The 72,089-nt window shown below is 46.9% G+C and overlaps 1 protein-coding gene across 5 annotated transcripts; it reads right to left on the bottom strand.

Annotated features, from left to right (window-relative positions):
* Positions 1-24,949: 24,949 nt before the first annotated feature.
* DGLUCY (D-glutamate cyclase) lies at positions 24,950-50,165 on the bottom strand. 5 transcript variants are annotated; one of them, XM_077267733.1, is made up of 14 exons: positions 50,098-50,163; positions 45,261-45,317; positions 44,002-44,113; positions 41,607-41,760; positions 41,303-41,501; positions 33,992-34,142; positions 33,006-33,128; positions 32,512-32,709; positions 32,135-32,395; positions 29,551-29,650; positions 27,866-28,014; positions 27,648-27,767; positions 26,282-26,433; positions 24,950-25,292 (listed from the first exon to the last, which is right to left on the bottom strand). In XM_077267733.1, exons 3-14 carry the CDS (start codon positions 44,102-44,104, stop codon positions 25,152-25,154), a joined length of 1,851 nt encoding a protein of 616 aa, XP_077123848.1. In that variant the 5' UTR covers positions 44,105-44,113; positions 45,261-45,317; positions 50,098-50,163; the 3' UTR covers positions 24,950-25,151. The 5 variants fall into 5 exon arrangements, with proteins under 5 accessions (XP_077123848.1, XP_077123856.1, XP_077123863.1 ...); XM_077267741.1 differs by lacking the exon at positions 50,098-50,163 and adding an exon at positions 49,009-49,147; XM_077267748.1 differs by lacking the exon at positions 45,261-45,317 and having other exon boundaries at positions 50,098-50,165.
* Positions 50,166-72,089: the final 21,924 nt, after the last annotated feature.

Genomic DNA, 72,089 nt, shown 5'->3' with positions numbered 1-72,089 from the left:
TTGTATAGTGTAGGAACAGACTATGGTATTACGGCGAGAGGCAGGGTTTCATCAGTACCATATATACTCAGTTCCAGCATATAATAAACAATTTTTTTGGGGAGCTACATAATATTGCTGCGTGCCAGCATATACTAAACATCTTTTTTAAAAGCTAATTGCTAAATTATATTCCTCGCCTATTGCTGAAATAGCTAATATTTATCTAGCAGTTGTGTGACTGGCGCAAAACCTGCTGAGATATGCAAACGTCATTATTTACCTGTAATTTCCCCAAGTCTGCTGTTGGAGAGTGTCATAAAGGCGATATATATATATAAAAAAAATTCCACTGGTTAAATAAATAGGTAACACTTATCAAGCAGTTGTGCAAGTGGCACAAAGCATGCAGAGATACGCAAACGTCTCTATTTACCAGTGCCACTAATTTTCTTGAGTCTGCTGTTGGCGATTGTCATAAAGGTGATATAAAAAAATTGAACGTTTCACTGTTTGTAGTCTACCACACATGGCACAGATCATGCCCAGATGCCTTTACCAAGACCTTCGCATGACATTTTGTCCATGAAATACTGGCTGTGCACCTTTCTTGACCCACAGTACAAGGAGAAATTTCCTTCTCTCATGTCAGAAGCAGATGTGCCATTTTCAGTGCATGCATGCCAGAGGGCCATTGTTGAAAACTTTCTGAAAAGATTACCCTCAGACAACGTTGCTAGCAGAGGTACTGACTCTTTTCACCCACAAGGCTTACAGGGTAGGGGCACGCACACCAGGTGCAACTCAGAGGGGGGGAAATGTCCACCAACTGGACAATTTTCATAAAACCGTCACATCAGCAAGGGCTATCTGTGGGTGTAACTATGACGAGGAGGGAGAAGTTGACCAAGATGGTGACGGAGTACATAAGTGACCATACCACTGTCCTTCCTGATTCTTCAGTGCCCTTTAACTATTGTTTGTCCAAGCAGCACACTTGGCCCAACCTCTCCTTGTATGCTTTGGAGGTGCTACCATGCCCTGCCGCAAGTGTGTTGTCTGATCGGGTTTTTAGTTTGGTCGCTGCAATCATAACAGATAGACACACATACCTGTCAATGGAAAATGCAGATAGGCTGACTCTTCTAAAATTGAACGAGAGCTGGATTTCCTCCGACTTTTTAAGCCCTACGGATGACAGCAACCCAACGTAACTCCAGCCCAAATGTTCTTTTTTGGAAATTGTCTTAATGTCCGTCCCTTACCATCCAAATCTATCTTGTTCTGGAAATCACATCCTACTCCTCCTGCTTTTGGAACAAGTACTTAGTGGTCATATATGCATCCCTCATGTGGGTAATGTTTTTAAATTTGTAAACCTTTGTACATTGTGCAATGGTGAAACTTGTACTCCCTATCTCTACCTTTGTACATTGTGCAATGGTGAAACTTGTACTCCCTATCTCTTGCAATTATAATGACTGCAAAATGTATTGTGAGGTCCCCATCATGGTGTCTTTCAGCGTGTATGATACAGCCCCCTTGGGGTAATTTTTGGAAACCTTTTTACATTGTGCAATGGTCACATTTTTACTCTCAATCTTTATATTTTTTATTATAGTTTTTTCAATTGTGTTGCCCTTCTCGGTCTCTTCAAGCATGAATTTGGTAGCCTGATGTTGATTTTTGGGTCTGCACTTGAACATTGTGGAACATCAATGCATTAATATGCTCCACACGTCTTCGGGTTTCAGCCTTACACAGAATAATAATGCGTAATGAAACATAATATGAATAATGAAACATGCTCTATATATAATGCTGCTAGTTCAAAAATCTTACCCACACATCCCTTTATAAAGGGAAATTTGACATAATACCTCTGTTAGTATATGCCATATACTGCTGACATCCACCCACCTACTGGGGTGCTGTGCAACGCCTGGGTACAAAATCTATGTCTGAGGGTGAAACCACTGTCCCTTCCCCTGTGTTATGGCCTTCCCAATGTGCTGTCCAGGAAGGAGGCGCTGATGCCTACTGCCCACAACCTGATGTTGCACAGACAACTCAGCGATCACGTCCAGTTTGTTGTCCCAGTGTAGTGTTCAGTTTTCCCTTGTCAGCATATAGGTCTGTGTAGACACAGCATTGTATCTTAGTTAACCAGACCACTATTTTTTGCGTTCCTAGAAGAATAGATTGTTATCTGTATGTTGACTTTTACATTTCTGTGTTGGTCAAGAAAACAGACCTTTGCTTGTGTAAGCCTGTAATATTGACATTTCATATAACATATTGTGCTCTTATGCTTGATGACTAGTGATGTTTACTGATATGCTAATTATGCATTGTTTAGACCAGATAGTTTGGTAGCTTCGAAAACATAGGAAGAAAAACTATAAAAATAGATTAAATTATCAAATAATGCTACTTGATCTCATCTCCATTCTTACTCTTTATGTCAATACTGAATGGAGGAACTTGGTAAGTATAAAAAGAGGTTACATGCCTCTATAGAGAGAGACAGAGATTCAGCCAAGATGTTCACACATCCAGGGGACGCTACAGGATTGCCGCCAACACAGCATGGTTCCATCACGAGAGACACGGTTCTATCATTTTTCAGGAAACAACCTGGGGGACCACGGCCCCGGTTAGAAGAATACAGATCTGCTCCATTGACCATTGCTGAACCATGGATATATTTGGAGAAACTAGGTTGTGACCCTCGGGTCAACTGGCCTTGTACCTCAATGGAATGACATCTTCATAAGAATGTCGTCCTCTCTGTGTGTGTGTGTGCCACAGGTGGGGTAGACGACCCCGGGAGATCTGAAGTAACAGCTGCCATTATCCCGGTGAGTCAGTGGAAGGGCGAGACTCTAAAGTGCACCGTCTTGGGGTATTTTGCTGGGACTGTTCTACATGCTATCTGCATGTTTTGTGGTTTAACCCCTTAAAAGCCGCCAATACGTCTTTTAACTGACCTGAGATATAAGAGAATAGCATCCCAATACAGGTCACAATCCAGCAGCTGTCAGCTGTACACTGTAGCTGACAACTTGCAGCATCAGCCATGATCAGTGTTTGCACCTTCCAAATCTGTTTAACCCCTTAGATGCTGATGTCAATAGTGAGTACATCATAAAGTGGAGGCTTCCTCTTAATCCCAATTGGTGCCCTCAGATCATGATTGTGTGGTCCTGATGTTTGCCATGGCAGTTCATGACCAAATAGCAGGCTTAGAGTCTGACGGCTGTAGTACTCTGTTCAGAAGTTAGCGGCATTTAGGTACCGTAGTAAAAATACACATTTTCATTTCTGTCATGCCACTTTGTATTAATTCCTGAAAATCGCCTGAAGGGTTAATAAACTACCCAACTGCAGTTTTCAATATGACGGGGGTGCTGTTTTTAAAATGGTATCACTTTTAGGGGTTTCCCAATATATGGAACCCCTAAAGGCAAACATGGATAGGTCCCTAAAAAAATAAATGTTGTAAATTTCCTTGACAAAATAAAAAATTACGGCAACATTTTTAAACCTCCTAAAATGCTAACAAATTGAAATAACATTTTACAAAATGGTGCTGATGTAAAGCAGACATGTGGGAAATGTTATTTATTAATGTTTTGCTGTGGTGTGACTATCTGGATTAAAAGGGTAATCAAAGTTTGAAATTCTAATTTTTTAACATTTTTCTAAAAATTTCTGATATTTTTTTTATAAATAAACACAAAACATATCGACCTAAATTTATCAATATCATAAAGTACAACATGTTATGAAAAAACAATTTCAAAATCGCTGGGATTTGTTGTAGCGTTCCAGAGTTAAATCTGACCAGTTACGACACTGGTCAGATTTAAAAAATTTGGCTCCATCACTAAGGGGTTAATAAAGTATTGCCAGACTTTTTCCCTCACCCTGCGTTGTCTGAGTAGTGTTACGCCCACGTTAAAGGGAGGGCGGACGTTCGGCATGACAATCCCTGGTCCACACAGTTCCAGCTAGTGGTTCCGTGTATCCACATTGTCTCTTCCCAAATTATTACTTAGATAGGGCATACATATACGATACGATACACTTTATTGATCCCAGGGGGAAATTACGGTATTACAGCAGCAATGCAAACAGCAGTACATAAAATATTAGGACACAAATCTTGCACAGGTATACCAACATTACATAACAAATAAATGTGGGTATTTCAGGTATATAAGTCACAGTTAATTGACATTAGTACACTTGCAATCAGTCATTGTTGTCTACCACCCTTAGGAAATTATTATACATCCCCATAGCAGTAGGTACAAACGATTTCCTGAATTTCTCCTTCTTACACCTTAGTAGGATTAGACGACTGATGGATATTTGTTAGCACTTTAAATTGTCTGGTGCAACACAAAGACCATTCCTGGCTTTTCCAAGTGCAAAAATGAGACTTGTGTCTCTTTATTAAACTGTTGCTTCCCTTAAACTTTAAAAACTTTGGTAAAAAAATGGTTGTGGGGTCTTGGCCAGTTTCTGTACATTTTAAGCAGGTCTAAAGGTCAAGGTTTAAACGCTCCAGCCCTATTCAGGCCGCAGCCTTACACATATTGGAACATGGTCATTGCCATGCTAAGGCCTTTACCTGAGCTCTGTAGCACTGCCTGTCACCTGAGTAATACACTCCACAGACATCGTCACTCTCTGGGACATATCCTGTAATTACTCCATTGTTGCTCTAAACCATGCAAAAGATACATTCTGCCTTGTTGGGTAGTTTCCAGAAGAAGTGCTTGGTCTTGCGCAGATTGGTCAATGGCACTCCTGTCTCTTTCCTTTGAGGAGGCTGCTTCCAAGTAAAATGAGGCTTGTACATGTTCCTGAGATGGGTTTCAGGCCTGACAGACAGACCGCAATACAGGCCCTCGCTTGTTACACTGTATTGAGAATTTAATTCTAATGCTTTTGGTGTCTGGTAGAATCCAATTTCCTGACATTGATCATACAGCTCCCCCCAACTCCGGTATTACATTTACCTTACAGCGGCTTCACCCGCTATGTGGCTCCATTGGGATCCGGTGGCCAAAATGAACTGTGGAGCTCACATAACTCAGGTTTTACGTCACCTGCATGGTGGTGGACGTGGTGGTGATGGCAGGCAAAGCCTAAAAAATTAAAATGGGCATGTTTTAGCTGGAATTGTAAAGTGCTGGGGAATATGTATTCCACTATCTAGCTAACAATGTGGAATGAGGGAGGAACCTCCCGAATGTGGAAGTGAGAGCCCTCACAAATGTAAAAGGAAAAACTAAAGCCAAAACGCTCCGTGTGAACATATGCCAAAAGGGAGGTATAATTTTATTTTTTTAAATTTCATTTTACATTTATACATGTAATTATGAAGGAAAGATGTTTCTTAGCATTTTTCCCATTCAAAAAACTAAATTTAGGTTTGGTTTGCAGGTCTTCTTATAAAACAGTAAAACCGGGGCAATAGTCTGACAATATTATTCCCAGATACCATATGAGTCCGAAAGGCATGCAGGCATCTTCTCCATGATGTTCCCATTTAGTTTTAGCACTTTCCGCTCCATTTCAGATTTTTTCTCTGGCCTCCAGACCTGTTTGTTGGGTCCAGCAGAAAAATATTCAGCTTTCCCATTGACTTGCATTGGATTCATTATTTGGTACGAATACACGAATATTAGAAATTATTCGTGCCGATTTTCCCGATTCCGAATATTTCACTATTCACTCATCACTATTCCTTATCTTTTGTAAGATCTTTGCTTACTGTCAATTAATAGAAACTCTGATCCTGTGCATTACTACACATCTATAGTCAATGCACCTATTTTTAACTCCATTAATCCTGGTTGGGTGTGATGTTCCCCTTCTTCAGTAACACCTAAGCGCCGTCAGTCTTTACTGCTTGCTTTAACTTACAGTTGTCATATTCTTTGGTAAATGATATGGATGCAATTCCAGGCCCAGCAGTGGGTCTACGGCCTAAAGGCACAGCCTCGTAGGTATATATGAGACAGTGGGTTCAGGTCAGGAGACTTGTAGTCGTACAACCATAAAATATATCTGCTATGGTCACATCAATTAGCCCTTATGCTCTAGATCAGCACAGCGACTTGTGGAGACAGATATCACGCTGTGTGACACATAGGGCTTCCGTTCCAACCATCAAATATAAGAATACTGGTAGTAACTTCAAGGAAATCCCCTTATACTCTGTAGTATCTATACCCCCAACACAGCTCAAATTAAATTTCTTAGGAGAATTCTGCTTAAAATCTTACGTCTCCCGCCGTTTGCTATAATTCTCAGGGGAGATTATAAAATGCTGTTCTCGAACACAGAGACAAACTTTCGCTAAATAATAGGCCTTCATCCCCATCACATACTCATCTTTCCAGAGAATTCTGCAAATTCATCAGTTGATACTCCCTTTATGATCTATGGAGCATTAACAATCATGAAGACAGATCCTTCTCTTTTTTTCTCACCGCCTCATGGTACCCATACTTGCACAGATTACTTCTTTGGAAATACTCCCCTCTTAAGTATGTTAACAGGAGCAGAGACAAGCTCCATGACATGGTCTGATCATGCCCCTGTAGAGATCTCAATTAAATATTCCTCCATTTTAACCCGTTCTTTTCACTGGAGGCTCAATTAAACTTTCTTAACGTATTAAAAGTATTCTTTTAACCCCTTAATCCCATATGATGTACTATCCCATCGAGGTGACCTGGGACTTATTTCCCAGTGACGGGATAGTACGTCATAGTCGATCAGCCGCGCGCTCATGGGTGGAGCGCGGCCGATCGCAGTCACGGACCACTCCCAGCACATTAACCCCTTCATGACCCAGCCTATTTTGACCTTAATGACCTGGCCGTTTTTTGCAATTCTGACCAGTGTCCCTTTATGAGGTAATAACTTAGGAACACTTCAACGGATCCTAGCGGTTCTGAGAATCTTTTTTCGTGACATATTGGGCTTCATGTTAGTGGTAAATTTAGGTCGATAATTTTTGCGTTTATTTGTGAAAAAAATGGAAATTTGGCAAATTTTGAAAATTTCGCAATTTTCAAATTTTGAATTTTTATTCTGTTAAACGAGAGAGTTATGTGACACAAAATAGTTAATAAATAACATTACCCACATCAGCACAATTTTGGAAACAAAATTTTTTTTGCCAGGAAGTTATAAGGGTTAAAATTTGACCAGCGATTTCTAATTTTTACAACGAAATTTACAAAACCATTGTTTTTAGGGACCACCTCACATTTGAAGTCAGTTTGAGGGGTCTATGTGGCTGAAAATACCCAAAAGTGACACCATTCTGAAAACTGCACCCCTCATGGTGCTCAAAACCACATTCAAAAAGTTTATTAACCCTTCAGGTGCTTCACAGCAGCAGAAGCAACATGGAAGGAAAAAATGAACATTTAACTTTTTAGTCACGAAAAGATCTTTTAGCAACAATTTTTTTATTTTCCCAAGGGTAAAAAGAGAAACTGGACCCCAAAAGTTATTGTACAATTTGTCCTGAGTACGCCGATACCCCATATGGGGGGGAGGGAAACCACTGTTTGGGCACACGACAGGACTCGGAAGGGAAGGAGCGCCATTTGACTTTTTCAATGAAAAATTGGCTCCATTCTTTAGCGGACACCATGTCGCGTTTGGAGAACCCCTGTGTGCCTAAACATTGGAGCTCCCCCACAAGTGACCCCATTTTGGAAACTAGACCCCCCAAGGAGCTTATCTAGATGCATAGTGAGCACTTTGAAACCCCAGGTGCTTCACAAATTGATCCGTAAAAATGAAAAATTACTTTTTTTCACAAAAAATTTCTTTTAGCCTCAATTTTTTCATTTTCACATGGGCAACAGGATAAAATGGATCCTAAAATGTGTTGGGCAATTTCTCCTGAGTACACTGATACCTCATATGTGGTCACAAACCACTGTTTGTGCACACGGCAAGGCTCGGAAGGGAAGGAGCGCCATTTGACTTTTGAATGAAAAATTAGCTCCAATCGTTAGCGGACACCATATCGCGTTTGGAGAGCCCCTGTGTCCTACACATTGGAGCTCCCCCACAAGTGACCCCATTTTGGAAACTAGACCCCCCGAGGAACTTATATAGATGCGTAGTGAGCACTTTGAACCCCCAGGTACTTCACAGAAGTTTATAACGCAGAGCCGTGAAAATAAAAAATAATTTTTCTTTTTTTTTTATTTTCACAAGAGTAACAGGAGAAATTGGACCCCAAAAGTTGTTGTCCAGTTTGTCCTGAGTACGCCGATACCCCATATGTGGGGGGGGGAACCACTGTTTGGGCACACGTCGGGGCTCGGAAGGGAAGTAGTGACGTTTTGAAATGCAGACTTTGATGGAATGGTCTGCAGGCATCACGTTGCGTTTGCAGAGCCTCTGATGTGCCTAAACAGTAGAAACCCCCCCACATGTGACCGCATTTTGGAAACTAGACCCCCTAAGGAACTTATATAGATGTGTGGTGAGCACTTTGAACCCCCAAGTGCTTCACAGAAGTTGAGCCGCGAAAGAGCAGAGCCGTGAAAATAAAAAATAATTTTTCTTTCCTCAAAAATTATGTTTTAGCAAGCAATTTTTTATTTTTGCAAGGGTAACAGAAGAAATTGGACCCCAATAGTTGTTGCCCAGTTTCTCCTGAGTATGCTGGTACCCCATAAGTGGGGGTAAACCACTGTTTGGGAGCACATCAGGGCACGGAAGGGAGGGAGCACCATTTGACTTTTTGAACGCAAGATTGGCTGGAATCAATGGTGGCGCCATGTTGCGTTTGGAGACCCCTGATGTGCCTAAACAGTAGAAACCCCTCAAATCTAACTCCAACACTAACCCCAACACACCCCTAACCCTAATCCAAACTCTAGCCATAACCCTAATCCCAACCCTAACGCCGACACACCCCTAACCCTAATCCCAACCCTAATCCTAACCCTAATCCCAACCCTAACCACAACCCTAACCCCAACACACCCCTAACCCTAACCATAACCCTAACCACAAGCCTAATCTTAACCCTATTTCCAACCCTAGCCCTAATTCCAACCCTAACTCTAATTCCAACACTAACCCTAAGTCTATGTGCCCACATTGCGGATTCGTGTGAGATTTTTCCGCACCATTTTTGAAAAATCCGCAGGTAAAATGCACTGCGTTTTACCTGCAGATTTACCGGGGATTTCCAGTGTTTTTTGTGCGGATTTCACCTGCGGATTCCTATTGAGGAACAGGTGTAAAACGCTGCAGAATCCGTACAAAGAATTGACATGCTGCGGAAAATACAATGCAGCGTTTCTGCGCTGTATTTTCGGCACCATGTGCACAGCGGATTTGGTTTTCCATAGGTTTACATGGTACTGTAAACCTGATGGAAAACTGCTACGAATCCGCAGCGGCCAATCCGCAGCGGATCCGCAGCCAAATCCGCACCATGTGCACATAGCCTAATTCTATCCCTAGCCCTAACCCTAGTTCTAACCCTAACCCTTGTTCTAATCCTAACCCTAGTGGAAAAATAAAAGTAAATATATTTTCTTTATTTTATTATTGTCCCTACTTATGGGGGTGATAAAGGGGGGTTAATTTACTATTTTTTTTATTTTGATCACGGTGATAAAACCTATCACAGTGATCAAAATGTACCTGGAACGAATCTGCCGGCCGGCAGATTCGACGGGCGTACTGCGCATGCGCCCGCCATTTTGGAAGATGGCAGCGCCCATGGAGTAGACGGACGGAAACTGGGAGGCTCGGCAAGTATGAGGGGGGGAATCGGAGCACGAGGGGGGGATCGGAGCACGGGGGGAGCGGACAGGAGGAGGGGAGAGCGGACGGAGGGGAGCGGAGCACAGGACGGAGGACTGGGGAGGCGATCGGTGGCGGTGGGGGCAGATCAGGGTTTCCAGCCATGGCCGATGATATTGCAGCATCGGCCATGGCTGGATTGTAATATTTCACCAGTTTTCATAGGTGAAGTATTACAAATCGCTCTGATTGGCTGTTGAAAGTGAAACAGCCAATCAGAGCGATCGTAGCTACGGGGGGGTGAAGCCACCCCCCCCGGGCTGAAGTACCACTCCCCCTGTCCCTGCAGATCGGGTGAAATTGTAGTTAACCCCTTCACCTGATCTGCAAGGACCCGATCCCTCCATGACGCCACATAGGCGTCACAGGTCGGATTGGCACCGGCTTTCATGACGCATTTCGTGGCGTCACAGGTCGGGAAGGGGTTAACCCCCGGAACACTGCGGTCAAAGATGATCGCAGCGTTCCGGCGGCATAGAGAAGCATCGTGCAGGGAGGGGGCTCCTTGTGTGCTTCCCTGAGACCCTCGGAGCAACACGATGTGATCGTGTTGCTCCGAGGGTCTCCTACCTCCTCCTCCCTGCAGACCCCGGATCCAAAATGGCCGTGGGGGCCTTCCGGGTCCACTCAGAGCAGGCGCCGGGAAGCCTCCCTGCAGTGCCTGTCAGAACGCTGATCTGACACAGTGCACTGCAAAGTGTCAGATCAGCGATCTGTCACTATACAGTGATGTCCCCCCCCCCCCCCCGGGGTAATGTAAAATAAAAAAAAAATTACATGTGTAGAAAAAAAAAAAAATTCCTACATAAAAAAAATACTGTTCCAATAAATACATTTCTCGTAATTTAAATCTAAGCTTACATATACCTATGAGTTATCAAAAGAAGGGTTGGATTTATTAATTACCATATATACTCGAGTATAAGCCGAGATTTTCAGCCCATTTTTTGGGGCTGAAAGTCCCCCTCTCGGCTTATACTCGAGTCATACCCAGGGGTCGGCAGGGGAGGGGGAGCGGGGGCTGTCTAATTATACTCACCTGCTCCTGGCGCGGTCCCTGGCTCCCCGGTGCCCCATCTTCTTCCTGTACTGAGCGGTCACATGGTACCGCTCATTACAGTAATGAATATGCTGCTCCACCTCCCATAGGGGCTCACTACAGGAAGAAGTTGGGGAACCAGGGACTGCACAGCGCCAGGAGCAGGTGAGTAGAATGGGGAGGGGAGCGCTGCGCGATATTCACCTACTCCCCGTTCCAGGCGCTGCTCCGTCTTCAGCGTCTTCTGCAGTGACGCTCAGGTCAGAGGGCGCGGTGATGTGGTTAGTGCGCGCCCTGTGCCTGAACGTCAGTGCAGAAGAAGCTGAAGATGGAGTGGCGCCGGAACGAAGTCAGGTAAATATTGAAAGTGCCGGGGGCCTGAGCGACGGAGAGGTATGTGATTTTTTTTTTTTTTTATCGCAGCAACAGCAAATGGAGCAAGTGTCTGTATGGAGCATCTTATGGGGCCATAACGTTTGTGCAGCACTATATGGGGCAAGTGTCTGTATGGGGCTTCTTATGGGGCCATTATGTTTGTGTAGCACTATTTGGGGCAAGTGTCTCTATGGGGCATCTTATGGGGCCATAACGTTTGTGCAGCACTATATGGGGCAAGTGTCTGTATGGGGCCATAATCCACATTTGTGCAGCACTATATGGGGTAAGTGTCTGTATGGAGCATCTTATGGGGCCATAATCAACATTTGTGCAGCATTATATTGGGCAAATGTGTCTATGGAGCATCTTATGGGCCATTATTAACCTTTATGAAGGATTATATGGGGCATATTTTAATATGGAGCATCTTATGGGGCTATCAAACTTTATGGAGCATTATATATGGGGTTCCTGATTCAATATGGATATTCAAAAACACTTAACCTACTGATGTCTCAATTAATTTTACTTTTATTGGTATCTATTTTTACTAGGCTTATACTCGAGTCATTAAGTTTTCCCAGTTTTTTGTGGCAAAATTAGGGGGTCGGCTTATACTCGGGTCGGCTTATACTCGAGTATATACGGTAGTTCGAATTGATGGAGTTGCGTCATCTTATTTCTGCTCCTCTCTCTTTACCGTTTCAAGTAAGACGCCTGTTGAATGAATATTCCTCTAATAACCGCCTTATGTGCTGACCTTAAGGTCTCATCTGAAATCTCCCCCACATCATTAGTGTTAAAGTAATGTGAAAGTTCTGATGACACTTTTTCCATCCCGTGCTGGTCAAGGAGAAGAGAGGTATTTAATCGCCACCTAGAGGATGGGTTTGTTTGGTGTCGCAAGGCGTGTATCAAGGTCACTGGGGCGTGATCCGACCAGGAAATTAATCCAATTTTTGCTGCGACGCATCTGCCTAAGGCCTTACTATCGACTAGAAAATAATCCAGTCTACTGTAGGTCTGATGTTGAAAGGACTAGAAAGTAAAGTCCCTTTCGGTGGCGTGAGAATATCTCCTGTAATCATGTAAATGGAACTCGCTAATCAAAGGTTTTAATTCTTTCCGGAAGTAGGTCTTTTCATTAGAACAATCTAAAAGTCTATCCACAGGAATATTGAAATCTCCACAAATAATTTGCTATCCCTGAGATAATTCGGATACCTTCTGAAATACTTTGCGCAGAAAGAGAATCTGTGCATTATTTGGAGCATATACTGCAACAATAGTATACACCTCACCGTTAAGAGAGCACACTAAACTCACGAATTGACCCGCTGAATTTATACACTGAAACGCCACCGTATTTTTAATTAATATACATACCCCTGCTTTCTTGCCAAGGTTGTTGCAAAGAATGTGTGTGGGAATTGGTTATGGCTAATACTACTATTATCGGACTCAAGCAAATGCGTCTCTTGCAAACACACCAGATCAGCCTGTGATTTCCGCATCTCCCTCCACATCATGGACCTTTTCCCTGAGGAGTTCAGTCCTTTAACATTGAGTGATAGTATTTGGATGCTCATGGTGGAACATGCAATTGCCTAGGACTTCCCATATGCCTCCAAGTACAATCCAACAGTGTAATCAAGATGACTAAACACTCTTCCATCATAGTATTACTTTGAGAGCACAGAAACATCACTAAATGTAAACAAGTCAGGTATTAAAAAATCACACATTACCAGAACAAGCAAAAAGAAGAAAACAACCGAAAAAATTCAAAAGTAGTTCGAGCTGGAAAAAAAAAAAAAAAAGAAATAGAAAAACAGGTTGAAAAAAAACAGAATGCAAACTGTTAAGTCAAGGATCAGCAGATAAAGTTGCGACAAGGGCACTGTTTCCATTAGCGCCACAATGGGCCTCAGAGACATGGACCTGCTCCAAACCTCCAGACCATAAGTTAGACCACTCCTGGGTTAATTTCTTCCCCTGATTGAATTTCCTAGGAGAGAAAGGAATCTTCCACTCAGTCTTTCTTCCACTTGTTTGGGAGAGTGGCATACCACCAGTCGACCTTCATACGAGACCAACAACTTCACCGGTGAGAAAACCCATCTGTATCGGATATTATTGTCTTTGAGAGACTTACCAACGTTTGCATATTCCCTCCTCTTAGCCAACGTTGCTGCACAAAGGTCTGGAAAAACTTAGAGGTTTTGCAAATCCTCTGGCAGGCTTGGGTTCTTCCTTAATCTCTGCAGAAATGTTTCTTTAGTGGTGAAAAAATGCAGTCTGGCTAATGTGTCTCTAGGGAGATCAGTATTTTTTTTTTTAACCAATAATTTTTTAATTAAATTTTCAGAAATTTTTTGAACATACAAAGGGTCAAACAAAACCCATAAACACATACAATAAGAAACAAAAAAGACAGAAAAGTGTAGGTCATAAAAGATCGGGGATCACCACACACATGATTTTGGCTAAAGTGAACACAGCTCTTTATTAAATGCATTAACACATAGGAACACATAGTAGAAAAAACATACGCAATTTAAATTTTTTTAATAATAATAATAATAATCAAGGAGAACTGCTTGCAGAAATTATTGCAGGAAAGCATGTAGGCCGTTATCAGCAATCCCCTATGGGATGCCTCTTATGCGAACATTATTCCTTCTAGATCTGTCCTCTAGATCATATACAGTGCCTTGCGAAAGTATTCGGCCCCCTGGAACTTTTCAACCTTTTCCCACATATCATGCTTCAAACATAAAGATACCAAATGTAAATTTTTGGTGAAGAATCAACAACGAGTGGAACACAATTGTGAAGTTGAATGAAATTTATTGGTTATTTTAACATTTTGTGGAAATTCAAAAACTGAAAAGTGGGGCGTGCAATATTATTCGCCCCTTTACTTTCAGTGCAGCAAACTCACTCCAGAAGTTCATTGTGGATCTCTGAATGATCCAATGTTGTCCTAAATGCCTAATGATGATAAATATAATCCACCTGTGTGTAATCAAGTCTCCGTATAACTGCACCTGCTCTGTGATAGTCTCAGGGTATGTGCACACGTTGCGGATTTTGCTGCGGATCTGCAGCTCTTTTCCATGAGTTTACAGTACCATGTAAACCCATGGAAAACAAAATCCACAGTGCACATGGTGCGGAAGAAAAAAAAAACGAGGAAACGCTGCGTTGTTTATTCCGCAGCATGTCAATTCTTTGTGCGGATTCCACTGCGGTTTATACCTGCTCCATAATAGGAATCCGCAGGTGTAAAACCGCAGGTGGAACCCGCACAAAAACCACAGTAAATCCGCGGTAATTCCGCAGTAAATCCGCAGTGCGGTTAGCCAACGTTGCTGCACAGTTGTACTTTCTGTTGAATAGTTTGAATTTTTCTCTGTGGGAGGACACACTCCTGTTTGACTGAATCCAATAGGATCCCGAGGAATTCTTGAGTCTGTGTTGGGATAAGTCTTGATTTTTTCAGGTTTATAATCCATCCTAACTTGGACAGCACCTCCAGTACTGTTGCGACTGTTTTCTCGCAATTTTCTTTGTTGTTTGCTATTACCAGAAAATCTTCCAAATAAGGTACCAGCATTATGTCTTCTTTCCTGATGAAGGACGCCACTTCGGCAATGATTTTTGTAAACACGCGGGGCGCTATAGCCACTCCGAAGGGAAGACATTGATATTGTAGATGGGTGGGGTCTTTGCAAGGTTTACCACTAATCTCAGGTATTGTTGGTGTTGGACAGCGATTGGCACATGGTAGTAAGCATCTGTAAGATCGATCACTGCCATGTTAAGGCCCCGTCTCACATAGCGAGATCGCTAGCGAGATCGCTGCTGAGTCACAAGTTTTGTGACGCAACAGCGACCTCCATAGCGATCTCGCTATGTGTGACACGTACCAGCGATCAGGCCCCTGCTGTGAGATCGCTGGTCGTGTCGGAATGGCCTGGACCTTTTTTTGGTCGTTGAGGCCCCGCTGACATTGCTGAATCGGTGTGTGTGACACCGATCCAGCGATGTCTTCACTGGTAACCAGGGTAAACATCGGGTTACTAAGCGCAGGGCCGCGCTTAGTAACCCGATGTTTACCCTGGTTACCAGCGTAAATGTAAAAAAAAACAAACAGTACATACTCGCCTTTCGGTGTCCAGGTCCCTTGCCGTCTGCTTCCTGCTCTCACTGACTGCCGGCCGTACAGTGAGAAGTGAGAGCACAGCAGTGACGTCACCGCTGCGCTCTGCTCTCACTGTACGGCCGGATCTCAGTCAGAGCAGGAAGCAGACGGCAAGGGACCTGGACACCGAAAGGCGAGTATGTAGTGTTTGTTTTTTTTGGTAACCAGGGTAAACATCGGGTTACTAAGCGCGGCCCTGCGCTTAGTAACCCGATGTTTACCCTGGTTACCCGGGTGCTGCAGGGGGACTTCGGCATCGTTGAAGACAGTTTCAACGATGCCGAAGTCGTTCCCCTGATCGTTGGTCGCTGGAGAGAGCTGTCTGTGTGACAGCTCCCCAGCGACCACACAACGACTTACCAACGATCACGGCCAGGTCGTATCGCTGGTCGTGATCGTTGGTAAATCGCTTAGTGAGACGGGGCCTTAACAGTTTGGGTCGAGTACTTTTATTGCCGTTCTTAGGGTCTCCATTTTGAATCTCTCTACTTGAATATAATGGTTTAGAGCCTTCAGGTTGAATATCACTCTCAGCGAGCCGTCTGGTTTTGGCGTTAGGGAAAGGGTTCTATAGCACCTTGTTTCTATCTCTTGATTTGACTTCCTTCCGTATAATCGTTTTAATATTTTGTAATAAGGAAGAAGATTCTTCTGCAACCGTTTTGTCAATACAAGGCTGGCAGATTTTCTTGCTATATAGTCTAGGGAGTGTGTCTTTGCATAGTGCACAGGCTCTATTTTTCTGTTTGGAGGTGGTTTCTTCCCCTAAAAAAATAGGGATTTTTGGTGTACTCACCGTAAAATCTTTTTCTCCGAGCCACTCATTGGGGGACACAGGACCATGGGACACAGGACCATGGGTGTTATGCTGCTGTCACTAGGAGGCTGACACTAAGCTGAGACAAAAAAAGGTTAGCGCCTCCCCTGCAGTATACACCCTCATGCTGGCTTCCAGAGACCCAGTTCAGTGCAAAAAGCAGTAGGAGAATAATAACAATATATCATGTAACAGTAGAGTACAACATGTCAAAGAAAGTCAAAAACCGAAAAGGTAAAGAGCCGAACAGGCTAACAGGGTGGGTGCTGTGTCCCCCAATGAGTGGCTCGGAGAAAAGGATTTTACGGTGAGTACACACAAAAATCCCTATTTCTCCATCGCCACATTGGGGGACACAGGACCATGGGACGTCCCAAAGCAGTCCCTGGGAGGGAAACAATACAACCAAATAACTCCGTGTACCATCTGACTTACAAATGCGCGACGGCCGCTTGCAGAACACGTCTGCCAAGGGCCGCGTCCGCAGAGGAATGAATGTGGACATTGTAGTGCTTTGTGAAAGTATGCAGGCTGGACCACGTTGCGGCCTTGCAAACCTGCTCCGCCGTTGCCTGGTGCCGGATGGCCCAGGAAGCACCCATCGACCGAGTGAGCTCTAATCCCCGCCGGGATAGATCTGCCCCTGACCCGATAGGATTCCTGGATAGCAGATCGAATACATCTGGCTATCGTGGCTTTAGACGCAGCCAAACCCTTTGTGACCCTCCGGGAGAACGAAAAGGGAGTCTGATTTTCTGAAATGAGCCGTTCTGGAAATGTACCTCCTAAGGGCCCGTACCACGTCCAGGGTATGAAGGGATTTTTCAACCCTGTGTTTTGGCTGCGGGCAAAAAGAGGTTAGAATGATGTCCTCGTTAAGGTGAAAAGAGGACACCACCTTAGGGAGAAAATCCGGAGATGGACGAAGGACTACCTTGTCCTGGTGGAAGGCACGAAAAGGAGCTCGGCAGGATAAAGCGGCCAATTCTGAGACCCGTCTGATAGACGTTACGGCCACAAGGAAGGCAACCTTCCAGGAGAGAACCGTAAGCGGAATGTCCTGAAGAGGCTCAAAAGGAGGTTCCTGAAGAGCCCCCAGAACCAAGTTGAGATCCCAGGTCTCTAACGGCATCCTGTAGGGGGGTACCACATGGGAGACCCCCTGAATGAAAGTCTTGACCTGAAGGTTGGCAGCGATCCTACGTTGGAATAACACGGATAACGCTGAGATCTGACCTTTGAGGGAACTCAGCGCCAAGCCGGAGTCCAAACCGGACTGAAGGAAATCCAAAATGCAAGGAATAGAGAAAATGAGCGGAGGGCGACCTCGGAGCCTGCACCACGAGAAGAAGGTTTTCCAGGTGCGGTGGTAGATAGAAGCGGAAGACGACTTGCGAGCGCTTATCATGGTGGAAATGACCTGCTGAGAGAAACAAGCTCGAGTTAGAATCCAGGTTTCAACAGCCAAGCCGTTAAACGTAGGGCCTCTGAGCTCTGGTGGCAGATCGGCCCTTGACGAAGCAGATCTGGGCGGTCTGGTAACCGCCAGGGGACGTCGGCTACGAGCTGAACGAGCGTCGCGTACCAAGCGCGACGTGGCCAATCCGGCGCGACCAGAATGACCGGAACCCCCTCTGTCTTGATCCTCCGGATCACCTTCGGCAGTAAGGGAAGTGGAGGAAACACGTACGGGAGTTGGAACTGACGCCACGGGCATATCAGCGCGTCCATTCCGATAGCCTGGGGATCCCGTGAACGTGCAATGAAATTGTGAACCTTGGCGTTCAATCTGGACGCCATCAGATCCACGTCCGGGGTCCCCCAACGAAGGCAGATCTGTCGAAAAACCTCTGGATGGAGTTCCCACTCCCCCGAGGCAAGGCCCTGACGGCTTAGAAAGTCCGCCGCCCAGTTTTCGACGCCCAGAATGTGCACCGCGGAAATGGTGGAATGGTTGGCTTCGGCCCAACGAAGAATGTGGGAGACTTCCTGCATCCCCGCCCTGCTGCGGGTACCCCCCTGGTGGTTTATGTATGCCACCGCTGTGACATTGTCCGACTGGACTCGGATTGGGTGACCCGCGAGCTGGGGGTGAAAGCGTCTCAGGGCGAGTCTGATCGCCCGAATCTCCAGGATGTTTATAGGGAGCCTCGACTCCCGAAGAGTCCAACGACCCTGGGCAGAGTGGTGAAGAAACACCGCACCCCAGCCGAGAAGACTGGCATCGGTAGTTACCACTAACCAGCGGATCGGGAGAAAAGACTTCCCCTGGAGGAGAGATGGACCCAGGGTCCACCATAACAGGGATTGTCTGATCCGCGGAGACAAAGGGCATGGACGATCGAGGGATAAGGGACTCCTGTCCCAGTTGTCCAGCAGAGCCTGTTGCAAGGGACAGAGATGGAGTTGAGCGAAAGGAACCGCTTCCATTGCGGCTACCATTTTGCCCAGGATCTTCATGGCGAACCGAATGGGTCGCGGACGAGGATGGCAGAGTGTCCGAGCTCCATGCTGAAGCTCTCGGGCCTTGGACCGAGGGAGCAAGACCAGTCCCCTTGAGGTGTCCAGGATCATTCCCAGAAAGGAGATCCGACGGGTAGGAACGGGGGAGGACTTGTCCCAGTTGATCAACCAGCCCAGGCGCGAAAGAGAATCCAAGGTAATGTGGACGCTTGCCTCGCAGGCCTGATAAGACGGACCTTTTATGAGGAGGTCGTCTAAGTAAGGCAACACGACCACTCCGCGAGAGTGAAGAATGGCCATGACGGCCGCCATGACCTTCGTGAATACCCTGGGCGCCGTGGCAAGACCGAAGGGTAAGGCCGTGAATTGGAAATGGTCCTCTAGGATGGCAAAACGGAGGAACCTTTGATGTGACGGGAAAATTGGGATATGAAGATAGTGATGTATATTGATGCCAGGTATTCCCCTCTCTCCATCGAGGAGATGACCGACCGGAGCGATTCCATCCTGAAGTGCCGTACCTTTACGCACTTGTTCAGGAGCTTCAGGTCCAAAATGGGGCGCACTGTCCTGTCCTTTTTTGGCACGACGAAGAGGTTTGAGTAAAAACCTCTGAACCTCTCGTGTTCCGGAACCGGAACAATGACCCCGCACTGGCGGAGGGAATGACTGGCGCAAAGAAGGGTGCGAGACTGAGCCCCCGAACTGGGGAGACGAGAGGGAAAAAACCGAGCTGGAGGGGAGGCAGAGAACTCTATTTTGTAGCCAGACGACACCAGATCCCTGACCCATTCGTCGTGGATGACGGAGAGCCAGACTTGTTGAAAAAGAAGTAGACGTCCGCCTACTTTGGTGGTATCGACTGGAACAGTTCCCGAGTCATTGCGAAGGGAATCTGGCAGACCTGGACCCTCTGGTTCTGGGTTGCCTAGGCTTTCCTCGCCAGGACTGATTCGGCCTAAAAGAGGGTCGAACGTCTCTGTCTGAGCGAGCGGATCGGTCCGATCTGGAAGGGGCGGCAGGATTGGACCAGGCTGGACTGCTACGAAAGGGCCGAAAGCGAAAATATGGTTGGCGCTGGAAGGCAGTCTTGGGCCTCTGTTGGGGAAGGAACTTGCTCTTTCCCCCTGTAGCGTCGGAGATAAGCTGGTCTAGCTTTTCTCCAAAAAGACGCCCGCTCTGAAAAGGGAGAGAAATCAGAGACTTTTTAGAGGAGGAATCTGCGCGCCGCTCTCTGAGCCAAATAGCTCTTCTGATGGTGATGGCGTTAGAAACCGACGATGCTGCACAGTTCGCTGCATCGAGAGATGGGTACATCACGTAATCACCTGCCATGGCAATCTGTTTGGCAAGGTCCGCCATCTCAGAGGGAAGATCCTGTTCCTGAACGGATTTTGCTAGGGCATCTGCCCAGGAAACCATTGCCTTGGCCACCCAAGCCGCGGCGAAGGAAGGAGAAAGAGAAGAACCTGAGGCTTCGTACACTGAGCGAGCTAGGGAATCTAGCTGGTGCTCTGTGGGATTCTTAATTGAAGCGCCATCTGGAACGGATAAGAGAGTTTTGGAAGCTAGGCGCGAAACCAGAAGATCTACTAATGGGGATTCCGTCCAGTCTTTAACAAGATCTGCGGAAAAAGGATACTTCGATTCCAGGGCCTTTTTGCCCGTGAAACGCTTATCCGGACGCTCCCTGTGTCGCCTGACTATATCCAGGAAATCTGGGTGAGAGGCGAACGTCTTATAAGAACGCTTGGCTCTAGTAAAGGAGACTGAGTGGTCCGGAGCAGGATTAGGGTTATCGTCCACTTTAAGGGCGTGATTGACTGCCTCAATGAGGGAGTCAACTGTAGATCTAAACTCCGGAGCATCCGGGTCTAAGGATACATCAGACTCATATTCAGAGTCGTGAACGCTACGAACCCCTAAAGAGGGTGAGCGAGAGGTGGAACTGCCAGAAGCTGAGTGGCGTGGTGAGTGCTCAGGAGAGGTAGAGCGGATCCGTTTTCTGGATGACCGCGCCTCTTTCCGGAGAGAGCGGCCCCTGCTGGCCGACGATTCCCCTGTAACGGAGGGATCTCTTAACCCAAGAAAGGGATTGCCCCGCTCCCCAGGGGGGTTCTGAATGGATTTCATAGCATTGGCTAAAAAGTCCACGGACTGAGACAGTGAAGCGACCCACGCAGGGGGACTAGATACGGCGGTGGAGGGCTCCTGGGCACTTGGGGCATCGCAGGCTGAGCAGAGGGGGGAAATCTGAGGCCGAGGATGTGGAGCCTGGCAGGTGGTACACGCAGAAAAAAAGGTAGTATGCACCTTTGAGGAGGTTTTAGATCTTGTCTGAGACATGGTGTACCCTAATGTAAGATAGACCGCAGGGTCTATAATAAGGAAGCGAGGGCGGCGCTGCAGGGGAGAACCTGACGTGGTCTCCTTACCCGAGGTCCTGTGTCCCGCAGAGGGAGAGAAAGAGCGGTGGTGCTGGCGACAGCCGGCGTTCACAGCGCTGCACGTGGGAGAAGCTGCAGCTGGGAGAGCTGGAGCTGCGGCGTGCAGGGGAAAATCCAAGATGGCCGCCGAGATTAGAAGAGAGGAAGTCTCGCAGAGAGCGAGAAGCGCCAGGACCGGGGGGGCGGCGCCGCCAAATGATGCGAAAAAAGGGGCGGAGCCTATCGGGAGAACGGCCTGAGCTAGGCCGAAGCCGGGAACTAAATTTGCGGCTTCAGCCCGGCGCGCAGCCGCTGAGCGCCGGAGGCTATGGGGCCCGGAAAAAAAGTGCCGCTGCTAAGAAGGAGCCCTCCAGACCGCAGCAGGCGACCCCCCCTCCCCCCCCCCGAGGCACTTACCCCGATAGAGGGTGGAGCGCAGAGACTGCTGCACACAGAATCCTGGTGAGCTGTGCCCGGGGCGATTAGGACGGTGCAGGGATTGGGGAGCCTCCAACCACCATCCCCTGAAAGGGGGGTGGAGAGGAACCGTCCGCCACCATCCATCAACCGCGTATTCAGTGGTGATGCAGTGGGGGCTGCACGGACACCACAACATAAGGTGCCTCTGAACAGCCGAGGGTGAGACCTGGTGGGCAGGGCAGATGTCCGGCAATAAGGCCTGGCTGCAGAAGAGGGTACTGGAGGTGACACTCCAGTGCTCCTCTGTAAAATAGGGGGGGGGAGATCGGTCCCTTGAAGGGGCCCGTCGCCCCTAGAATCAGCTCAGGCAGTGGCATCCCACGTCGCAGGAGAGGATACGGAGAGGTGAAACTCCCGTGCTCGCCTGTTGTTGGTTCGGGGGAGATCGGAACATGAAAGAATCCGTCACCCCCTTCGTCCGGATTAAAAAGGTTTAAATCCAGTGTGCCTGCTACGGACACTAAGCTTGAACTGGGTCTCTGGAAGCCAGCATGAGGGTGTATACTGCAGGGGAGGAGCTAACTTTTTTTGTCTCAGCTTAGTGTCAGCCTCCTAGTGACAGCAGCATAACACCCATGGTCCGGTGTCCCATGGTCCTGTGTCCCCAAATGTGGCGATGGAGAAACACATAGTGTACAGGGTATCAGTATGTGTGGTTTGCCTTAAAAAGGCACTCACCATTCCAGGACCCCAGATACCGCGGTAGCTTGTGCCTCCTCAGACATTTTGGGTGCAGGCATCATCGGTGTGTCCGGATCCATCGCTGGTTCGGTCATCTTAGCAGGCAGATTGCTTGCTGTAAAGGACCAGCGATTCCCTTGGCTGCTCTATTATATATCAGGAGCGGTGTGCGCGCCTCTGGAACAAACTTCAGAAGCGTCCAGCACACCGGCTCCCTCGGCGTGTGACGTCACTTCCGCGCGACCGGAAGTCGTCATCCTTTACTTCGGCGTCAGTGAAGGACACGCCCCTTATCTCCGGACCAGCCTCCTGCACAGAGCGGATGCCGGGGAGTCCAGCGAGGGGAAAAAAGGCACGGACACAACAGCCCCTTCACCCAGACAGCACCGCACGCAATGCCGCCGAGTATGGCTGGCCCCCCCCACGGACCTCGGCCTCCGGACCGGTATCATCAGAGGGAGATCCCTCCGGAGGTAGGAGCTCTGCGGCAGGCATCCACCTGCAGGAACAGGAAACCAAAACTGAGGAGAGGGGCCGCCCCATTCTTTTAGCTCTGCTGCAGGTTTCCTGTTCCTGGGGGCGGATGCCATCTCTCGCGTACGGTGCTGTCATGGTGAAGGGAAAAGATCCGCTGACATCCCATCTACGTGTGCACATACCCTCAGGGTTCTGTTTGAAGCACAGAGAGCATCATGAAGACCAAGGAACACAACAGGTAAGTCCGTGATACTGTTGTGGAGAAGTTCAAAGCTGAATTTGGATACAAAATGATTTCCAAAACTTTAAACATCCCAAGGAGCACTGTGCAAGCGATCATATTGAAATGGAAGGAGTATCATACCACTGCAAATCTACCAAGACCCAGCCGTCCCTCTAAACTTTCATCTCAAACAAGGAGAAGACTGATCAGAGATGCAGCCAAGAGGCCCATGATCACTCTGGATGAACTGCAGAGATCTACAGCTGAGGTGGGACAGTCTGTCCATAGGACAACAATCCAACAATCAGTCGTACACTGCACAAATCTGGCCTTCATGGAAGAGTGGCAAGAAGAAAGCCATTTCTCAAAGATATCCATAAAAAGTGTTGTTTAAAGTTTGCAACAAGCCACCTGGGAGACACACCAAACATGTGGAAGAAGGTGTTCTGGTCAGATGAAACCAAAATCGAACTTTTTGGCAACAATGCCAAACAATATGTTTGATGTAAAGGCAACACAGCTCATCACCCTAAACACACCATCCCCACTGTCAAACATGGTGGTGACAGCATCATGGTTTGGGCCTGCTTTTCTTCAGCAGGGACAGAGAAGATGGTTAAAATTGATGGGAAGATGGATGGAGCCAAATACAGGACTATTCTTGAAGAAAACCTGTTGGAGTCTCCAAAAGACCCGAGACTGGGACGGAGATTTGTCTTCCAACAAGACAATGATCCCAAACATAAAGCAAAATCTACAATGGAATGGTTAACAAATAAACGTATCCAGGTGTTAGAATGGCCAAGTCAAAGTCCAGACCTCAATCCAATCGAGAATCTGTGGAAAGAGCTGAAAACTTCTGTTCACAAACGATCTCCATCAAACCTCACTGAGCTCGAGCTGTTTGCCAAGGAAGAATGGGCAAGAATTTCAGTCTCTCGATGTACAAAACTGATAGAGACATACCCCAAGCGACTTGCAGCTGTAATCGCAGCAAAAGGTGGCGCAACAAAGTATTAAGTTAAAGGGGACAAATAATATTGCATGCCCCACTTTTCAGTTTTTAAATTTCCAAAAAATTTTTTAAATAACCAATACATTTCGTTCAACTTCACAATTGTGTTCCACTTGTTGCTGATTCTTCACCAAATATTTACATTTGGTATCTTTATGTTTGAAGCATGATATGTGGGAAAAGGTTGAAAAGTTCCAGGGAGCCGAATACTTTTGCAAGGCACTGTACTTTGTCAATAAGCTGGGCTAATTCTTCTTTCAGAGCTTCTTTCTCATCACTCAGGGCATTATTGGTGTGGAGAATTCTGCCATCCTATTTTCCACATGGGAAGTACGTTCTCCCAGACTGGAGATCTCTCCTTTCATCTCCCCCACCATGGATTTCAAGTGCTCTCTTAATGAGGCTCTTAAGGAAGAGAGGAGACTCTCCATATCTCCTTTTGTGAGAGGTACATTATGCTCCTGCTCCCCTGTGTCCACTGCGCCTCCCCCCATGCAATGTGAGGAGTGAGAGGATCCAGAGAGAGATGCAGGCACCATTTTACCTGAACTCCCAGCAGGCTTCCCTCTGGAAAAGAAGTCCTCCAATCTTGGTGGGGATCCACGTGTCTGGGTTCTTCCCTTGGTCATCATGCACCCGGAGCCTTCAGACACCTGCAGCCTGTGTTATGGAGGTAAGGATTCTGGCTGGAAGCTGCTGTGTGCCGGTGTTACGTCCACAGTCTCAGGAGCCCTGAAGTTACGTGACTGCTGCCATCTGCTTGCAGGCCATGCCCCTTGACTCCCCTTTTTAATTCCTTCCTTAAAGCGTCTGCAGTTCCTGAATCTATGCTACATTCTTATATAACTTTGATCCCTTAGAAAGGTAAGGATATTATGGATTGTAACAACTATAGGCCTTTCATTCATTTATTAGATGTGCTTATTCTTTACAACCTCTGTGAATAAAAGTGATTTTTTCCTTTTTAAAGCTACCGCTCTTTATCACATACGTCTGAGAGGAAGCCTTTATGTGACAAGAAATGCCGCAGTGCTGAGAATACATGGGGATGAGTGAAAATGTCCTATCTTCTTACGTGTGATCTAATCTGACCTCATTAAAATGTGACCTCCAAAAGCCGCTTGATCATGTCAGAATGGGCATTGTAGAATGGGAGACCATCAACCTCCATGGCCAGATTCCCAGTAACCCCACTGCGGATCCCATGGTTCACCAGTATCGCCAAAAGCTTTTCTTCCTGTAGTAACAAGTTGGACAGAAGAAGGAAAAATATCGTAAAGGAACACTAAACACAGAAAATCAACAGGAAATACAAAACAAAAAAGCATTTCCTTCCTTAATCTTTTATTTGATTCTTTTTGTCTCAAATTACAGTTACAACAGAGAGCTATATAAAGAAATTATCTCTGTACGCCCCAGGAGATCAGCCATGTCTGCCCTGTAAAATATTGTAGAACTCTGCACCATGGCTAAAGGTACCTTCACATTAAGCGACGCTGCAGCGATAGCGACAACGATGCCGATCGCTGCAGCGTCGCTGTTTGGTCGCTGGAGAGCTGTCACACAGACCGCTCTCCAGCGACCAACGATGCCGAGGTCTCCGGGTAACCAGGGTAAACATCGGGTTACTAAGCGCAGGGCCGCGCTTAGCAACCCGATGTTTACCCTGGTTACCAGCGTAAAATGTAAAAAAAAACAAACAGTACATACTTACATTCGCGTCCCCCGGCGTCCGCTTCCTGCACTGACTGAGCGCCGGCCCTAACAGCAGAGCGGTGACGTCACCGCTGTGCTGTACTTTCACTTTACGGCGCTCAGTCAGTGTGGGAAGCGGACGCCGGGGGACGCGAAGGTGAGTATGTACTGTTTGTTTTTTTACATTTTACACTGGTAACCAGGGTAAACATCGGGTTACTAAGCGCGGCCCTGCGCTTAGTAACCCGATGTTTACCCTGGTTACCAGTGTAAAACATCGCTGGTATCGTTGCTTTTGGTGTCAAACACGACGATACACGCCGGTCTGACGACCAAATAAAGTTCTGAACTTTGTTCAACGACCAGCGATATCACAGCAGGATCCTGATCGCTGCTGCGTGTCAAACTAAACGATATCGCTATCCAGGACGCTGCAACGTCACGGATCGCTAGCGATATCGTTTAGTGTGAAGGTACCTTTAGAAGAAACAAAGATGGTTTTAATATTGTACAATTTAAGGGGAATATTACCTTTTGGATGGATGGGAGGGAGGAAGCCCAGGTAGCTCGCTCTGTCAATTTGGGGAACCCAGTTGCCTTTCTTAAGTACCGATCATGTATTTGACAGGTGTTCAAGAGGTATAAGGCACATGACACGGCATAACCTCCCCAGTTGGACACACCTAGGGTATAACCAAGTCAACTATGTAAGACCAGATGGAGGAGCAAAGGAAAAAAGCTAATAACAGGGTTGTCCTAGCTCGAGAACAGAGCTCTGAAATGCCTCATCAGAAAAGGCTGGCAGTGGTGCATTCATGGCCTCACTCCATTCATTACGTAGACTGGAGCCATGTACTCAGATATCTCTGGCCATCCCATAAACAATAAATGGAGCAGTAGTGCACATGCGTCATTGCAGCTCCAGTCTGATGGTACATTACAGAGCTCAGTTCTTGGGTGAAGAATCTGTATGAAAAGAACTGATGTGAAATTCAAATATTTTTTAGATGCAACTTATAGATATTATTTAACTTCTGGATCACACGATATATGTCCCTACTATTAGAATTACACTTTTTCTTTTAATCAGACCATTTTTATTCAACAATACCACTTTACATACAGCTTTCTTTTTTCAAACAAGAAGAAAGAAACAATAACATGATATTGACGTAGATACAGATTAGTTCAAAGCAATCAAACTATTTGTATATATCGATGTATACTAATCAAAAACAACAATAAAGCAACAGGAATTGGTAGTAAAAAGCCTTTGAGTAGAGACAATATCCATCCATCTAACCAAGACAGATCCTCACTAACTGTTCTGTCATAGGCTCTAATTTTGGTTATTCCGTCCTTTCTCCTTCTTCTAAGGCCTAAGTGTAAGAGGACGAAGAATAGAAAAGATCGCTCTCTTAGTATGTAGGAAGAGTATCTCATATTTACACATAGCGTTTTTCTTCTGATTCCCTCCTCTCTCCATAAATATAATAATATTCATTTTAATAATATTCATTTTATTGTTGGAGGGTTCGGATCAAGCCAATAATATGCCTGCAGTTTACGTGCCTGAAAATGAATCCTCGAGATGCCCAAAACTATTGGAGAGTCTACGTCTATATTTTCCCCCAAAAGACCAAATTTTCTCTCCACAAGGTCCACTACTCCCTTTCAAAAGGCTTTGATGGAAACACATTCCCACCTCATGTGGATAATTGAATTTTTCATTCATCTCCACAATGGCACTGACAGGCAGGGGGATATGTCACAAATGGATGACATGGGGCTATCCCTTTAACTGCCATCTTTCACATGTTTTCCGGTGCCTGGTAGGCAGGAAACCTTCCTGTCAGTGCCGATGTGGAGATATTAGGAAAAGTCTCTATAGACTTACCAGCAATCACCGTGAAGTCAGCAGCAACGTCACAGGCGATAGTGTCTCCATTTCTAATATACTTCTTCACAGCCTCCTTTACTTTTCCTGTCCCCAACTCATTTCCACCATCTCCAACCCCTATGAGGTTATAAGATGCAAAAACAATGATTTGTAACTGTGGAAAGATCACCTCTCGTGGCTGCACACGTTATTACAAACACAGGTTGTAGACACACCGGTTGTGCTGATGCCTGGAATAGTCTGTGCAGCAACAAACAAGTCATCGATGGGATCCACTAAGTGCTTGATGTTTATTTTCCTCGCATTATAATAATTGCCATCACTTGCCCTTCCTGCCCTTTCTATGGCCACTAAATGATCAAACCTTGGAAAGGAAAAAAGAAGAAAAAAAGATAAAAATGTTACTCTGAATATTAGAAGATATAGGAAAGTATGTACAAAGTTATTTAACCCTTTTATATCTAGAGAGTTTTGGGCCTTGATGCACAAAGGTCATATTCACCTTTTTAAAAGCTGCATTTGCTTTTTATTTTGCAGTCTATTTTGCACAGCTCGGCCGAGTATAAGTACCGGGTCTAAAGAATCAGAGAACCAGTGCCATCAAAGACGTGATAGAAATTAGTCAGCTTCTGCTACAGGAACCAAACCAACAGCCTTGTTGACGCAGAGAGGTAAATATTACTAGGTGTTAACCTCTATATTTATTCTATACAGTCAATTCTGAGTTATTTTGGTCTCCAAACAAATGAATCCATTAGTGACTGCAAAAACAAAGAGCTCAAGTGCAAAAAGTATGGGAGGACGCAGAATATGAATTAATTAATCTATGTATACTGTGCAACATGTCCGGATAAATCCTTAAGGTACCTTCACACGAAGCGACGCTGCAGCGATAGCGACAACGATGCCAATCGCTGCAACGTCGCTGTTTGGTCGCTGGAGAGCTGTCACACAGACCGCTCTCCAGCGACCAACGATGCCGAGGTCCCCGGGTAACCAGGGTAAACATCGGGTTGCTAAGCGCAGGGCCGCGCTTAGTAACCCGATGTTTACCCTGGTTACCAGCGTAAAAGTAAAAATAACAAACAGTACATGCTCACCTGCGCGTCCCCCGGCGTCCGCTTCCTGTACTGTGTGAGCGCCGGCCCTAACAGCAGAGCGGTGACGTCACCGCTGTGCTTTTACTTTCACTTTAGGGCCGGCGCTCAGTCAGAGCAGGAAGCGGACGGCAGGGGACGCGTAGGTGAGTATGTACTGTTTGTTTTTTTTACTTTTACGCTGGTAACCAGGGTAAACATCGGGTTACTAAGCGCGGCCCTGCGCTTAGTAACCCGATATTTACCCTGGTTACCAGTGTAAAACATCGCTGGTATCGTTGCTTTTGGTGTCAAACCTGACGATACACGGCGATCTGACGACCAAATAAAGTTCTGAACTTTATTCAACGACCAGCGACATCACAGCAGGATCCTGATCGCTGCTGCGTGTCAAACACAACGATATCGCTATCCAGGACACTGCAACGTCACGGATCGTTGTCGTTCTCGTTGTAAAGTCGTTTCGTGTGAAGGTACCTTTACAGCTACGTCACTGCAGACATGCAAAATGAGGGAAAGCTTTTTTCTTTGCTTTACGTGCAAGCAATAAAATAGCATGCTGGGAATAGATGGTCATAGACATAAGAGATGGAGATTGATTTTCCTTTAACAAAAAATAAATAAATAATTACGGTACATACAGATATATAAATCACAGACTCGATGGTTCATTATCTATGGCCATGTTTTGCCCTACAGAACCTGTATGGTGGTGCTGGGGAGTCCACCATGTGACAATATAAGAGGTGAATCAGCGCTCATCAAGACACTTTTCCATCGGCCGCTGCTGATCCTTCTCTCACCTGGGTGCAGTGGGGTTTCCATTCTCACACAGAAATTTCATGGCACATTCTGGAGTTTCCCCGTTGTAAGATAACACTGGCACGGACGTCTTCAGGACTCCTGGTGAATATAAAGTCATTGATAAATTAATATGTAATTTTCCTCTTAGATATCCACCTGTCATATGCCCTTGTATCGGGTCGTAGTGTTTAGGCCAGAGCGGGTGCCTCATGACATTTGATTTCACATGTCACTTTTTCAAGTACAAGAGCTAGCCATGTTTTTTACAGATCGCACTCGTCCCTGGGATAGTCTTTGGGAAAGTTCACAAGTGGTCAGTGCAAAATCACCGAGACAAGTCCGATGTTGATCTGAGTGTCGAATCAAACCCAGCAATGTTAATCTATGGGTCTGTTCAGACTGATAGATAGGGGAGGATGGAGAAACATTTTTTATATTTTATTCTCATCAGATAAAAATTAAGAAACCCTGACCAAACTCTCATGAAACGCAGACCGACTTTCTCATACTAGAAGATCCATGATGTGTGCTTGAGCTTTTATCTACAGAGGCACATCAATGGAAAGGATCAGAAAATGTCCCATCAGTGGTGAGTACTGACCATAGGAACCACAGCAGCAGATAATATCTTAAAGGGAGCCTGCAATCAGCATACATAGAAAAGTTATCCAGGGGTGCGTGCAATAATAATGTCTTGTCAGTAGGGTTGGGGGGACACTGGACAGTGGGTTAGCACTCTGACAATAGGAGACTCGACCCTCGGTATAATTGTTGGCTTCTCCTGGTTGGTTATGCCCTTTCCTCAGATATTAGAGAGCTCATTTTTAGCCTAGTGTCCACAGGAGGTAGGCCCAACCAGTATCAGGTCTTCTGCACATTTTTATTTTGTAATATTTTCCTGTGTTTCTCCAGATGGTGCTGATGTCCCCCACCTTATGCCATCATCCCAGGGAGGACACACCATGCACTTCACAGTAGTATAGCTCCCTGCGGATGCTATTTGTCACCGGCCACCTTTCCCCAATAACTGCCGCTGCATTGGAGTGCTGACGTCCACACAATTCTTAAAAGACCACCTAAAGTGTGACCCTGGGCGGAAAGAAAACGTCGGATGGGCGAGTATAACCCTTTGTCCCCCCCTTCAAACAGGTTATGACTAGTCTCAGCTGGCACATTGTGCCCTCCTTATAGGCATCAGGTGGAACCTTGGGACATCTCCCTTATTGAAGTCTCTCTTTGAGCCTCTTCATAGCATTTACCAAGGCCCTTATCATGGAAGGTGGCATTTTCCTATGGCTATAACCTCTGTATGCCAGGTGTCTGAGCTTGCTGCTATTTCCTGCAGGGTTCCCTCCTTGTTCTCCATCAGGAGAAGTTTGGATTGTGTTTGACTCCAAAGGAGGTCTCTGCTTCCACATCAATGAGGACATCATCCTCTCCTTCTTTTTGTCATCTCCAGTTCATTCCTGGGAGACTTTCTTCACTGTTAGGCCCTAATACCCTGACCAGATCCAATCTTTCAATTATACAAGCTTTCCAGGGTTTTGAGTCACTTCTCGTGATCCATATCTGAGTGAATCGGGTTGGCTATCGTAAAAACCTTCAAGGTCAAAGCCAAATCTCTGCCCTTTGGGTTACAGTTAATTCCACAAAAGCAGTCGGGGTCTCATGGGCTTCGACTGAAGCAAGCTTAGGGCATAAGGTACTGCGTACTGTAGGTCGCTGTCTGCTTGGCAGTCCAAATGGCCAGCGATTGTGCTTTTTTCCCACCCATTGGAACTGCTCTGGAACATTCCATGGTCCCCCAATGCTATGGATTGTTAGACTTGCCGTAAAATCCCTTTCTCGTTGAATACATTGCGGGTACACAGCTCCCACTCTATTCCAGATTTTCCTGCACAGGGACAAGTTATCCTTGCCTGTGTATGATGTGTATTTATTCTATGGATTCAGGTCATGTTGGTTCCTTGTTGTGTTTTTGTTGTAGTATTTTTACTGTTTTTTGGGTTGCCTTTCATAATGTTTTTAGCACTAAGCTGAGCTGTCTGGATTCTGACGAGATGCCATAATCACCAGGCAGAACCAATACTTTTCTTCTACCTAGTGGCAGAGTGAATACCCATGATCCTGCGTCCAACAATTTATTCAAATAGAAAGGGATTTTATGGTAAGTGCAAAAAACATATTTGATCAAAATACATTGCATAATAGGCTTTGCTTTTAAATAGCAGGGCAGACGACCTCAGTCCATGCTGCAGGCTGCCTATATCTATAGACTAGGAAACAGTGGGCCCTGATGTCCAGTGCAGGAGCCAGCACTGCAAAAAAATGATGTGATCTTACAGCGATTACTCTCCTACAGGCCTAGGACACTGGCCAGAACGCTCTACCTCCTACTGTATAGATACGAGCATCCGGCAGCATGGACTGAGGAAGGTGGAGCTATTGAGAAGCAAAATCTTTGATGCAGTGTATATAGAAAAATGATTACCTTACATTCATGCGTTATAGCAGCTTCTCTACATGCAGTAATTGAAGGAACCCTTTAAACATAATATGCAGAATATTATACATTAAATACACCTTGTTCTATAGCATCATCCACGATTTTCTTATTCATGTCGATGGCGTGCCCATCTGTAACAATCACAACCTTCTTTCCAAGGGCTTGCAATATGGCCGCCATAGCCAGGGCCCCAGGAGGACCGTCTGTTTCCTCAGGAGGGACTTTCTGATAGTGAGTGGGGAATCCAGTGGTTATGAGGATGGATTTGGCATGAGATAGGGAGAGGCAGGACTTGAGAAGTTCATCCTTAATGAGCAGATTCTTAATCCCTCGGTTACCTGCAAGATATTGACATTGTCACCATTCCAAAAATCTGAGCTAGGCCACCAGATGTGTGTTTAAGTGCATTTTTATCTTGTGGATGATCCCATATCCATTTATTACATATAATTACCTGGATCTATGCCAACAATTTCTTCCAACAACCTGATTTTTTCAGCGGTTTGCTTTGAGACCAGGCTGTAATGTAAAGGATCAGAGGAGATTTGCACAACTAAGGGCTCCTGAGTGGCACAAGGTTCTTGAGTGTCTTCATTTTTAACATCGGTAATAAACATGCATCCTGGAGAGTGGGTGAACGCCAAGGGGGATCCTGCAAGAACAGGACAACATATTAATTCTTGTCCACACATTTAAATGAGGCATGAGAGTCATCTGCAATCTGTAATAGAGGAAGGAGCCAAGGACAATCATCTGCCTCATAAAACATGTCAGGCTGACTGCGTTGAGGAACATGGCAGAAGAAATATGGTAAATTGACCATCATAACTTACGCCACTTCATTTCCATCCGTTAATTCAACATAAGACCCCACTTTTCCCTGGTGGAGAATTTGATTAATACATCAGTTAATTGGACATGGCTGATTCACACTTTGTCGATACTTACTGCAACTAACGACAGCTTCAACGCCCGTGACACCGCACGCCCAGAACACCGGGACATCGCCGGGATGCATCCACACCGCATCTCCATAATCAGTTTTCTGAAGATCTTTAATCCCAAGATAATCTGCACCATGCGGAAATAGGGGAAAATGGACATTCATAGTAAAATAATACATAATCCAGATTACTGGAGGTGTACAGAAAATTAATAGGTTAAAGAAATGAAAGGGGCATTCTAAGCCTGAAGGTTAGTTTGGAGGAGTTCTAACTGTTCACCAGAGAGGCAGACCCTGGTCCCCCATTAACTGAGCTGCAAAACTGTGGGCAATAAATGGAGCATACTGACAAAAAACAGCCACAGCAGCTCCACACGACTGTGATCCTGTGTCTGGTGGGAATCAAGAGCTGGAGAAGCAATTGATTGGGGAACTATCAGTCAGACCCCCAATGATGCTGCATTAGGTGATAATCCTACCTTAAAGGTCTTGTTCGGTCTTTCACACTCACTGCATATTTATAGGGTGGATAGGACCTTCATCCATCTCCAGAAAAGACCAAAAACCCTGTCAGTAATGAGGAGTGCTCTCCTTTGCAAAGCGCCAATAAAAATTATTGGAGGAAGCCAAAGAAAAGTGCATGTGTCGCCTCCTCTCCATCCTGACAGTTCGCACTGAGGCCCTGTTCTGGAGACAAATTTGTGTACTAGCAGTGGGACCCACTTCTATTGGACATTTATTCATATGCCAAATATGTCCAAGGTGCAATCTCTCCTTGTGCGAAGCCGCACATCTCCCCACAGGATAGATGATAATTATCTGATGAAGGTCTCAACACTGAGATCACAGGAATGGTCCCTTGACCACATGAAGCAGCGGTAGCACGTGCGAGCAGCTCAAGTAAAAAATAGTGGCACTGCCAGAAAGAACAGAAAGCAGCATCACATAATATAAGGGCTAAGAGCAGGAAGTCAAATGGGGCACTACTGACCTGGGGAGCCGATGTGCACCGGAGCTCCATGGTATTTCTTCATGGGGTGTGTAGCAATCACTGCAGCCTCTAGCTTGTCTTGAGGAATAGGTCTCATGGTCACAACAAGGTTACATGAAAACTGTCCGATTCCATGACAAGGGACCGCTGTCTGCAGGGAAAAGAACAGCTTAATAGGGAGAAGACATGAGGACTCATTCTGCTACATGCAGAGGCGCCTCACATTAAAAATGGCATTAATTTCTAAACAGCATGATGTACTCGCCTATCACTCAGATCCGCTGATTTGCTTTTACTAGGGTGCAATGCATCATGAGAGCTCAGATCGCAGAGATACAATTAGCGATAAGCTAATAGGTCACATAATACAGAAAATAAAATGCGATCTGTCCTCTGAACCATCAGCAGAGCTGTCAATGCAGCTTTGGATGTGACTACGGTAAAAAACAATATGTAAAACCACAAAAAAGGAGATTTTTGTGTACTCACCGTAAAATCTCTTTCTCTTAGCCTCTAATTGGGGGACACAGGACCATGGGTGTTATGCTGCTGTCCACTAGGAGGCGACACTATGCATAATCTGAAAAAGATTAACTGTGGCTCCTCCTGTGCAGTATACACCCCTGGACGGCATCAGCCTTCTCCAGTTTTGTGCAAAAGCAGTAGGAGGAACGTAACATGAATAACATAATTATGCCTGTAAGAAGGCAACTATGTACGAGCTCAAGAAACAATATGAGAACTCAACAGTTACAACAGCCCGGAAAGGGCAACAGGGTGGGAGCTGTGTCCCCCAATTAGAGGCTAAGAGAAAGAGATTTTACGGTGAGTACACAAAAATCTCCTTTACTCTGTCGCCTCATTGGGGGACACAGGACCATGGGACGTCCTAAAGCAGTCCCTGGGTGGGAAGCAATGGACGAATATTGTGCAGACAGGCCCGTACACTTAGGGCACCGCCACCTGCAGGACACGTCTACCCAGGCTCGCGTCCGCTGAGGACTGGGTATGAACCCTGTAGTGTTTAGTAAACGTGTGTAAGCTAGTCCAAGTGGCCGCCTTACACACTTGTTGTGCCGAAGCCTGGTGCCGAATGGCCCAGGAGGCCCCTACCGCCCGTGTAGAGTGTGCCGTAATGCCGGCTGGAAGAGGAGAATTCTTAAGGCGATACGCCTCTTGTATGGTGGATTTGATCCACCTGGCAAGAGTAGCTTTGGAAGCTGGCATACCCTTGTGGCCGCCTTCCGGAAGGAGGAAAAGGGAATCAGACCTCCGGAAGGACGCAGTCCTAGACACGTATATACGCAAAGCCCTGACAAGGTCAAGCGTATGCAGAGCCTTCTCCACTCTATGAACCAGAACCGGACAAAGGGATGGTAGTGAAATTTCCTCATTGAGGTGGAAGTCGGACACAACCTTCGGGAGGAAGGATGGGACCGTACGAAGAACTACCTTGTCCTGGTGAAATGCCAGGAAAGGCCGTCTGCAGGAAAGTGCTGTCAGTTCAGACACCCTGCGTAGCGAGGTGATTGCCACCAGGAAAACCACCTTCTGGGAAAGAAGGCGGAGCGGGACCTCCTTAAGAGGTTCGAAGGGTGGTTCCTGCAATGCTGTCAGGACCAGGTTGAGGTCCCACGTTTCTAGTGGTCGTCTGTAGGGGGGAACCAATCGGGAAACCCCCTGAAGGAAAGTCCTTACTTGCGGCTTGGTAGCAATGCGCCTTTGGAAAAGCACTGAGAGGGCTGACACCTGGCTCTTAAGCGAGCCCAAGGACAGCCTGGCCTCCAGACCCGATTGGAGAAAACCAAGTACTTTGGGTATGGAATAAGGGAGTGGGATCTGGCCACGAGATTCGCACCAGGTAAAGAAAGCTTTCCAGGTACGGTAATAAATCTTGGCAGAGGCTGGTTTCCGTGCTCTGATCATGGTTCCAATGACATCTGCCGAGAGCCCTGCCTGGGTTAGAACCCAGGTCTCAAGGGCCACGCCGTCAAATTGAGAGCCCCTGAGTTCTGGTGGTAGAACGGCCCTTGTGATAGAAGATCGTGGCGGTCGGGGAGACGCCAAGGGGCGTCTGCTGTGAGTTGTACGATGTCGGCGTACCATGTGCGTCTGGGCCAGTCTGGTGCAATGAGGATGGTTGGAACTCCCTCTTGTTTGATCTTCCTCACCACTCTGGATATCAGGGGGAGAGGTGGAAAAATGTACAGAAGCTGGAACTGGGTCCAGTCCTGAACCAGAGCGTCTGCTCCGAGCGACCGCGGATCGTGTGTTCTGGCAATGAAGTTGGAGACCTTGGCATTGAAATGGGATGCCATTAGGTCCACATCCGGGGTCCCCCAGCGGAGACAGATCTGTTGAAAAATTTCGGGATGGAGAGACCACTCTCCCGAGTCTATTCCTTGTCGGCTGAGGAAGTCTGCTTCCCAGTTGTCCACACCCGGAATGTGGACCGCCGAAAGAACCGACCCTGTTTCCTCCGCCCAGCGGAGGATATGTGACACTTCCCGCATCGCCTGGGTACTGCGGGTCCCCCCTTGATGATTCACATATGCCACAGCCGTGGCATTGTCCGACTGTATCCTGATGTGAGAGGCTGCCAGTAAGTGATGGAAGGCCCTCAATGCCAGTAGGATGGCACGAATTTCCAGGATGTTGATGGGCATGGTCGCTTCCGCTGGGGACCATTTGCCCTGTGCCCTGTGGTGTAGGTGCACCGCACCCCAACCCGTCAGGCTCGCGTCGGTGGTCAGGACCTTCCATTGACCTGAGAGAAAGGATTTCCCCTTTGCTAGCGAGGTTGGCTTGAGCCACCAGTGCAGGGACCTCCTGGTTGACGACGTTAGCTGGAACTCCCTGTCGAGAGAAAAGGGATTCCGGTCCCAGGACTTGAGAATGGCTAGTTGGAGAGGTCTGAGGTGAAACTGGGCAAATGGGACAGCTTCTATTGCCGCTGCCATCTTGCCGAGAACTCTCATGGCAAACCGGAGAGATCGAGGGGGTTTGCGGAGGAGGGTGCGAACTGCTAGTCGGAGAGCCAGTGCCTTGTCCTTGGGAAGGAGCACTAGACCCCTGGAGGTGTTGAATAACATTCCCAGGAAGGTCAGGGACTGACTCGGGGTTGGTGATGACTTTTGTAGGTTGATTAACCAGCCCATGCGACTGAGAGTATCGGTTGTGATTGAGACGCTGAGCTCGCAGTCCTTGAAGGTGGGAGCCTTGATGAGTAGATCGTCCAGGTATGGAACGACTACTATGCCTCTGGAGTGCAGGACGTCCATGGTGGCTGCCATGACCTTGGTGAACACTCTGGGAGCCGTGGCGAGTCCAAAGGGGAGAGCCACGAATTGGTAGTGGTCCTGGCCTATTGCGAACCTGAGAAACCTCTGATGGGCAGGTGCAATGGGTATATGCAGGTATGCGTCTTGTATGTCTATGGAGGCGAGATATTCTCCCTTCTCCATGGACGCAATGATGGACCGAAGGGACTCCATGCGGAAATGACGGACCCGTACATATTTGTTGAGCTGTTTTAGGTCTAGTATGGGCCGTACACTGCCTCCTTTCTTGGGAACTACGAATAGATTGGAGTAGAACCCTCGGAAACGGTCGGTCGTGGGTACCGGTACTATGACTCCTGATTGACAAAGCGAGGAGACCGCTTGGTGGTAGGCTCGAGCCTTGGCTGGCGGTTTTGGGGGGACAGAGAGGAAGAACCGGTCCGGTGGGTTGGAGGTGAAGTCTATTTTGTATCCGGAAGACACTAGTTCCGTGACCCACCTGTCTTCTGTAATAGGCAGCCAGACTTGATGAAAGAGCAAAAGTCGGCCGCCTACTGGTGTGGTGTCTTCCGGAGTCCGTGAGTCATGAGGAGGAGAAGGTCTGAGATTTTCCTCCTCTGGGCTTAGACTGGCCTGCTTTTGACTGCCAGGTCTTGTCCGACCTTTGCGTCGATCGTGAGTTGTCCCTGCGTGGGGAACGGTTACGATTTTGTACTGGACGCGAGACGGACCAGCCGGAGGAATTCCGAAAGGATCGGAATCGAGTTTGGTTACGCTTCTTGTAAGTGCGTTTAGGTTTCAGTTGGGGAAGAGAAGTACTCTTACCCCCTGTGGCGTTGGATATCATAGTGTCCAACTGTTCACCGAAAAGTCTCCCACTGAGGTAGGGGAGGTGCGTGAGGGACTTCTTTGAGGCTGCGTCCGCTTTCCATTCCCGCAGCCAGAGGATACGCCGAATCGTGATGGCGTTTGATGCTATCCCCGCGACTCCCCTTGCTGAATCCAGAGCTGCATGGAGCATGTAATCTGCTACAACAGCAATTTGAACCGCTTGGTCCGACAGTTCAGGAGCGGATGCTTGGAAGGCTTGTAAATTGTTTGCCCAGGCCAGGATGGCCTTGGCAGCCCAAACTGAGGCGAACGCGGGAGCCAGGGATGCCCCTGCAGCCTCGAAAATTGAACGAGCCATGCGTTCTACCTGCCGGTCTGCTGCGTCCCTTAGGGTTGAGCTATCTGGCAGTGAAAGGAGGGTCTGTGCTGCTAGCCTGGAGACTGGGGGATCCACTTCAGGTGGATCTGTCCATTCCTTGGTGTCCTTCTGTGGGAAGGGGTACCTCGCCTCCAGATATTTGCGATTAGCGAATTTTTTCTCAGGCTGTGAGAGCTGTTTTTTAAGGATCGCCTTAAACTCTGGGTGGTTAGAAAAAACCTTAGGCGGCTTCAGAGGTCCTTCAAAGGAAATCTGATGTTCTGGGGCCTCTGGTGGCGGATCAGAAATGTCCAGCACCCGATGGATGGACGATATTATGTCCTCAACTAGCGCTGTATTGCTAGGAGGGATTGGGATCAGGGACCCCTCAGTTTCTCTGTCTGAGTCAGAGTCGCAGATGCCTTCCGAATTCTGTGTATCACTGAGGCGTCCCCTGCTGGGTGAGCTGGGGAGGAGGCCTTCTCTGGTTGGGGATTGCGGAGATCTGCATTGTCTGTCCCTGGAATGGGACGGTCTAGATGACCTGGAGCAACGGTGTCTCTCCCTAGAGGAGGATGACCGTGTGCTATGGGATGACGCAGATGGACTTGATCTATGGATCCGCTTGCGTCCTGACCTAGACGTGGATGTGCCAGGGGCATCTTGTTCCTGAGTCAAGCTCTCCCGTTGTTGGGTAACGGTCATAGCCGGGGCATGACCCTGCAGAGCCTGAAGCAATGTGGAAGTTAGGTTATCTATAGACTGCGTCATAGATTGCGATAACTGAGTAGCCCATTCCGGTGTGGCATTAGACACCGAGGCATTGGCAGGGGCTTCTTGAGGCTGTGACACAGTAGTTTGTATACAGTTCTGACAATGCGGGTACGTGCTGCTACTGGGGAGAGCGGTCCCGCAGGCTGTGCAGAATGCATAATAGCAGTTCTGCCTGGTTCTCTTAGACCTTGAGCCCGGCATAGTGCACAGAGTGCAGAAGTGCTGCCAGCAGATGGACCTTACAGGGGTAGAGAACCTACAGGGGAGCCTTATAGGTAATATGGATTCACAGCTGAGTAAAGATAACCCAGCTGTGATCTTACCCCACCAGTGTACCCCTAGGTCCAGCGCCGAAAATCCACAGTCCTGTGCCCCCCGGAGACTGGCTGCCTGGTCCTGCAGACCGGGAGATGCAGGGTTAATCTGCAGCCGAAAATGGCTGCAGAGACAGAGGAGAGAGGAGGAGAAGGGGGCGGAGAGCTGGAAAAAGGCGGCAAGGCTATAAAAAACCCGCCCTTTCTGTCTCGATCCGCCCCTTGTATGACACTGTAGAGTGTCATATTTGTCATCCGGGGGGCGGGCCGGGGGGCGGAGAGGAGGCTGCTGCTTCAGCTAGGCCGAAGCCGGGGCCTAAATTAGATGCCTGAGGCCCAGAAGGGCTCCAGGCCGGCGCGAAAGTCCGGGAGGGGGTCGGATCTGAACCGGACCCCTCCGGATTTGAAGGCAGGATGGCGGTGGGGCTATAAGCGGAAGGGGGAGCCCGGCTGGGGTCCCCCTGAGGCAGTATAGAGCTGGTGCTGCCGCAGAGACAGGGACGCAGGGAACCCTGTGTCTGTATGTGCCATGCCTGCCTGCACTCCCCCCGGCCCCAACAGGAGCCCGCAGCTGGGCTGGGGTCCCTGGATGCAGGCGCAGTGTGCTGGCCCATTGCTGGGAGCTGTAGGATGCTGCCTGTACAGGCCCTACCTGAGGTGTCTCAACCTAATACCCCCAGAGGGGGATAGGGAGAGTGCTGTTGTCACCTTCAGGGGCCTTTATCCTCGCCTCGACCTCAACCCAGAAACCAAAAGGAATTGGGGAAGGAGGGGGGTCTCGACTTCGAACCAACACCCGAGAGGTTGGGGAAGGAGCAGCATGGGGAATAGCCATCTCAACTTCAACTGGGCAGGAGGAAGGAGCCATGCCGGGGGTCTCACAGGAGACCCTCTTTTCTTCATCTGTAATCCCGTCGGAAAACGGGAAACGGAGTAAAACGGAGTAAAAATCTTTAGGTGTGCCTCCTTTGCGACACTAAGCAAAAACTGGAGAAGGCTGATGCCGTCCAGGGGTGTATACTGCACAGGAGGAGCCACAGTTAATCTTTTTCAGATTATGCATAGTGTCGCCTCCTAGTGGACAGCAGCATAACACCCATGGTCCTGTGTCCCCCAATGAGGCGACAGAGTAAAGGAAGGTTAGATATTTTATAGATTTGCAGTTGCGGAAATAAACAACTGGGTCTGAAAATCTATAAAATACAGAAGCACCCAGAATGTGTGAACGCAATCCAATAAGAGATTCCTGATGGTCAACCATAAATATGGTCATAAGTTCATAACATCAATACGGCTGACAGAAAACTAGCTCTTATAATCCTAAAATCAGAATTAGTACTGCAAATTAGTTCTTAGTCAAATGGAAGAAAATGGTCTCCTATCTTCCTTCAGAGTGAGGCTGTTTTCAGTCTTTTTCAATATCAGACCCTAGGCACACAACTGTGTCCGATTCTGCAACCCCCCCACCAAGCAAAAAAAAGCTGCATGAAGAGAAATTAGCCAACATATTTTTTTCTCACAAATGGCAGACTCCAATCTATAAAAAAACAAAAAGAAAGCAGAATGGGACAAGCACTAAGTTTTGCTCAGATCTGGCATATATTAAAGGAGTGATGTGTGAGTGGCACCACTACCCCATATAGATCTGTGTGCTGATGAGATGACTCCCATGAGCCCTAAGACACAGGAGGCCTCGTGCAGGGGGAAACCATTAAGCTGCCAAAGCGCCCAAATATTGAACCCATCCCCCTACCTTGTACATGCTGACGTTCCGTTCCTGCTCCACATTCCTCACAGGGACCCCCAGTTTCTGCACTGCGCTTTCAAAGGAAAAGCTGCAGCCCAGGTAGAAAGTCACCATATCCTTCATCTGCTCGGTGTAACTCTCCAGGCTGGCGAGGCTCTCTGTGTAGACGCCATGTTCATATCTCCGATATAGAAGGCAGTCCGTCCTGGAACATACAGAAGCTATGGATGAGATTGCCTGCATGTGTACCATCCCTTTAATGCCACATGGAAACTTCTATTGTATGAATAAGAGACATGAGACTCCATACCGTATATCGGCGTCACTGCTCAGGGGAGGACACTTCCACTCTCCGGGGTCGCTGCGGTATAACAGAGGGAGAGGGCCACTATTGGCTTTGCAAAATTTCTCAAAATCTTTGGCTAGAGACTTGTGCAGAATCACAACGTTGGCCTGGTTATACCCTGAAACATTCACAATAACGACACAATCAAGCATGGAGCGCCTGGAGGAAGTGTGGGTCTGTATTTCCTGATATCTGAAAATCACACTATTTTTCCTGACTGGTGGATGCAAATTTATTGTACCTAAAAATACAAAATACAAAATGTCAGAATGAGGCCTGATCTGTTTTGGACATTAGCGGATGGATGAAACTGCGACTCCAAGGTTCACCGCAGTATATGGCCGCACCATGAAGACCCCCATACACAATAGCCTAAACTTGGCTGAATCCACCAACATCAGCAGGGTCAGAGGGCTGTCTAATGTGAATGGGGTGTCCAGAGACTTTTCCCCTAAACATCAATTGTCAGTGTTCTCAGGGTGGAGCAGTGTGAGTTTAACACCTGATCCTTTTGATCTTCAGAAAATAAGCCACATTTAGAAATGTCTGCCAGGGGTCATCTCCTCTCTCCCCTTTGAAAACACATAACACAAATGTGTTAGGATCCTGCCTAAAACATAGAAAAGGAGCAAATGTTTTCCCTCTTGGATCTGCCTTAGTATTTATTCACACAGACTGCTGGGGCAGGAGCATGGATTTCTGCAAACTGCATTCAGATGTGCATGTGCCTTACGTAGCACATCCAGTATCACACTGCCGAGTATTACTAGGAAATGAGACCGACAGTTTTCACTTTGCAAAGTAATAACTTCAATAGAAAGCAAAAGAGCAGAATGATTCAATTGTCATCACACTTGCAGCACCATCTAGTGGTAAATGTGGATCACTGCATTTATATCAATGTAGATAAAAAAGAAAAATATCAAACATGAAGGGCGTCCGTCAGCCCCCAAATTTTAATTAAACCACTTATACAAATATAAAGTGGACTGAGCCCATATCAGAATCATGTCCGATTCATGCAGCCTGAGGTTTGGATATCACCTGGCAGGTTCCCTTTAGTATCACTGCTACCATAATATGCCACAAATTTCCTGCTCACAAAACCTTGAAACCTGATTGTGATTCAGTCCACTGTAGATGTACCGAGGCGCCCTCACATGTCATTTTAATGCCAATATGAGGATTAGAAAAAAATAAGGCTTAAGTTTACACATGGCAAATCTGCTGTGGAAATCCACTAGGGAAATATCCACATACTCTATAATGGGTATTAATAATAGATAATAGATTAAATCGTGGCCACTAATGAGGTTTAACAGCAGCAAATCACAGTGCAAAAATGAAGCTGACTAATGCTCATGCAATTTTGCACTTATGAGTGGATTTTACCAACAAAACCGTGCAACCATTGACAACCGGTTAGAAAAATGTACGGATTTGTTGGGAAACCAATGGTTAGCAAACTTTCTGTGCCTTCACCTATATACTATGAATTACCAAGAGGGCCAAAATAATTTAACAGATTTGAGTAACTGGTTCCGTAAATATCATGGAAGCGTTTCCATCGATAGTGTCACACATTGTACATACATGATATACACAAATAGGGCGATGGAGGTATATTATGCATATACATGATATACAGCGATAGAGGCGGCTGACTATCTATACCTCGCACTTTGGTCTTGTGTCTGTTTCTTGTAATTATTTACAAAGTGCGGATACCTGGATTTTGGACTCGCCGCTCTCGTGGTTTATGCAGTGTAAAAAGCCAATATCACAAGATGTATCCCTGGAGGGAATACAGGTAGTGCAGTCACCTAATGTGTATGGGGGCCTCTCGACTCCCCCAATGACAGAAGTTGTGGGGAGAGAAGGATCGGGTTGACATTTAACTGTCTGACGCATCTGTTCTTTGGGAGTAACAAATTTTGTATTGTGCTTCAACTCGTGCAAAATCACAGCAAGACCTCATATCAAAGGGCACCTGTTCCCCCATCAGAATCTCCGCTCAGAAGCCATATGCAAATCAGGCAGGAAGTGCACTGGCGACCTGCTATTTCTAGTGCACTGACACACCCAGTGCACTTCTAGCCTGTTTTGTATAAAGCTTCTACGTTAGATTTCCCATGACTTGCACATTGGATTTCTATGTGCCTACAGAACCAGAACACTACTTACGTATGTAAAAAAATAAGTGGTGTGGTGATAAGCTCCCTTTAACCGTGACATCTGAACTCACCCGTAATGAGTTTGATCAGATATTAGAAGGTCACTGGAGTGCAGATTTCCCCAGCCAAATTACTGTGGGGGGAGATGAAGGCCCAGATAAGATATGACACCATTCATTTGTTACCTGCAGACATCCCTGACGTGTTCCGGACATGTATTCGATTTTGACGTATTAAACCACGGACAGCGGCTGGGAAGAGAGACCTGAGCGACTGTAGACAAACCATGCCAGGCACCTGCCAAGGAAAGAAGCAGACGATCATCAGGGTTATCACATCCAGATCGCATTGTTCTGTGGGCAAATAATAGGTCATGTTTATTGGCCATGCATCAAATGTGCAAAAATGCTGCTCGCATGTACAAGGATATGGTGCCAGTAATAGTGACCGGCAACAGATTAATAATATAGTGCAGCAAACTGGACTGGGGGCTATTCATGACACAATGTCAATGTTACCTCTCAACCACGGCAAAAAATGCAATTATGATGGATTAAAGCGATTAAGACACTGAAGGAAGCAAAACACCTGAGTTTCCTGTAATACTCCCTCAATTTCACCAGCTTGAAAAACCTGTTGTGTGCTAACTAACAAAAAGGATATCTTTCTTATACAAGGTTTAGCAGCCCTAATCCCGGACTGATCTCAGCAGTGTGAACACTGGAGGAGATCCCCACCGCAGCCCTTTCCGAATGTCACCTACCTCAGGGGCTGATGACACATCCATAACAGGTGACGTATCCAGATAATACAGCTAGAGCCTGTTCTCCACATTTTATACACTCAGTATCAATTTTTAACTAACTGGTTAAATAGTTATAGGTGTGGATACTTGAAGGCCATGTTTCCAGTACTGAAAGGCTTCTTTTTTTTCGCCGACTTTTTCTGCAGATGTTTACACCAAAATAATCAATAATCAATAGTATTTATGGATTTTTTATTGCTTTTTTTCTTTAGTACAGAAAAGCAGTAATTCTATGCTTAAAACACACTGATGATCTTACATGCATTCTTTTTAGAAGTCTATAGGGGAAAATGCACCATGTGTTTACAGGCACAGTGAGGTGAAATTTCATGAAATCCACATTGCTTGAATTGTTAAATGTAGCAGATTTTTTGCTGAAAAAACCCCAACAAAAAACGTTTATGGTATGTAAGAACACGACCTAACACTGGATGAATTATCTCCTTTCCGTTGTCGCCATTTTTCATTTTTGCGCTTCTGTTTTGTTCCTCCCTTTCTTCTAAGGGTCATCGATTTTTAGTATTCCAGCTAATCCACATGAAGCCTTGTTTTTTTTAGGGTGAACTGTAGCTTTGAACGACATCATACATATTATCATATAATATACAGAAAAAGGGCAAAAAATGTGGTAAAAGTTACCTGGAAATGCTATTCTCCAGGTCAGTCCGATTATGGCAACACCAAACTCGGTTATTTCTTAATTTAAGTACCGAGAGAAAATAAAACAGAAATATTTAAAAAAAGGATCAAATTGATTTGTGCTGCCAATACAATGTCTATACTGATATTTCATTTGGGGGGATATACATTTGAGTTTTTTTCTTGCTACAATATTTAACTGTGATGACAAAACCGAACACTGACAAAAAAAAAAAAAAGGATGACAATGTGAAAAAAAGCTGATCAAAATAAATCTATTTTACATATATGCAAAAAAAAAAAAAACAACCCTTCATATGTGAATGAGGCAGGTAGGATTTGCAACAAAATAAGCATTTATTTCAAGCCACTTTTATTGCACCCTATAAATTGCGCAAAGGAGCAATCTGCAAAGAAAATTAACAAACTGCAGATTTACACCCGCACTACAGGTCAACATATGCACGGAGAATATCTGCAACGTGTACATTGGATCTTTCAAACATACTAGGCCGGTACTGTACATCTGGGAAGTGCGCCTTTACCTGTTGGTCTTGTTCACGTTACAGATTTGCTGAAGCTTTTGCTTCTGGATTTTGGAAGATTTTAATGCATAGTTGCGAATCCCGCTGCAAATCCATAACAGAATAGGCATCACGTGCAGAGGCGTAGCTAGGGTTTCAGTTTGGGGAGGGGGGTGAAAAATCTGAGTGGGCGCCTAACCAGGTAATCCTGACTAGATACAGTGGCGCACCCTAATTGTGAGTATAGGGGAACGTCAGAAGATGACTACGCTGTGATTGAAAATAAATCTATGTACAAAAACAAACACTGATATTACTATATGGAGACCACATAGTGGTAGATACCAGTCCTGCAGACCATATCAGAGATCACTGGACAGTTTTAGATGGTGACTTACAGCTGATGGTCTTTCTTATGAAGTCGTTCACTTTTCCCATCTTTTCCATCTGGCCATACGTCTCACATTTCCTGCACCATCCATATCTATTCCCAACCTGCACAAACTAATCATTCTGCTGATACCCCAATACTGAGCCGCTGCTGCCATATGTGTCCTATTGCACCTGCTGTGTGGTACAATAACGGCTCCCTTAGCGCCCCACATAATACTGCCACCATTGTGCCCCTTACATAGTAATAATGACTCCTTTGTGCTTTCTAGATAGTAAAATCCACATTTTGTCCCTAAAAAGTAATAATATGCAACTTTTATGGTCACAATACTCTGAATGCCCCTATATTAATTATGTTTAAGTGCCCAATTAACATTTATTAATGTCACCTAGGTAGCCCCCGTATACAGCTCGACTATACACAGTATAATGCCCCCCCACAGCTCTCCTTTACACAGTATGATGAGCCCACTGCTCCCCTATACACCGTATGATGTCACCACTGCTCCCCTATACACAGTATGAGCCCACAGCTCCCCTATACACAGTCTTATGCCGACAGAGCTCCACTATAGAAAGTATAATGCCCCCAGAGCTCCCCTATACACAGTATAATGGGCCAGCAGCTCCCTTATGTAAAGTATAATGCCTTCACAGCTCCCCTAAACACAGTATGATGTCCCCCACAGTTCCCCTGTACACATTATAATGGGCTAACCACTCCATTATACACAGTATAATGTCCCAACAGCTCCCCTACACACAGTGTGGTGGGCCCACAGCTCCCTTATACACAGTATGATGGGCCCACAGCTCCTGTGCATACAGTATAATGTCCCCCCACAGTTCCCCCATATACAGTATAATGGGCTAACCATTCCCTTATACACAGTATAATGCCCCCACAGCTATACACAGTATGGTAGGCCCACAGCTCGCTTATACACAGTATGATGGGCCAGCAGCTCCCGTACATACAATATGATGTCCCCACAGTTCCCCTGTACACAGCATCATGGGCCAACTTCTCCCTTATACACAGAATAAAGCCCCCACAGCTCCCCCTCACACAGTGTGGTGGTCCCACAGCTCCCTTATACACAGTATGATGGGCCCACAGCTCCTCTATATACAGTATTATGTCCCCCACAGTTCCCCTGTACACAGTATAATGGGCTAACTGCTCCCTTATACACAGTATAATGCCCCCATTGCTATACACAGTGTGGTAGGCCCACAGCTCCATTATACACAGTATGATGGACCTGCAGCTCCCGTACATACAGTATGATGTCCATTAGAGTTCCCCAATACATAGAATGATGTTCCAGCCTGCACTGAGAGTTACACTGTCAGGAGGAAACTATCTTTATTCCTCCCGGCAGCGTCGCTCTTCTAGTCATAGGGGCGGCGCCGGCACGGTTTCAGTCATTGCTCTGTGTATACAGAGCAGCGGCAGTAACTCCGCCCCTGACCCTGACTGACAGCCGGCTCAGCACCCTCTACACCCGGGAGCTTTGCTACTGGTGCCCCTATAAACAATAATGCTTAAGTGCCCACTTGACATTTAATAATGTCTCCTGAGTCCCCCCAAAAAACAGTAACAATGGCCCCAGCATCGCTAATGTCAGCAGGGGGTCATCTGACGACTCTTTCGGCTTCTCTCAGTTCTCATCAATTGAGAGAAGCCAAACCTTTCTAGTTGACACATGCACATAGCAAACATGTGGTCGCATGACAGCTTGATAACGCCAGTGATATTGGGGGTTCATGACAGCAGGCGCTCCCTGTCATGATTTGGCATTCTGCTTATTATTAAAGAATCACTCTAGCAGGGTTTTTTTCTCAATGCTGGAGTGGGGCTTTAAGGGCAAGTCCCCTGCCCCGGTAATATACTCATCCTGCAGCGTATTCACTGTTTTTTGGCACTCCTCCAGTCCCATGGCTCAATCTTGTGAGCGCAGCTTCTGATTGGCCAGAAGTTGGAAGCTACATCACAAGCCCTCAATGTAAGACTATGAGGGCCAGAACGAGGCCAGAAAGAGGTCAGAATGAGGCTCTCAGACTCAAATTGATTAGTGACCTCTGCACCGCTCCATGAAACACTGGAGCAGCGGACATGTCATTAACAGCAGGAGACGGACCTAAGCGGTGCGGTGGTGAAAACAGATGAAAACGCCAGAAGGTGAGTATCAGACAGTCGGTAGAGGTCTTGGATGTAAGCGCCACTCCAGCGGTGAAATAAAAAAAAAAAAATGCTGGAGTGATGCAGCTCATGGTTACTATATTGGGGCTTCTTATACTAATACTCGTAAAAGACCCAGTAAGTATAAAAAGCCTCCAACCTTCCCATCCCAGACAGCAACTATTACATGTGATGGAGTGCTTATAGTCTCATAACAAAACAGTGTAATAATCAGCCCCCCAGTGCCCTGTAACACCTCTCCCACCTCAGCCTCCACAATACCCCCATTCTCTCACATTCAACCCCCAGTGTCCTGTCCCCCTCCCCCACAACACCCCCATCCTCTCACATTCAACCCCTAGTGCCCTGTCCCCCTACCCCACAATACCCCCCATCCTCTCACATTCAACCCCCATTACCCTGTCACCCATCCACCACCTCAGCCTCCACAATACCCCAATCCTCTCAGATTCAACCCCCAGTTCCCTGTCCCCCTACCCCACAATACCCTCATTCTCTCACATTCACCCCCCAGTGCCCTGTCCCCCTTAACCACTTCAGCCCCCACAATACCCCCATCCTCTCACATTCACCCCACAGTGACCATGACATTTCTATCAATCTAATACATTTTTTCTCCACTTACCGATGAAGTTTGCAGGCAGTGAGGCAGGACCAGGAAGTGTGTGGGAGAAATGCAAGGTGGACACTAGGACCCAGGGTGTCTGCTTTGAGCCCATCTGAGCGTCCACAGTGTGAAGAAAACTGCAGCCTACGAAAAGCTCCATCATCAGGTCAGACAGCATGGTACAATTCAGGAAGAAGACTCTGCAACTGGCCACTGTGCTAGCCAGCGTGCGAAGTCTCTATCAGACAGGAGCAGGCATTATACTGCTCTCCTCCTGTGCTGTGTTTTGCCTTATCAAAGAAGTGGCAGTGACTCCCAGGGTGACGGCCCTCTCTGCCCCCACCCCAGTAGCTACGCTACAGATCACGTGGGAACGTGGACTTAGCGTATGTTCACATAAAGAAAATGTATTAAAAACATTTGACTTTTTCCATTCATGTTGATAGAGCTTGCCAAATTTCATGCACCTGCTGCAGAAAGAAACACCACGCAGCTATACGGAAGCAGCAACCAGCGTTCAGCACTTCACCACATATAGGGTGTGTGCACATGATGCAGAAAAACGCTGCAGATCCGCAGCAGTTTCCCATGAGTTTATAGTTCAATGTAAACCTATGGGAAACAAAAAACGCTGTGCACATGCTGCGGAAAAAAAGGCGCGGGAACGCATCGGTTTACATTCCGCAGCATGTCAATTCTTTCTGCTGCTCCTATAGAAAACCGCAGTTGTAAAACCGCAGTGAAATCCACAGAAAAACCACAGTAAATCCGCGATGAATCTGCAGCAAAAACGCAGCGTTTTTGCTGCAGATTTATCAAATCCGCAGTGGACCATTATATGTGTGCACATAGCCATAAATGCCATAACTCCTATTGCAATGGTTTTCATCGGCTTGCGATACATAGCAATGCATATTGAATGTTAACCTGCAGTCAGGGAATACTTTCTACAGGAGACGTATGCTACCCTTTATTTCACTGGTCACACATTTCATTTCTCTTTAAACATTGTGAATCTTTTCGGTTCCCAGCATTTTCTTCTGATCCAAGACGTCTGAATCAAGGGCTCCTAATACAAGGACATAGAAACAGCAGGAAAGCACTCACCTTCTCATACAACTGAAGGGTCAGTGTGAAGCCCAAATATCTCCCGAGCAGAAACGAGAAGAGAGAAACAAGGTTCCTGAGACATATTAGTTCTTTGTATCACAGCGACACCTGGTGGTGAGAAAACAGAACTGCTGTTATGGAGATTATTGCTATTTTTTACATTTATTATTGCTATTACATGGATCTGCAGATTCTCTATTATAACTTGCATATCAATAATGCTTCTTGTCTAGTTTTCATGATTCCTGCATCCATCGGATATGCTATAAATGTCCGACAGATGCAGGTTCCACCTCTGGAGGAGATGTGCGGCTCTCTATTAATTTCTATAGGAGCACTAAACCTTGCCTAGTGCAGTCCCAGAATATTCTGAGCTCTCATAGAAATTAACAGAGAGAGCTGTGCATGTCCGGCCACTTCTAGGAGTTATAGTGATGGAACTCATTACTAGTAACATAGGGATCCCTGGTGTTGGTGGTTTGGGTTAATAGACTCGGGTGAGCGCTAAAAGGCACTGCATAAAGGAGACCAGATCTAAGGGATCAATTAAGCTAATTACTAATCCTTTGCTAGTGTTCTCTATAAGGCCTCATTCAGACTTCATTATTTGATCTCTTCTGTGTTTAGCAGGTAACATGGGGCTGGTGATCCATCAGAAGACAAAGGGTATGTGTCCAGGTTCAGGATTGCATCAGGATTTGGTCAGGATTTTTCATCAGTATTTGTAAGCCAAAACCAGGGGTGGGTTATAAATGCAGAAGTGGTGCATGTGTTTCTGTTATACTTTTCCTCTAATTGTTCCACTCCTGGTTTTGGCTTACAAATACTGATGAAAAATCCTGACCAAATCCTGATGCAATCCTGAACGTGGACACATACCCTTAGGGTATGTTTCCACGGTACGTAAACGCTGCTTGTTTGACGCTGCAGCGTCAAACAAGCAGCGTCCGGATGTTCCAGCATAGTGGAGGGGTTTTTATGAAATCCCGTCTCCACTATGCGTGGAAACCCGCACGCGGAGGCCCTGCGACTCCGGACATGCTGCGCGTCTTTTCAGAACGCAGCATGTCCGTACACCTTGCGGGGACGCAGCGTCCCCGCAAGGCATATCACAGGGCCCTATGGCGAGGGGTGCGATGATCCCGGATGTGTACTGTACACATCCGGCACCATCGCGTCCCATTAAGGGGGCGGGGCTTAGCGCCAAGCGGCTTCGCCGCTCCGGCGATAACGCCGCGTAGCCTTAACGTGGAGACATAGCCTTAGGCTATGTGTCCACGGTCAGGTTTGCTTCAGGCTTTGGTCAGGATTTTATGCAAGTAAAATCCAGACCAAAACTGCACCTGAGGTCACTGGCAGGTTACCTGCGGTGTTCCTGCGTGTTTTGCTCATTGTAGCAACATGCTGCGTTCTTAAAAAACGCACCGCATGTGCGTTTTCGCGGGAAAAACGCATGCGTTTTTTCCTGCACAGTGGAGACGGGATTTCATTAAATCCCCTCCACTATGCTGTAACATCTGGACGCTGCGTTTTTGACGCTGCGGCTCAGCGCTGCGTCAAAAACGCAGCGTTTCCTGAACGTGGACACATACCCTAATGGTATGTGTCCACGTTCAGGATTGCATCAGGATTTGGTCAGTATTTTTCATCAGTATTTGTAAGCCAAAACCAGGAGTGGAACAATTAGGCCGGAGACACACTGGTGCGAGATACGGCCGAGTCTCGCTGGTTAAAAGCAAGCTGTGGCACCTGCACTCCGGAGCGGAGCGTGCAGCTGCATAGCAATACATGGAGCTGCACGCTCCGCTCCGGAGTGCCGCTGCCACAGCTTGCTTTTAACCAGCGAGACTCGGCCGTATCTCGCACCAGTGTGTCCCCGGCCTACGAGGAAAAGTATAACAGAACCATATGCACCACTTCTGCATTTATCACCCACTCCTGGTTTTGGCTTACAAATATTGATGAAAAATCCTGACCAAATCCTGATGCAATCCTGAACGTGGACACATACCCTTAGGCTATGTGTCCACGTTGTGGATTTCTGTGCGGATTTTTCCGCTCAGTTTTTGAAAAATCCGCAGCTAAAACGCACTGCAGATTTCCAGCGTTTTTTGTGCGAATTTCACCTGTGTTTTTACACGTGCGGATTCCTATTGAGGAGCACGGTATTTTCCGCAGCATGTGCACTGCGGATTTGGTTTTCCATAGGTTTACATGGTACTGTAAACCGCATGGAAAGCTGCTGCGAATCGGCAGCGGCCAATCCACTGCGGATCCACAGCCAAATCCGTAACGTGTGCACATACCCTTACAACCATCCTAAAATCTCATGTTAAATAAAATAGCAATTCCCTGAGCTGAGATTCCAGGGAGCAGCAGTGTATCGCTGGGGTGTGCGCCCAGGGCCGGCTCCAGGTTTTCATGGGCTCTGGGCGAAAGAGTCCTGGTAGGCCTCTTTAACACATACCACAATTCATAATGCACGGATACGGCAGAGAAATATAGGTATAGTACAATGCCAAAGATTGCACTTCTTACATTACATGAGTGATATCTATTGTGCATTCTACTTTAGCTCAGAAACCGGACAGTATAGTCCTCTATACAGAATAATGAGCCCCATATATTGCCCCATACAGTATAATGGCTCCATATATTGCTCCATATGGTATAATTGGCACCACATAGTCCTCTATACAGAATAATGAGCCCCATATTGCTTCAAACAGAATAATGAACCCAATATTATGCTCCATACAGAATAATGAGCTGAGTGCTCCATACAGAATGAGCTGCATATATTGCTCCATACGGAATTGACCCCACATAATTCTCCATACAGTATAGTGAGCCACATATAATTCTCCATACAGTATATGATGGGCCCCATCTATTGCTCCATATATAATGGGCCTCATATAATGCTCCATACAGTATATGATCGGCCCCATACAGTATACTGAGTCCCATATATTGCTCCATACAGAATGGGCCCCATATGATGCTCCATACAGAATGTACCCCATATAATACTGCTTACAGAATGGGTCCCATATAATGCTCCAAAAATAATTGGCCCCATAAGATGCTCCATGTATAATGGGCCCCATATAATGCACCATATATAATTGGCCATATAAAATGCTCCATATAGAATTAGTCCCATAAGATGGTTCATATATTATTGGCTCCATAAGATACTCCATATATAATTAGCCCCATATAATGCTCCATATATGGGCCCCTTCTGATGGTCCCCATATATTGCTCCAAATATAAAAAAAAAAAAATGAAATACTCACCTCTCGTTGCTTGACGCTGCTCTGCTCTGGACTCCTCACCGTCGGTGTCTTCCTGCTCTCTGTGCTGCAACTGCTCAGGCAGAGGGCGCGCACTGGTGATGTCATCGCGCCCTCTGACCTGAACATCACAGTCAGAGGATGGAAGACGCTGCAGTGCTGGAACCGGGAGAGGTAAGTATCGCAAGTGCCGGGGCCCAGAGCAGGGGGACGGCACTATAGCGCGCCAGTGTCCCCGACGGCTAGTGGGCCCCCTGCCTGCTCAGGGCCCCGGCACTTGCCCGGGTGCGCCGGGTGCTGACACCGGCCCTGTGTGCGCCTCACTACTCTCTTTGGGTAAATGGATCTGTATTAGTGATGAGCGTTCCCTCATTACTCACCCGAGCATCGCTGTACTCGTGGTACTCGGCAAGCAATCCATTTATAGATTAGGGCCTCTCGCCCTCGGTCCACTTGAAGAGGGGCAAGATGAGATCGCATGTAGCGATGCCCAAATATTTGAGCAGCCACGGTCATATGAAGGCAACAGTGGGAAAGTGTCACAAGAGGAGGACAATGAGACACAATTGCCAGAAAGTCAGGAGGAGGACCAGAGTGCGGATGTGGAAGACAAGGTGGTGGATGATATAGTAACTGACCCAACCTGGCAGGAGGACATGCAGAGTGAGGACAGCAGCACACAAAGGGAAGGAGGTCCAACAGGCAGGAAGAAGCAGTGTGGTGGCCGCAGACAGAAGGCGGGCAAACGTTCCCGATAACTCCAACATGACGGAAGTTGCCAGTCCAACTGTTACGTCTTCTCGAGTCTGGTTGTTTTTTAAAGACTCTTCTGATAACCCCAAACAAGCCATTTGCACCACCAGCCATGCCCGCATCAGCACAGGTAGCAAAACTACCAGCCTGACCACCACCAGCATGATCAGGCACATGGCAGCAAAGCACCCGACTTTGTAGGCCGAACCCCAGGCTCCAAGAGCAGTGTCTGCAGGTGACACCACTGCTTCTTCCACTGTTGTGCGTGCAAGTCAATCCCCAGTCCACGGTGCAAGCGAAGATGCCTCCTGCCCTGCACCAGTTGTTGCCCACAGTCAACTAGCACCATCTTCAAGCACGTCCACGTCCTTGTCCCAGCATAGCCTTCAGTTGTCCATACCCCAGTCATTGGAACGCAGACGGAAATACGCAGCCAATGCCCCACAGGCCACAGTACTAAATTCACACATTTCTAGTCTGCTTGCGCTCGAAATGTTGCCTTTTAGGCTCATGGAGACGGAAGCTTTCCGCAACCTGATGGTCCCCAGTCACCACTATTTCTCCTGGTGTGCCATCCCGGCATTACACAAGCATGTGTCCCACAACATTACTCGTGCCCTCAACAATGCTGTTACGTTAAGTTAACATAATGGAAGCCAGGACTCAGTCAGACCTTGGGATGGAACACATCCTCCCGAAGCAGAGGATTGCAGACCCTACGTCAATCAGGGTTGCCCCCACAGTCTACAGCTCCTGCACCTCCTCCTCCTGCTCTTCAGCCTCTATCTCCGAAATGAGCACATCAGTCACAAGCTGGAAGCACTGCAGCACTGCCTCAGCCAAGCGGCAACAGGCTGTGCTGAAGCTAATATGCTTAGGTGACAAGCCGCATAATGCTGAAGAGTCGTGGATAGCTCTGAAAGAGCAGTCAGTTTTGTGGCTGACACCGCTGAACCTACAGCCAGGCATGGTCATGTTTGACAATGGCCGAAACCTGGTGGTGGCTCTGAGGTGATGTGAGCACACACGTACCTTGCCTGGCCCATGTGCTTAACCATGTTGTTCAATAGTTTCTCAAAAGGTACCCGGAACTGTGGGATCTGCTTGTGAAAGTACACTGCCTGTGTGCCCATTTTAGAAAGTCAGCTACAGCTTCAGCCACCCCTGCCGTTCTTCAGCAGCGTTTGCAGCTTCCGGCTCACTGACTGGTGTGTGATGTCCCCACACATTGGAACTCTACACTGCATATGTTAGAAAGGTATTGTGAGCAGAAGAGGTCAGTTGTTGACTATCAGCATCAACAAGGCCATCGTTATTCAGTTCAGACTCCACACATAAGACCTCAGGAGTGGACATGGATGTCAGACATATGTACCCTCCTACAAAACTTTGAGGACTCCACCAAGATGGTGAGCGGCAATGCTGCCATAATTAGGGTTAACATCCCGCTTCTCTGCATTCTGAAAACCTCTCTGCTCACAATGAAAAAGGTTGCAATGCAGGCGGAGCACGAGGACATGGAGCAAGGAACCATACAGGATGATTACACACAGCCCAGCTTCATGTCGTCCCAACGTGGATTGGTAGACAATGAGGAAGAGGAGAAGGAAGAAGAACAGGAGCTACTTTCTTATGCTATAGATGGTACTACAAGCACAACTGTCATACCGTCTGTTCAGCGTGGATGGCCTGAGGACAGGGAGGAGGAGGAAGAAGAGGACAGCATGGTCAGTCGTCCTGTTGGTGAGGTCACGGAAGTCTTGCCTGTTAGCAGTCTGGCACGCATGACTATCTTTATGTTGCACTGCCTTTCCATTGACCAGGGCTGCCACTAGAAATTTCGGGGCCCCATACTGGCAACATTTTCGGGGCCCCCTTGAGACTCCACCCAGGCTCCACCCCAGCCCCGCCTCCACGCTCCACCCCTCGAACTGTCCACAGTCCCACCGCTCTCTCTTGGAAAAACTCCACTTCTCACCAATCACACATTGAGGGTACGTGTCCACCTTCAGGATGGCCGGCGGTTGCTGCGTCGGAGCGGCAAACCCGCTCGGCGCTAAGCCCCGCCCCCTACTGTGACGCGATGATGCCGGATGTGTTCATTGCACACATCCGGGATCATCGCACCCCACACATAGGGCCCTGTGTTATAGCTTGCGGCGGCGCAGCGATCTTAAAAGAAGCGCCGTATGTCCGGAGTCGCAGGGCCGCCGGGTGCGTGTTACCACGCATAGTGGAGACGGGATTTCATAAAATCCCCTTCACTATGCTGGAACATCTGGACGCTGCGTGTTTGACGCTGTGGCCCCACGCACCGTCAAACACGCAGCGTTTACTTAACGTGGACACATACCCTAAGGGTACTGTCACACAGTGCAATTTTGATCGCTACGACGGTACGATTCGTGACGTTCTAGCGATATCGTTACGATATCGCAGTGTCTGACACGCAGCAGCGATCAGGGACCCTGCTGAGAATCGTACGTCGTAGCAGATCGTTTGGAACTTTCTTTCGTCGCTTGATCTCCCGCTGACATCGCTGGATCGTTGTGTGTGACAGCGATCCAGCGATGTGTTCGCTTGTAACCAGGGTAAACATCGGGTAACTAAGCGCAGGGCCGCGCTTAGTAACCTGATGTTTACCCTGGTTACCAGCGTAAACGTAAAAAAAACAAACAGTACATACTCACATTCCGGTGTCTGTCCTCCGGCGTCTCAGCTTCTCTGCACTGTGAGCGCCGGCCAGCCAGAAAGCGAGCACAGCGGTGACGTCTGACGTCACCGCTCTGCTTTCCGGCCGCTGTGCTTACACAGTGCAGAGAAGCAGAACGCCGGGGGACAGACACCGGAATGTGAGTATGTACTGTTTGTTTTTTTTACGTTTACGCTGGTAACCAGGCTAAACATCGGGTTACTAAGCACGGCCCTGCGCTTAGTAACCCGATGTTTACCCTGGTTACCCGGGGACTTCGGCATCGGTCCAGCGCCGTGATTGCAACGTGTGACCGCAGTCTACGACGCTGGAGCGATAATCATACGATCGCTGCGACGTCACGGATCGTGCCGTCGTAGCGATCAAAATGGCACTGTGTGACAGTACCCTAACAGTTCCCATCACCAGATCACACATATAGCCGGCAGCTTTTGTTTTGGCCAAAAGATTTTGTAAGCCGCCACCATAACACGGTAGACTCTTTTGGTGAGGCCCTACTCTGCTGTAACCTATTAAATATTTGTTAAAATATGCAAAACAATTTAGGTATATTTTTATTTATTTTTCAATTTTTAAAATGACCAATAATATCACATAAAAAACAAATACCGCTACACCATGACCAGATGACATATTACAACCACAGTGATCGAATAATGTCACATACAAAGAACAAATACCGCTACACCATGACCAGACCGCATATTACCACCACAGTGATCGAATAATATCACATACAAAGAACAAATACCGCTACACCATGACCAGATGACATATTACCACCACAGTGATCGAATAATATCACATACAAAGAACAAATACCGCTACACCATGACCAGATGACATATTACCACCACAGTGATCGAATAATATCACATACAAAGAACAAATACCGCTACACCATGACCAGACCGCATATTACCACCACAGTGATCGAATAATATCACATACAAGGGACAAATACCGCAACACCATGTCCAGACCACATATTACCACCACATAGTGACTGAATACTACAATTCTGATCAGTAATAAAAAAAAAGCACCACACTATCACCATAAGGCCGGAGACACACTGGTGCGAGATACGGCCGAGTCTCGCTGGTTAAAAGCAAGCTGTGGCACCGGCACTCCGGAGCGGAGCGTGCAGCTCCATGTATTGCTATGCAGCTGCACGCTCCGCTCCGGAGTGCAGGTGCCACAGCTTGCTTTTAACCAGCGAGACTCGGCCGTATCTCGCACCAGTGTGACCCCGGCCTAAGTGCCATTATACACAGGAGAGCTGTACTTAGTATGCAGTGTCTGTGTACAGATAATACAGTGATCACTAGTGAAATTATACACAGGAGCTCTGTATATAGTATACAGTGTATAGTGTCAGTGTACAGGTAACACTGACTTACCAGTGACGTCTCTTGGTGAAGTCCTTCATCTTTCATCCAGCACAGACCGCCATCATGTCTTCCAGCCAGGACTCGTCTCTGCAGGAAATAACAGAGTTATCTCGAGCTCCGCTTGTAGAACACATTACTTAATTTTTCCCAACTTCTACATTACACCGCATAAAGAAAAAGAGGCGACATAGTGTCACTCTACACAGTAACAGGACCGCCCCCTCATTTAAAACAGTGTCCTCAAAAAATAAATACATCACTGCAGTAATAATATCCCTTAATTAGTCCCTATGGTAATAATATTCGCCATCCTGGCCCCGTGTGTCTCATTCCTGGCGTCAGCCATATGTTCTCCCATCCTGCCCTCATGAGTATCCTTTCTGCACCATATGATCTCCCCATCCTGCCCCATCTGTCTCCATCATATCCATCCTGCCCCATGATCCTGCACGATCTGTCTCCAGTTATGCCCCCATGTCTTTCATCATACCCCATATCTCCATTCATAGCCCCCGTGTCCAGCATCATTCATAGCCCCCGTGTCCAGCATCATTCATAGCCCCCGTGTCCAGCATCATTCATAGCCCCCGTGTCCAGCATCATTCATAGCCCCCGTGTCCAGCATCATTCATAGCCCCCGTGTCCAGCATCATTCATAGCCCCCGTGTCCAGCATCATTCATAGCCCCCGTGTCCAGCATCATTCATAGCCCCCATGTCCAGCATCATTCATAGCCCCCGTGTCCAGCATCATTCATAGCCCCCATGTCCAGCATCTCTGCCCCCGTGTCCAGCATCTCTGCCCCGTGTCCAGCAGGGACACAAGGATACGGACGCAAGGATACTTTATATGTGTACCACCTCCACCTGTGCCTTGTTGGAATGTGCAGCAAACAAACCCCCCCTCCTCATTGAATCCATGCAGGCAGCAAACCAACCCCCCCCCCCGGGGCCCTGTTTGAATCCGTGCAGGCAGGCAGCAAACAAACCTCCCCACCCCCGGGCCCTGTTTGAATCCGACCCCCCCGTGCAGGCAGGCAGCAAATAAGCCCCCCCAAACAGGGCCCGGGGGTGGGGGGGGTTTATTTGCTGCCTGCCTCAGCCTGCACCACGGGTCGGATTCAAACAGGGCCCAGGGGTGAGGGCCCGAGGGTGAGGGCCCGGGGGTGTTTATTTGCTGCCTGCCTGCACGGGGGGTCTGATTCAAACAGGGCCCGGGGGTGGGGGCCCGGGGGGGTTTATTTGCTGCCTGCCTGCACGGGGGGTCTGATTCAAACAGGGCCCGGGGGTGGGGGCCCGGGGGGGGGGTTTATTTGCTGCCTGCCTGCATGGGGGGTCTGATTCAAACAGGGCTCGGGGGTGGGGGCCCGGGGGGGTTTATTTGCTGCCTGCCTGCACGGGGGTCTGATTCAAACAGGGCCCGGGGGTGGGGGCCCGGGGGGGTTTATTTGCTGCCTGCCTGCATGGGGGGTCTGATTCAAGCAGGGCTCGGGGGTGGGGGCCCGGGGGGGTTTATTTGCTGCCTGCCTGCACGGGGGGTCTGATTCAAACAGGGCCCGGGGGTGGGGGCCCGGGGGGGTTTATTTGCTGCCTGCCTGCATGGGGGGTCTGATTCAAACAGGGCCCGTGCATTGAATCAGACCCCCGTGCAGGCAGGCAGCAAATAACCCCCCCCCCCCGGGCCCCCACCCCCGGGCCCTCACCCCCAGGCCCTCACCCCCGGGCCCTGTTTGCATCCGGAGTCCGGACGGACGGTACTAACCCTGCTCGCCCGCCGCCGGCTCCACTCGTCTGGTCCGGTCTGCAGAGCAGCTCCAGCATCCTGCACGTCCTCGGTCCTCTCATCGTGCGGTGGTCCCCTGCTGCCGCCGGCCTGCCTCTTCTGCTCCGCCGTCTGCTCCACCGCCGTCCGCAGCAGGCACGTGGCACACCGCACGCTGCTCTGCTCCGGAATGAGGAAGTGGAGCAGGGCAGCGTGTGACGTCACACGCCCATGATGCACCGGGCCCCTTAAAGCTACAGCGCTCATTTAGCCTGCATTTACACACGCCAGACGCGGAGACGCCAGCCCACAGGTAGTTAATCGGCTCAATGGCAGCGCAGCAGCTGCAGCAGCATGAATAAAATGTCAGAGGGGGCCCGAGCAGAGCGCGGACCGGGTTGTCAGCGTGCTCGGGCGGCGGGCCCCCCTTTTTGCTCCTCATCTCCGGGCCCCATACAGCAGTGATGCCTGTCATGCCCTGATGGCGGCCCTGCCATTGACCCTCACATTATCAACATTTTTGGTGACACTCATTACTGATTGTTGACACCTCTGGACCCATGCTACAAGGAGAACTTTCAATCTCTTCTTCCAGAGACAGACTGGTGTACTAAAATGGTGAAGTAACAGAGGACCCTTGTTGCAGAATTATTAAAAAAAAATCCCATCTGAGAATGCTGGCAGCAGACATCACAGTTTCGATGGACAACTAAGGAGTACAGGCGAGAGACACAACTCCAATCCAGCAGAGGCAGGGGAACACTGGCAAAGTTCTGGGAGCGTTTTCTCAGACCCTCCCATTGCCCGGGCCCAGAGGCACAGGGTACTGTCAAAAGGAGTGCCATGTTTGGGAAGATGCTGAGGGAGTACCTAGCTGACTGTACCAACGTCCTCCGTAATTCCTCTGTGCCTTTTAATTTTTGGATATCCAAGCTGGACACGTGGCATGAACTGGCTCTCTACGCCTTGGAGGTCCTGGCCTGCCCTGCCACTAGCGTTTTGTCAGTGCGGGCTTTTAGCGCCGCTGGGGGAATTATAACTGATAAGCGCATCTGCCTGTCAACTGAAAATGCTGACAGGCTGACTCTTTTAAAAATGACACAAGGCCTGGATTGGGCCAAACTTCTCTACACCACCGAATGATAAGAGCGAAAAATACCCTCCAATACAGTGTCTTTTTTTGGGAGGTGTATTCCCATGCACCTCTTCACACCCACACATGGGTATACGCTTCCTGATTTGGTCTGTTTGGTGTTATCCTCCTCCTCCTTCTCATCATCCACCACCATTAGAACACTAGGGTGAACGTGTTCCGTGATGTTACAGCCACTCTAGTTTTTTGCAAAGGTGTTTGTGATGCCCGTAAAAATAAAAAAAATATGTACCCCCACAGGAGAAAATGTTTGTCAGCCCATACACTTAGTGTATGGGCATTCCAAGTATAGGAGACCCGCTCCTTTATATTGGGAAAAGATTCATAGGAGGACGTCTCTTCAGACACCACCACTCAAACACCAGGGTGAACGTAATCCGTGATGCAACAGCCACTCTAGTTGTTGGCAAGGATGTTTGACGCCTGTAAAAAAAAAAAATTTAAATGCTGATGCGTAGCCCACCAGGGGAAAATGTTTGTCAGCCCATACACTTACTGTTTGGGCATTACAAGTATAAGAGACCAGTTCCTTTATAATGGGAACAGGCCATCCTCCACATCTTTCAAGGAGCATTGGAGTACCTCCTAATTTTTTGGCAGGCCTTGCATTCACTGCATAGGCAAACACTATGGGAGACCCACTTCCTAATAGTGGGAACATTGTTTTCAGGAGGCCCACCTCTACATCTCTTCCAAGGGTTTTGGGGGTGCGTGTAGCTTTTTGGCAGGGCAGGCCTTGCATTCAATGCATAGGCTAACAGTATGGCAGTACCAAATGAAAAAAAGGGAACTTTGGTTAGTATGTACCTGTATGCCATCTCCCCTGTATATAGTATATACCTGTAAGTCATCTCCTCCTGTATAGAGTATATACCTATGTGTCATCTGCTCCTGTATATAGTATATACTTGTGTGTCATCTCCTCCTGTATATAGTATATACCTGTGTCATCTCCCCTGTATATAGTATATATGTGTGTGTCATCTCCCCTGTATATAGTATATACCTGTGTCATCTCCTCCTGTATATAGTATATAGCTGTGTGTCAGGACTCTGAACATTTTTTACCTTTTGTGCATTACTGCCCGTTTCCAAGATGGCGTCTTTGGTCTCATGTGCACTGTGTCTCCTGCTATAAAACTCCACCCCAGCCTTCAGTCTGTGCTAGAGTATTCTGCCTTGCATCCAGCTCCTGACCTCTGATTACTCCCTGGCTATACACCTGCTCCTGTGAACCTGTGTGGTGATCCTGCTACTCTGCTCTGAGTTCCTGCTGCGTACACCAGTTCCAGTAATCCTCCTTCATCTGCTGCTCGTATTTACTTTCATCTGCATTTGCTGGACATGTAAGCGTTTGCTGCTCTGCAAAAACCTGAGACTATTAACCAGGCCTCCCTGGTTGAGCTAAGATATGATTTGAACTGCCTTATAAGCTTATCTATCTGTGCCTGGACTAAGACAAGGATTTATTCGTGTCAAGTATCCTCAAGAATAACTGTGCTTCATAGATTTTCTGCTTGATTGCATTTTCCTCTGAAGTTTCCTATAGACTGCTAAGCTGCGTTTATTATTTGCACCAAGTGTTGTGGACTTGAGTTTCTCTCTGCACCTGTTTGAATCACTGTGTGATAATATAGACTTTACCAATTATAAAACTGTGTCCTGTAGTTGTCTTGTTCCACGCAAAGTCTCCTGAGTTATCCCCTATAATTATTACACTTTGTGTCATCTCCCCTGTGTGTGTCATTTCCTCCTGTATATAGTATATACCTGTGTGTCATATCCCCTGTATATAGTATATACCTGTGTGTCATCTCCCCTGTAGTATATACCTGTGTCATCTCCCCTGTATATAGTATATATGTGTGTGTCATCTCCCCTGTATATAGTAAATACGTGTGTCATCTCCTCCTGTATATAGTATATACCTGTGTGTCATCTCCCCTGTGTGTCATTTCCTCCTGTATATAGTATATACCTGTGTCTCATCTCCCCTGTATATAGTATATACCTGTATGTCATCTCTCCTGTATATAGTATATACCTGTAAGTCATCTCCTCCTGTATATAGTATATACCTGTAAGTCATCTCCTCCTGTATATAGTATATAGCTGTGTGTCATCTGCTCCTGTATATAGTATATACCTGTGTGTCATCTCCTCCTGTGTATAGCATATACCTGTATGTCATCTCCTGTATATAGTATATACCTGTGTCATCTCCCCTGTATATAGTATATATGTGTGTCATCTCCCCTGTATATAGTATATACCTGTGTCATCTCCTGTATATAGTATATACCTGTGTGTCATCTCCTCCTGTATATAGTATATACCTTTGTGTCATCTCCCCTGTATATAGTATATACCTGTGTGTCATCTCCCCTGTGTGTCATTTCCTCCTGTATATAGTATATACCTGTGTCATCTCCCCTGTATATAGTATGTACCTCTGTCATCTCCCCTGTATATAGTATATACCAGTGTGTCATCTCCTCTTGTATATAGAATATACCTGTGTGTCATCTCCCCTGTATATAGTATATATGTGTGTGTCATCTCCTCCTGTATATAGTATATACCTGTATGTTATCTCCTCCTGTATATAGTATATACCTGTGTGTCATCTCCCCTGTATATAGTATATACGTGTGTGTCATCTCCTCCTGTATATAGTATATACCTGTGTGTCATCTCCTCCTGTATATAGTATATACCTGTGTGTCATCTCCCCCTGTATATAGTATATACCTGTGTGTCATCTCCCCTGTGTCATTTCCTCCTGTATATAGTATATACCTGTGTGTCATCTCCCCTGTATATAGTATATACCTGTGTCATCTCCCCCTGTATATAGTATATACCTGTGTGTCATCTCCCCTGTGTCATTTCCTCCTGTATATAGTATATAGCTGTGTGTCATCTGCTCCTGTATATAGTATATACGTATGTCATCTCCTCCTGTGTATAGTATATACCTGTATGTCATCTCCTGTATATAGTATATACCTGTGTCATCTTCCCTGTATATAGTATATATGTGTGTGTCATCTCCTCCTGTATATAGTATATACCTGTATGTTATCTCCTCCTGTATATAGTATATACCTGTGTGTCATCTCCCCTGTATATAGTATATACGTGTGTGTCATCTCCTCCTGTATATAGTATATACCTGTGTGTCTTCTCCTCCTGTATATAGTATATACCTGTGTGTCATCTCCCCCTGTATATAGTATATACCTGTGTCATCTCCCCTGTATATAGTATGTACCTGTAAGTCATCTCCTCCTGTATATAGTATATATGTGTGTGTCATCTCCTCCTGTATATAGTATATTGTTGTGAATTTGCTTTTTGCTCCCTCTAGTGGTTACTAGTTTTTTGACTCTGGTTTTTCTGTCATTCCTTTTATCCGCACCTGGGTCGTTAGTTAGGGGTGTTGCTATATAAGCTCCCTGGACCTTCAGTTCAATGCCTGGCAACGTAGTTATCAGAGCTAGTCTGCTGTGCTCTTGTCTACTGATCCTGGTTCCAGTTATATCAGCTAAGTCTGCCTTTTGCTTTTTGCTATTTGTTTTGGTTTTGTATTTTTGTCCAGCTTGTTCCAAATCTATATCCTGACCTTTGCTGGAAGCTCTAGGGAGCTGGTGTTCTCCCCCCGGACCGTTAGACGGTTCGGGGGTTCTTGAATTTCCAGTGTGGATTTTGATAGGGTTTTTGTTGACCATATAAGTTACCTTTCTTTATTCTGCTATCAGTAAGCGGGCCTCTCTGTGCTAAACCTGATTCATTTCTGTGTTTGTCATTTCCTCTTACCTCACCGTCATTATTTGTGGGGGGCTTCTATCCAGCTTTGGGGTCCCCTTCTCTGGAGGCAAGAAAGGTCTTTGTTTTCCTCTACTAGGGGTAGCTAGATTCTCCGGCTGGCGCGTGTCATCTAGAATCAACGTAGGAATGATCCCCGGCTACTTCTAGTGTTGGCGTTAGGAGTAGATATATGGTCAACCCAGTTACCACTGCCCTATGAGCTGGATTTTTGTATTCTGCAGACTTCCACGTTCCTCTGAGACCCTCGCCATTGGGGTCATAACAGTTTGCCAGGCCAGTATTAAATGTTTAATGCATTGCAGAAGAGGGATTATAAGAAAGAAGATTCTGAGTTTTTTTTTTTTTTTTTCTTCTTCCCCTTTACCTCAGAGTGGCTATGCTTGCTGCAGACATGAATGTCCAGACCTTGATTACAAGTGTGGACCAGCTGGCTACTCGTGTGCAGGGCATACAAGACTATGTTATCAGAAATCCTAGGTCAGAACCTAAAATACCGATTCCTGAACTATTTTCCGGAGACAGGTTTAAGTTTAGGAATTTCGTGAATAATTGTAAATTGTTTTTGTCCCTGAGACCCTGTTCATCTGGAGATTCTGCTCAGCAAGTAAAAATTGTTATTTCGTTCTTACGGGGCGACCCTCAGGATTGGGCTTTTTCGCTGGCGCCAGGAGATCCGGCATTGGCTGATCTTGATGCGTTTTTTCTGGCGCTCGGTTTACTTTATGAGGAACCCAATCTTGAGATTCAGGCAGAAAAGGCCTTGCTGGCTATGTCTCAGGGGCAGGACGAGGCTGAAGTGTATTGCCAAAAATTTCGGAAATGGTCCGTGCTGACACATTGGAACGAGTGTGCACTGGCCGCTAATTTTAGAAATGGCCTTTCTGAAGCCATTAAGAATGTTATGGTGGGTTTTCCCATTCCCACAGGTCTGAATGATACTATGGCACTGGCTATTCAAATTGACCGGCGGTTGCGGGAGCGCAAAACCGCAAATTCCCTCATGGTGTTGTCTGAACAGACACCTAATTCGGTGCAATGTGATAGAAAAACCGCAAATTCCCTCATGGTGTTGTCTGAACAGACACCTGATTTAATGCAATGTGATAGAATCCTGACTAGAAATGAGCGGAAAATTCATAGACGCCGGAATGGCTTGTGCTACTACTGTGGTGATTCTACACATGTTATCTCAGCATGCTCTAAACGTATAGCTAAGGTTGTTAGTCCTGTCACCGTTGGTAATTTGCAACCTAAATTTATTCTGTCTGTAACTTTGATTTGCTCACTGTCGTCTTATCCTGTCATGGCGTTTGTAGATTCAGGTGCTGCCCTGAGTCTCATGGATCTCTCATTTGCTACGCGCTGTGGTTTTACTCTTGAACCATTAGAAAATCCTATTCCTCTTAGGGGTATTGATGCTACACCATTGGCAGCAAATAAACCGCAGTATTGGACACAGGTTACCATGTGCATGACTCCTGAACACCGCGAGGTGATACGTTTCCTGGTTTTACATAAAATGCATGATTTGGTTGTTTTAGGGCTGCCATGGTTACAGACCCATAATCCAGTCCTGGACTGGAAGGCTATGTCAGTCTCAAGTTGGGGCTGTCGTGGTATTCATGGGGATTCCCTGCCTGTGTCTATTGCTTCTTCTACGCCTTCGGAAGTTCCGGAGTATTTGTCTGATTATCAGGATGTCTTCAGTGAGTCTGAGTCCAGTGCACTGCCTCCTCATAGGGACTGTGACTGTGCTATAGATTTGATCCCAGGCAGTAAGTTTCCTAAGGGAAGACTGTTTAATCTGTCGGTACCTGAACATACCGCTATGCGTTCATATATCAAGGAGTCTCTGGAGAAAGGACATATTCGTCCGTCTTCTTCCCCTCTTGGTGCGGGATTCTTTTTTGTGGCAAAAAAGGACGGATCTTTGAGACCTTGTATTGATTATCGGCTTTTAAATAAGATCACTGTCAAATTTCAGTATCCTTTACCGCTGTTGTCTGACTTGTTTGCCCGGATTAAGGGTGCCAAGTGGTTCACCAAGATAGACCTTCGTGGTGCGTACAACCTTGTGCGCATTAAGCAAGGTGATGAATGGAAAACCGCATTCAATACGCCCGAAGGTCATTTTGAGTACTTGGTGATGCCTTTTGGGCTCTCCAATGCGCCTTCAGTTTTTCAGTCCTTTATGCATGACATTTTCCGGAAGTATCTGGATAAATTTTTGATTGTTTATCTGGATGATATTTTGGTTTTTTCTGATAATTGGGATTCGCATGTGGAGCAGGTCAGGTTGGTCTTTAAAATTTTGCGTGAAAATTCTTTGTTTGTCAAGGGCTCAAAGTGTCTCTTTGGTGTACAGAAGGTTCCCTTTTTGGGGTTCATTTTTTCTCCTTCTGCTGTGGAGATGGACCCAGTCAAGGTCCGAGCTATTCTTGATTGGACTCAGCCCTCGTCAGTTAAGAGTCTTCAGAAGTTCTTGGGCTTCGCTAACTTCTACCGTCGTTTTATTGCTAATTTTTCTAGCATTGTGAAACCTTTGACGGATATGACCAAGAAGGGCTCCGATGTAGCTAACTGGGCTCCTGCTGCCGTGGAGGCTTTCCAGGAGTTGAAACGCCGGTTTACTTCGGCGCCTGTTTTGTGCCAGCCTGACGTCTCACTTCCCTTTCAGGTTGAGGTGGATGCTTCGGAGATTGGGGCAGGGGCCGTTTTGTCGCAGAGAGGCCCTGGTTGCTCTGTTATGAAACCTTGTGCCTTTTTCTCTAGGAAGTTTTCGCCTGCCGAGCGAAATTATGATGTGGGCAATCGGGAGTTGTTGGCCATGAAATGGGCATTTGAGGAGTGGCGTCATTGGCTCGAGGGTGCTAAGCATCGTGTGGTGGTCTTGACTGATCACAAAAATCTGATGTATCTCGAGTCTGCTAAACGCCTTAATCCGAGACAGGCCCGCTGGTCATTGTTTTTCTCCCGCTTTGATTTTGTTGTCTCGTATTTACCAGGTTCAAAGAATGTGAAGGCCGATGCTCTTTCTAGGAGCTTTGTGCCTGATGCTCCTGGAGTCGCTGATCCTGTTGGTATTCTTAAAGATGGAGTTATCTTGTCAGCTATTTCTCCGGATCTGCGACGTGTGTTGCAGAGATTTCAGGCTGATAGGCCTGAGTCTTGTCCACCTGACAGACTGTTTGTCCCGGATAAGTGGACCAGCAGAGTCATTTCCGAGGTTCATTCCTCGGTGTTGGCAGGTCACCCGGGAATTTTTGGCACCAGAGATCTGGTGGCCAGGTCCTTTTGGTGGCCTTCCTTGTCAAGAGATGTGCGGTCATTTGTGCAGTCCTGTGGGACTTGTGCTCGAGCTAAGCCTTGCTGTTCTCGTGCCAGCGGTTTGCTCTTGCCCTTGCCTGTCCCGAAGAGACCTTGGACACATATCTCCATGGATTTCATTTCTGATCTTCCGCTATCTCAGGGCATGTCCGTTATCTGGGTGATATGTGATCGCTTCTCCAAGATGGTCCATTTGGTTCCTTTGCCTAAGCTGCCTTCCTCTTCCGATCTGGTTCCTGTGTTTTTCCAGAACGTGGTTCGTTTGCACGGCATCCCTGAGAATATTGTGTCAGACAGAGGATCCCAGTTCGTTTCCAGGTTCTGGCGATCCTTTTGTAGTAGGATGGGCATTGATTTGTCGTTTTCGTCTGCTTTCCATCCTCAGACTAATGGACAGACGGAGCGAACCAATCAGACTTTGGAGGCTTATTTGAGGTGTTTTGTCTCTGCTGATCAGGACGATTGGGTGACATTCTTGCCGTTGGCTGAGTTTGCCCTTAATAATCGGGCTAGTTCCGCCACCTTGGTTTCGCCTTTTTTCTGCAACTCTGGTTTCCATCCTCGCTTTTCTTCGGGTCATGTGGAGCCTTCTGACTGTCCTGGGGTGGATTCTGTGGTGGATAGGTTGCAGCAGATCTGGAATCATGTGGTGGACAACTTGAAGTTGTCACAGGAGAAGGCTCAGCGCTTTGCCAACCGCCGCCGCGGTGTGGGTCCCCGACTACGCGTTGGGGATTTGGTATGGCTTTCTTCCCGCTTTGTTCCTATGAAGGTCTCCTCTCCCAAATTTAAACCTCGTTTTATTGGGCCTTACAAGATATTGGAAATCCTTAATCCTGTATCTTTTCGTCTGGATCTTCCTGTGTCGTTTGCTATTCACAATGTATTTCATAGGTCCTTGTTGCGGCGGTACATTGTGCCTGTAGTTCCTTCTGCTGAGCCTCCTGCTCCGGTGTTGGTTGAGGGCGAGTTGGAGTACGTGGTGGAGAAGATCTTGGATTCTCGCCTCTCCAGGCGGAGGCTTCAGTACCTGGTCAAGTGGAAGGGCTATGGTCAGGAGGATAATTCCTGGGTGGTCGCCTCTGATGTTCATGCGGCCGATTTAGTTCGTGCCTTTCATGCCGCTCATCCTGATCGCCCTGGTGGTCGTGGTGAGGGTTCGGTGACCCCTCACTAAGGGGGGGGTACTGTTGTGAATTTGCTTTTTGCTCCCTCTAGTGGTTACTAGTTTTTTGACTCTGGTTTTTCTGTCATTCCTTTTATCCACACCTGGGTCGTTAGTTAGGGGTGTTGCTATATAAGCTCCCTGGACCTTCAGTTCAATGCCTGGCAACGTAGTTATCAGAGCTAGTCTGCTGTGCTCTTGTCTACTGATCCTGGTTCCAGTTATATCAGCTAAGTCTGCCTTTTGCTTTTTGCTATTTGTTTTGGTTTTGTATTTTTGTCCAGCTTGTTCCAAATCTATATCCTGACCTTTGCTGGAAGCTCTAGGGAGCTGGTGTTCTCCCCCCGGACCGTTAGACGGTTCGGGGGTTCTTGAATTTCCAGTGTGGATTTTGATAGGGTTTTTGTTGACCATATAAGTTACCTTTCTTTATTCTGCTATCAGTAAGCGGGCCTCTCTGTGCTAAACCTGATTCATTTCTGTGTTTGTCATTTCCTCTTACCTCACCGTCATTATTTGTGGGGGGCTTCTATCCAGCTTTGGGGTCCCCTTCTCTGGAGGCAAGAAAGGTCTTTGTTTTCCTCTACTAGGGGTAGCTAGATTCTCCGGCTGGCGCGTGTCATCTAGAATCAACGTAGGAATGATCCCCGGCTACTTCTAGTGTTGGCGTTAGGAGTAGATATATGGTCAACCCAGTTACCACTGCCCTATGAGCTGGATTTTTGTATTCTGCAGACTTCCACGTTCCTCTGAGACCCTCGCCATTGGGGTCATAACAGTATATACCTGTATGTTATCTCCTCCTGTATATAGTATATACCTGTGTGTCATCTCCCCTGTATATAGTATATACGTGTGTGTCATCTCTTCCTGTATATAGTATATACCTGTGTGTCATCTTCTCCTGTATATAGTATATACCTGTGTGTCATCTCCCCCTGTATATAGTATATACCTGTGTGTCATCTCCCCTGTGTCATTTCCTCCTGTATATAGTATATACCTGTGTGTCATCTCCCCTGTATATAGTATATACCTGTGTCATCTCCCCTGTATATAGTATGTACCTGTAAGTCATCTCCTCCTGTATATAGTATATAGCTGTGTGTCATCTGCTCCTGTATATAGTACATACGTGTGTCATCTCCTCCTGTGTATAGTATATACCTGTATGTCATCTCCTGTATATAGTATATACCTGTGTCATCTCCCCTGTATATAGTATATATGTGTGTGTCATCTCCTCCTGTATATAGTATATACCTGTATGTTATCTCCTCCTGTATATAGTATATACCTGTGTGTCATCTCCCCTGTATATAGTATATACGTGTGTGTCATCTCCTCCTGTATATAATATATACCTGTGTGTCATCTCCTCCTGTATATAGTATATACCTGTATGTCATCTCCTGTTTATAGTATATACCTGTGTCATCTCCCCTGTATATAGTATATATGTGTGTGTCATCTCCCCTGTATATAGTATATACCTGTGTGTCATCTCCCCTGTATATAGTATATACCTGTGTGTCATCTCCCCTGTGTGTCATTTCCTCCTGTATATAGTATATACCTGTATGTCATCTCCCCTGCATATAATATATACCAGTGTCATCTCCTCTTGTATATAGTATATACCTGTGTGTTCTCTCCCCTGTATATATGTGTGTGTCATCTCCTGTATATAGTATATACCTGTATGTTATCTCCTCCTGTATATAGTATATACCTGTGTGTCATCTCCCCTGTATATAGTATATATGTCTGTCATCTCCTCCTGTATATAGTATATACCTGTGTGTCATCTCCCCTGTATATAGTATATATGTCTGTCATCTCCTCCTGTATATAGTATATACCTGTGTGTCATCTCCACCTGTATATAGTATATACCTGTGTGTCATCTCCTCCTGTATATAGTATATACCTGTGTGTCATCTCCTCCTGTATATAGTATATACCTGTGTGTCATCTCCCCTGTATATAGTATATATGTGTGTGTCATCTCCCCTGTATATAGTATATACCTGTGTGTCATCTCCTCCTGTATATAGTATATACCTGTGTGTCATCTCCTCTTGTATATAGTATATACCTGTGTGTCATCTCCTCCTGTATATAGTATATACCTGTGTGTCATCTCCTCCTGTATATAGTATATACCTGTGTGTCATCTCCCCTGTATATAGTATATACCTGTGTGTCATCTCCTCCTGTATATAGTATATATCTGTGTGTCATCTCCTCCTGTATTAGACCACGTTCACACGTTATTTGGTCAGTATTTTTACCTCAGTATTTGTAAGCTAAATTGGCAGCCTGATAAATCCTCAGCCAACAGGAAGCCCTCCCCCCTGGCAGTATATATTAGCTCACACATGCACATAATGGACAGGTAATGTGACTGACAGCTGCCGGATTTCCTATATGGTACATTTGTTGCTCTTGTAGTTTGTCTGCTTATTAATCAGATTTTTATTTTTGAAGGATAATACCAGACTTGTGTGTGTTTTAGGGCGAGTTTCATGTGTCAAGTTGTGTGTGTTGGGTTGCATGTGGCGACATGCATGTAGCGACTTTTGTGAGGTGA

This window comes from Ranitomeya variabilis, chromosome 1 (assembly GCF_051348905.1).
Source record: "Ranitomeya variabilis isolate aRanVar5 chromosome 1, aRanVar5.hap1, whole genome shotgun sequence".
Taxonomy (NCBI): domain Eukaryota; kingdom Metazoa; phylum Chordata; class Amphibia; order Anura; family Dendrobatidae; genus Ranitomeya; species Ranitomeya variabilis.
The sequence above is the reverse complement of the archived record's forward strand: the minus strand, read 5'-3'. Positions and strand labels throughout refer to the sequence as shown.

Excerpts from the sequence above, each read along its gene's own strand:
- DGLUCY (XM_077267726.1), bottom strand. The coding sequence starts at position 44,603 with ATGGATGTGTCATCAGCCCCTGAG. Across the intron at positions 34,143-41,302 it reads GGAACGTCAGCATGTACAAG|ACAGCGGTCCCTTGTCATGG; the intron begins GTAGGGGGATGG and ends TTTTCCCTGCAG. Across the intron at positions 28,015-29,550 it reads GGAAACCCCACTGCACCCAG|GTTTGATCATTTAGTGGCCA; the intron begins GTGAGAGAAGGA and ends TTCCTTTCCAAG.